Genomic DNA, 72,089 nt, shown 5'->3' on the forward strand with positions numbered 1-72,089 from the left:
ATGGGTTTCAGCTGAAATGGATTTCAAGATAATTTCGTTCATGCTATGCCACCTAAGAAGCCATGACCCTGTATTTACATTTTGGCAGTAATGCATATGAGGAGAGCAGACTCCCAGTCTAATTAGCTCTGTGAAGTCCCAAAGCTGCTCTCTATTGGCGATCTGTCTACCATAGTAATGTAGCCTGAATATTAGTTCCCTGGAGGAGATGGTTCATTTTCCTCACTTCACTGCATATGAATCCTTATTTCTCTTGCCCTTAAAACAACAACTTTGTTTCATCTTCCTAAAGTAGCAAAAAGATGTGCATGCAAATAAATAGATTTTGCAATTCTTCATTGATTGTCTTTTTATTAAAAAAAAATTAATAGTGAATAAGAACCAGACTTTGATTTCTTTGGGTTGGGAATTCCTGGCTAAGGAAACTGTTACTGCAGGTCAGGATCTCATCACTATCTTATAATGCTAGAGGGTCACCTTGGGCTCTGAGCCCATTTGGTCATTTGGCCACCCTCTCTGAGACAGTTTAGGGTAGAAGTAAAATTAGAACCCAGGTCCTCATTTTCAGTTCAATTCTCTATCTGTTTGGTTACATGGCTTTTCCTTTATTTCTTATAGACTTTTTAAAAATAGATTACTCTTCTTTTCCTTTTTTTATGACCTGAATAATTAGAAGCACCTTGTGGCATGGAGTGTAAAGTTCTGGGTCTGGAATCAAGAAGATATTACTTCAAATCCTGCCTCGGACAATTAATAGCTGTGTGATCTTGAACAAATTACCTCCCATCTACCTCAATTTCTTCATTTGTAAAATTATGATAATATATACTTCCAATGGTGATCATGAGGATGAAAAGGGTTAATATTTGTAAAGTGCTTTGAAAAATATAAAGAATTATACACTGTGTAATTATTATTATTAGCCATTATCAAAACCCATCACATAGAACAAGGAGGAAAAAGAGGATTGGGGGTAGCTAGGTGGCCCAGTGGACTGAAGAGCCAGGCCCAGAGATGGGAGGCTCAATCTGGCCTGAAATTCTTCCTATCTATGTGACCCTGGGCAAACCACTTAACACCCATTGCCTAACCCTTTCATTCTTCTGCCTTGGAACCAAGTCATAGTATTGATTGTAAGATAGAAGGCAAGGGCTTAAAAATATAACATAAAAAAGAGAGAGGATTGCATACACCATCTTAGACTATTGTTTTCTGTGTGTTTTAAAGTGTAGTAACACAATTGTCTTCATTGTATCTACTTCTAAACTTTTCTCTTTCCAAAACTATTTTAAATGTTTCCCTTTTTTTTTTAAACATCACAAGTCAAGCCTACCAGCTAATGCCTTTCCTCATCTCCATGGAAATAAAAGCTGTGTCTTGTGAAAAAATATATTCATTTTGAAGGACTTTTGCAAGTAAACTCAAGTATTTTATGGTTTCTGATTGTTAATACATAGAAATTAAATGTCTCCATGAATGGAATTAGAACAAATATAGCCCTTACCAATCCATAGAGCCCTGAACTTGGAGTCACGAAAGTTCAACTTTGAATCCTACGTCAGACACTATTTGACTGTGAGTAAGTCACTTATGCCTTCCAGTCTCAGTTTTGTAGTCTGTCAAAACGACATAATTATAGCACTTACCTTTACAGAATTGTTGTGAAGATTAAATGAGCCAACATATATGAAGTATTTTAAATGTCATGTTTATACAGTGTTTTAAAGTTTGAAAAGTACTTTCAGCAGCAAAAGGCACTGTATATTCTTTTGCCTGTGGCACAAAGGCAGACGCTCCCTCCCCCTTGGTCGCTGGATGGGATTCTTTTCAATTATTTTATCTAGATGGTATTGGCGTGATGTCTCCTCTCATTCTCACCCAGCTTTTAACCTGCCATCATGAATTTTAATGATATTTTATCTGTTGAGTGCCCATTTTCCTCTGTGGCTTAGTAGCACTTCTTGTGACCATATCTTCCTTTAACAGACTTAGCTTTTTAGGTCTACTTTCCAAATGATACCTCACACCATAAAGGTTCAAGAATCTCATTTCTATTATGTGCTAAGAAGCTGAAGACTGTGAATGAGAGGACAGTCCAATATTCTCTTCTTCAGACTCAGGAAACATTCACTTCCCCCAAAACAGTCTCATCAAACTATCCTCACATTCTTTCAAATTCCCTCATTGTCATAATCAACCTTCTCTGGAGGAGTTCCACCTTTTCTGTGCCCTTCTCCCTCAAATATTTTCCTCAAACCAGACACACCATTCTAGATATGATCTGGGAGGTAGCAACAGGAATATATGGAACAGAGGGAAGAGCATTTTCCTCAGCTTACATAACCTGAAAATATCAGGCTTGAACTTGAATCTAAGACTTCTGGTTTCAGACATGGTTCTCATCAATCTACCATGACTCTTTTCCTAAGAAATGTTCAAGGTAAATAGGATTTGTAAAGATGGGATTCAACACAAAAGAGATTTGTAAGAAAAACCAAGAGAGTTGGAAGTTTGTTGTTGTTGTTGTTGTTTTTTCATCCTTGGACATTTATTGAGCTCCTGGCAAGGTACACATTGTACTAGGGGGAGCTACAATTACCCAAAGCTCCATAGGAGCCACTTTGATTACAGATAAGGAGAGAAGGGAAGAAAGGAAGCTTTGTTTAAAGATGAACACTAAGTGAATCTTCTGCCCTGTGACCTTAAGGATCTTTCTGCTCTCAGGAGCCATGAAGCCTTTAGATCAATACAAAGGCCACTGGGTAACCACTCTCTTTCATAGACCTCTTCAGAGGAGCATTCTTACCTGTGTTTTAATATTAAAAATCTGTATTGTTAGGAAAAAATCACCCTAAAGCATGAACTATGGGTGCTACCAAAGGTTCAAAGATTTGGTGAACCACCAATCAACTGGGTGGAGACAAGATTCCAATAGAATCTTGGACAGGGGGCAGTTGGCAAGCCCAGCAGCTACTTTCCTCTGACTGTTGGAAGGAAGCGGGAAAACCAATTCCTTTCTTGGTCAATGATTATTTATCTGATTGAATACTAAGAAGATTTGGAGCTTAGCTCTGAAGAATCTCCATCAGCTTTTGCTATCACTATCTCCCCATAGAGAAAATATCCTTATTTCCTGAATTGAACACATTGTGAAAATCTTCAATCAACAGGAAATCATAGAAAGTTAGGGAAACCTATTTTCCTCTTTCCCCCTCCCCCTCTTTACCTCCTCTACCTTAAAGAATGAAACCCTCTTAGTTAAAAGGATCTAAATTGTGGGATTAGTTATTGGGGAAACCCTTTAAGCTTACCATTCCTGAGAAGAGCACTTGGATCATTTGGGAAGGGGACAGGAAGTGGTATGGGGGGAAGGAGTGTAAGATCTAATCTTTCCTTTAGCTGACTTCCTGGTGTCCCTGTCCTATTACCATAAATCTCTTAATATTAGCATCTATTACAGATTCTAAGTCACTGTACCCAAGCAGACATCTGGAAGGACTCAATTTTCTCCGATGAAAGCTCTAATATTGAGAGTCATAGAAATGAGGTTCAAAAACATGCTTAAGAGATGGATAAAGCTGCTCAATGATGGATTTAGAAATGAGAGGGATCTTGGGACCATGAAAGCCAACCTTCTTGTGTTTTATATTGACAAAGTAATGCAGCTCCAGGAGTCTAAACAACCTGTCTAAGATCAGAGGTAGGAAGTGTCAGAGGTTGGATTTCCATTCAGTTCCTCTGACAACAGCTACATTTTAAAACATGAATTGAGCAGAACACAGGAGTACATCATGCACAGTAACAACAATCATACATAACGATGAACTGTGGCTGGCAATTATTATCAACAAGGCAAGGATCTAGAAAACCTCAAAGGAACTCACAAAAGAAAAGACTATTCACCAGCATAGAAAGAGCAGACAAAGTCTAAATACGGATCGAAGCGATTCATTTCTCCATGATTTTTTTTCTTGTATAATCAACATGAGTCTTGTCTTATAACATGATGAACAGGGAATTATTACAAGATAATATGTGTAGAGCCTAAGTAAAAGCCCAACTTCTTGGGGAGAGGGCACAGGTAGAAAGAAGGGAATTTTTTTTTAAGTTTATTAGTTTCTTATTGAATAGGAGGGTATTAAAAGAAGTAGGGTTAATAATAGTCATATCAAAAAATGAAAGAAGACATTGGTGAATAATTTAAAAATATGAATAAGACAGCAAATGAAAACACAACATGCAAACCAGATAAGCAAAGCAGTGTTGAAATGACCATGTTAAATTTGAAATATATATTTCTTATAAAAAAAAGATATATAATGGAAATTTCCAAGTTTGTGTATGGGCTATTTTTTTCATTCTTTGAATATGGAAATGTTCATGTTTGTTAACATTTATCAAATTCATAGCAATGAGAAAGAAATTGTTTTTTTAAGTGACTCTTGGACAGCTACATGTACATATAAATTCAGAATTGTTAGAGCTAGAGGACACCTTAGAAATTTTATAAATATATTGTAAGAAGGAGAAATAACCCCCCTTATCTTGATGTTATTTGTTATCTAGGCTTTATGATGTATGGGCCTAGCTGGGTTGTCTTTCTCAACAACCAGAGGGTCTCAAGGGTATGTCCCTGTGATGGAACTTAGTACAGGGAGAGATAGGATCCAGTATTCAGATAAAGACAACTAAAGGGTAAGCTATAGATGGTTTGCCTGGACTTAGCAAAATGCCAAGCATTCTTTGATATCTTCCTGATACAGCCAGCCAGGACATCAGCAATGGTGGACTACCTCAGACCTTTTGCTTAAGCAAAGTCTGTTAGAGCTGACACCCTATAGCACCCTATCACCCTCTATGTCTTTGAGATATTCAGCAACATATCTGGCTGTGTATCTGCTGAAATAACCATGGTTTATTACTGAGATGAGTTAGGGAAAGGTATAGGAAAGAGGCATTAAGTATATCCCTGTGCTAATCCCTTCATACTAGCCTTGAGTCCTTGGTTGTGGCCATCAGCCAGGATCAGTCCTACTAGGAAATCCTTCTTCTCCTAATATGTCTACACTATATCTAAGGACCTAAGAAAAAGTTTGAGTCTGGAGGGGTAGTAGAGATAGCTAAATCTTCTGGCTAGACACACAGACTGCCCTCCTAGGATAACATCTTGTCTGACTACCAAAGATTCACAAAAGATCATTGAGATGATTGATTTTATATCAGTCACAGCAATCACTTTGGGACACTTCAGGCTATTTTATGAGATGATTAAATTCCCAGGAGAATTCAGAATCCTTCCTCACTCCCTCCAGGATTCAGGAATCTCTCTCCTTGTCATTTGAAAAATTTCCCAGCATCCCTTCTGTGCATTCCATCTCTCCATCTGTCAATTATCTCTCTCTTGTATGTTCTATCTCTCCTCTCCATTTACATCCACTCCTACAATATATATTTATTCTCTGCATGAATTTAGTTTTCTATAAAATATTTATATTTATGTATAAATTAAAATTCTATCTAGAATAATTTTATATAAAATATTCATGAAATTATTTTGAAATTTAATAATGTAGAATATAAAATATATATGTATAAAGTATTTCTATATATATATAAAATGCTATATCTATAGGTGTGTATACACACATATTATATATATTTTTTCTAAAGTGACTTCAAGCTTTAATGATCCTGAATCTATATCCTTTCTGTTCTTGATAATATTACTATAAATGAAAGATGGTGGCTTAGAGGCAGCAAAAGTTCAGATCTCCACACACCCTTACTCACCGATCAAAAACACAATGCTTTGGGGGGGGACTGAAAACCAAATCTAACAACAGGACAGAGCTAGAGAACCCTCCTGCTGGATTCAACTTAAAATGTATGCTCCTCAAAAAATCCTGAATTCTAGAACACACAGGTTTAAGGGGAAGAAGAAGGGAGGTCCCAGGATCCATCCCCTACCTACAGTACTGAGCCACCAATGATGGCTAGAATCTCTGGGAGTGCCAGGGTACTAGTAGAGAGGGAGTACCTTGCTGGCATAGCTGTGCCAGGCTCAGGGCATTGAACATAGGCAGCAGGGAGGCACCTGGAGGAGAAATGTGGAGCAGGCAGCATAGCAATCAAGACACTCCATTTTTCCCCGCCCCCCCCCACCTCAATGTTTTGGTCTCAGGGCACATCCAACTTTGCAGATCAACTTCTCCCTAACTCAATCTTATCAATAGGGCTCAGTGCTCTCTAATGTAGAAGAAAATAAGGTAATCATTAAAAATATCATGCCCAATTATATGGCAATAAATATGGTAATCTAGGTGATATGAATGAATATTTACAAAACTATAAATTGCCAAGATTAACAAAAGAAGAAATAGAATACTTAAATAATCCCATATCAGAAAAAGAAAATGAAGAAGCCATCACAGAACTCGCTAAGAAAAAATCCCCAGGGCCTGATGGATTCACAAGTGAATTCTATCAACCATTCAAAGAACAGCTAATCCCAATACTATACAAACTATTTGAAATAATAAGCAAAGAGGAAGTTCTACCAAACTCCCTTTACAACACAAATATGGTACTGATTCCAAAGCCAGGCAAGTCAAAAACAAAAAGAAAACTACAAACCAATTTCCTTAATGAACATAGATGCAAAAATCTTAAATAGAATACTAGCAAAAAGACTCCAGCAAGTGATCACAAGGGTTATTCATTATGATCAGGTGGGATTTATACCAGAAATGCAAGGATGGTTCAATATTAGGAAAATCATCCACATAGTTGACCATATTAGCAAACAAACTGACAAAAATCACATGATTATCTCAATAGATGCAGAAAAAGCCTTTGACAAAATATAACACCCATTCCTATTGAAAGCACTAGAAATTATAGGATTAGAGGGGTCTTTCCTAAAAATAATAAACAGTGTATATCTAAAACCATTGGCCAACATCTTCTGCAATGGGGATAAACTAGATGCACTCCCAATAAGATGAGGAGTGAAAAAAGGATGCCCATTATCATCTCTATTGTTTAACATTGTACTAGAAACACTATCAGTAGCAATCAGAGAAGAAAAAAAAGTTGAAAGTATTAAAATAGGCAAGGAGGAGACCAAGCTATCACTCTTTGTAGATGATATGATGGTCTACTTAAAGAATGCAAGAGAATCAACTAAAAAGCTAGTGGAAATAATTAAAATTTTAGCAAAGTTGCAAGATACAAAAAGACCCACATAAATCATTAGTACTTCTATATATTTCTAACAAAACTCAGCAACACTAATCAGAAAGATTAAAATCACCCTAGACAATATAAAATACTTAGGAATCTATCTGCCAAGAAAAACATAGGAATTATATGAATACTGCAAAACACTTTCCACAGAATTTAAACAAGATCTAAATAATTGGAAAGAAACATTAATTGCTCATGGGTAGGACAAGATAACATAATAAAAATGACATTCCTACCCAAACTTATTTACTTATTTAGTGCCATACCTATGAACTACTAAAAAACTTTTTTTTTACTGAATTAGAAAAAAAAAACATAACAAAGTTCATTTGGAAGAACAAAAGATAAAGAATTTCCAGGAAAATAATGAAAAAATAATGTGAAGAAAGGTGGCCTAGCAGTACCAGACCTCAAACTGTATTATAAAGCAGTGGTCATCAAAACAATATGGCACTGGCCAAGGGACAGAAAGGAGGATCAGTGGAATAGACTTGGATAAGTGACCTCAGCAAGACAGTCTATGATAAATCTAAAGATTCCAGATTTTGGGACAAAAATCCACTATTTGATCAAAACTGCTGAGAAAATCAGAAGACAGTAAGGGACAGATTTGGTTTGGATCAACATCTCACACCTTCCACCAAGATAAATTCAGAATAGGCGAATGACTTGAATATAAAGAAGGAAACTATAAGTAAATTAGGGAAAGAAGAGATTTTATGACTAAGCAAGATTTAGAAAACATTACAAAATGTAAAATAAATAATTCTGATTACATTAAATTAAAAAGGTTTTGTACAAACAAAACCAATGCAACCAAAATTAGAAGGAAAGCAACAAATTGGGGAAAAAATCTTCAAAACAAAAATCTCTGACAAAGGCCTAATTATTCATATTTATAAAGAGCTAAATTAGTTGTGCAAAAAACCCAAGCCATTCCCCAATTGATAAATGGGCAATGGAAATGAATAGATAATTTTCAGATAAAGAAATCAAAACTATTAATAAGCACATGAAAAAGTGTTCTAAATCTAATAATCAGAGAAATGCAAATCAAAACAATTCTGAGTTATCACCTAGCAGATTGGCTACCATGACAGCAAAGAAATTAATGAATTTTGGAGGGGATGTGGCAAAAATGGGACATTAATGCATTGCTGGTGGAGTTGTGAATTGATCTAGCCATTCTGGAGGGACAATGAACTGGAGGAATTCTATGTGAACTGGAATGACCTCCAGGAATTGATGCAGAGTGAAAGGAGCAGAACCAGGAGAACAATGTACACAGAGGTGGATACACTGTGGCACAATTGAATGTAATAGACTTCTCTACTAGCATCAATGCAATGATCCAGAACAATTTGGAGGGATTTATGAGAAAAAACATTGTCCACATATATAAAAAGAACTGTGGGAGCAGAAATGCAGAAGAAAAACAATTGCTTGACCACATGGATCAATGGAGATATGACTGGGGATGTAGACTCTAAATGATCACCCTGTTGTAAACATCAACAATATGGAAATAGGTTTTGATCAAGGACACATGGTCCACCCAGTGTAATTGCACATCAGCTACTAGAAGGGGTGGGGTGAAGGGAAAGAAAGAACATGATTCTTGTAACCAAGGAAAAATATTCTAAATTGACTAAATAAAATTTTTAAAAGAAGATAATAGGGATAATAGCGGCTCTTTCTCCCATGGTTTGGAACAATTAGGGCTGCTGTTTTTAAGGGAAAAAAAGATTACTATAAATGAGAGCTTTTGAATCCTATATCTGTAGCTTGACAGAACCTTAGAACTCACCTAGTTTAATCTCTTCTTTTTAAAGAAGAGAAAATTGAAACTAAGAAATGTTAAGTGACTCCTAAAATGACAGAAGTAGTAACTACTGTGGTCAGGATTCAAACTCACATTCTTGATTCAAATTCACCAACTTTTCCCTGCACCTATCTGAAAAGATATTCAAAATGACAATTTCCTTCACTAAACAGAATTATATTAATCTTGAAGAACTTCTAAGGTGAAAAGGAAAAAAATGAGAAATATATAAGAAGTGAAAGTGGCTTAGGAAATCATAATGGGAATTGTTACATTGATTTTGGACTTATTAATTCATCCTAACAAGGAGAATGTGCAAATTTTTCATCATAACTATGATGTTTAGTATCAGTGGCAATAAATAATCATTGTAACAAATAACTTCACAGAGCTCCTGTTTTTGAAGATATTGTAAAGTTTCTGGCATGATTTATCAAAAAGAATTCTTAAAAGGTAAGTAGTGGGGGATGATATGACTATTTCCAAATATGTGATAGAAATGCTAAGAAGGGAGATTAAGGGATGCATCTAAAATGATAGCAAAATGGAATTAGTTTTGCCTTCTGAATTTCCATAAATGGATGGGTGGGGGGAAGAACACCCCTGAGGCTACAAGGCTGGATTGATCCAGGTTCATTCTTAGGGCTGAGCTGTCTTTTCTTCAGGGTGAAATCTAAGATTGTCAAGTAAATATCAAATGTTCTTCAGGGATTCTCAGGTACCCAGACAACTCATGTACCTTTTGTCTAGACATACTTTAGAATCCTCATCCCTAAGATAACAGAGTTTGTAATGGTAAAGAATCCTTTAGATCATTTAAGGACAATTCTGAGCCCAAAATACAGGCTTCCTTAAGGGACATTACAAGAGATCGTGCAAGAGATCCCAGATTTGGCCTTGTCCCTGTTTACTCTTTTATAGATTTAAAGCTATAGATTCAGTTACTAGGATGAGGTCAATTTATCACATCAGGCCTACATCCCTTTAAAATCTTGAAAGCTGGCTAACCTGTTCTAAGGCTTATCTTCTAATCATTTTATTTTTTCTTTTAAAAATATTGCTTTTTAATATTCGTTTTTTTAAATTGAGCTCCAAATTCTATCCTTTCCTCCTTTCCTCTCTCTCTCCCTCTTCCTCTTTCCTCCTCTTCCCTTATCCTCTTCCCTCTCCCTGTTCCTCTTCCCTCCTCTTCCCTCATCCACTGAGAAGGCAGGCAATATTTTATGTTATACATGCAAAACCATGAAAACTCTATTTTCATATTAGCCATGTTGCAGAAAAATAATCACGAAAACGAAAGTGAGAAAATTGTGCTTGAATTTGCACTCAGAATTTATCAGTTCTCTCTGAAGAGGGAGAGCATATTTCATCATGAATTCTTTGGCATTATTTTGGATCATTATATTCGTCAGAGTAGCTAAGTCTTCACAGTTGATCATCCTTCCAATTTTGCTGTTACTATCTACAATATTCTCCTGGTTCTACTTGGTTTACCTTGCATCAGTTCATATACATCTTGCCATGTTTTTTTCTAAAGCCATCTACCTGGCCACTTTTTATAGTACAATATATGACAATAATATACCACAACTTCTTCAGCCATTCCCCAAATGATCATCATCACTTCAACTTCCAATTCTTTGCCACTACAAAGAGCTGCTATAAATATTTCTCTGCATTTGGTCCTTTTTCTTTAACTCTTTGGGGCACAGACCTAGTAATGGTACTGCTTGATCCAATTATCTTATATGTTACTGATGAACACTAAAGAACCATTGTCATAGCACTTGGAATTTGGTATATTATGAAAAGTATAGCAAAGACAGAAAGGTTGAACATATTCGATATATCTCTGAATACCCATGTATCTCAAAGGAGGAAAAAATGTAAACAGGCTTGAAGGCTATGTCCCATCAAAGTGGCATGCTGAAGATAATTTTGAAGGACTTTTCTCTCAAGGTTCATAACTCCATTATTGTATGATAGTTTCAAGAGCTTCATATTGATTTTCAAATTTTGCTTTTGTGTCTTTCTCTCACTGAGGTACAGCTGGGTCCCCCCCCCCCCGCATTTTATTTTCACCTGGCAATATTTCCTTTTTTTCTTCATATAGCAAAACTTCTCTAGTCATGGTTAAACTGAGTTACATACCTCAAGAAAGTGATAGAAATTGGCATTGGACTCTCATTTCTGTTATTTCTGAGACTAGGAGCTCTTCACACCCAAAGGGCCATAAAACTGTGCATACTCTATCACCCAATGATACCACTACTGTGTCAGTATCACAAAGAGATCCTGGATGGAGTTAAAGTGTCTACTAATGCCATAATTTTTACCAGCTCTTTTTTCATAGGAAAGAATTGGAAACTGGGGAAGTGCCCATTGATTGGACAATATTGAACAGGATGATAAGAAATGATAACAAGATGATTTCAGAAAAACCTAGAAAGTCTTCTGTGAACTGATGCAAAATGAAGTGAGCAGAATCAGAATAACAGTATATACAGTAAAAATATTGTATGAAGATCAATTGTGAAGGACTAAAGTATTATCAGAAAAATAAGGTCCTTAGATAACCCTAAGGCACTCATGATACAAAAAAAAGCAAGCAATCCACATCATTCAAAGAAGGAACTTTTAGAATCTTATTGCAGACCAAAGCTTACCAAGTCTCACTTTATTTCCTTCGTGAGTTTTTAATAGTATGTTTTCAGTTGTGACAAAGGGAATATGGAAATATGTATTTTATGAAATCACTGAATTAAACTATATCAGACTATTTGCTACCTCAGGGAGGGGCAGGTTGGAACAAGGAGGGAGAAAATATGAATTGCAAAATGTCAGAAAGCAACTCTCAAAAACTGTTTCTATGTGTAATTGAAAACAATTAATAGATATGGGGTTCTTCCCTGTTTTGTGTCTGATGAACACCTTTGGAAAACTGTTAAGACCTCAAAATAATAGTGTTAGTTGTATACAATAAGAAAAATCCATTACAAAGGAAATTGTACCACTAGACTGAGCTCCATGAGAACAGACTCTTGCTTTTTTATCCTAGTGAGTGTGACATAGTAGGTGCCTAATAAATGCATGTTGACTTAGCTAAAAAAGGAAACTAATTGTGCAGAGATATACTTACTGATCTTTTTTTTTCCCCTAAAGCTTCCATTATCCAGGTTGAGAGCCTCTTTTTAGAGATGGCTCCTATTTAAAGACTGATGTCATGTGGTTTTGAAAGCAGCATTTTCAATTATAATTTGGGTCCAAGTTTAGCCTCCATTTGAAGTTGAAAATTATGTTTAAAATCACATAGTGTTTTGCCTTCCTTGCTTCCTTTAAGCCTCAACTAAAATCTCATCTGCCCAAGAAGTCTTCCTCCTTGTGTCTTCCCATTGTAGATTAGTTCCAATTCATCTTGTATCTTTAGATCTTATCCATACAAAGTTGTTTGTATGTTGTCTCCCCCATTAGACTGTAAGGTATTGTCTATACCTTTCTTGGTACCCTCAACCCGTAGAACAGTGCATGGCACCCTAGTAAGCATGAAAAAAGTGAACATTGATTGATTGAGTGGATGAAATACCTCACTAATAATATCCCGGATTTCTATCTGCTAATCTGCCCGACTGTAACATCACAGGCAGTCACAAAGCTTCTGCAAAGAATATTAAGGTTCCCTTCCCGCAACCCTCAAAGCATATTAGGTTTGTTCAAATATGATTCATGGAAAGATAATTAAAATGATGTCTGAGAGGGTTTCAGATCTAAGTGCTTGATTTGATGCATCTCCTACACAGGACTTTTGTTATTTCAAAGGATAAGATGTGTTCTGACTAAACTAAGAGTTGCTAATGGGCTCCTGGCAAAATTTTAACTGTTAATAACTTTAAATTGGGGGGGGGGGCATATCACCACATCAAGACCATCTTATTTAAATAAAGGTTGTATGTTTCATTAGTTTACTTGTGTTGACAGATACTTCACAGGAATATTCATAGGGCTTCTACATGAAGATGAAGACAGTGCAATGAAAGCAGGGATCCTTAACCCGGGGTCCACATTTAAATGGATTGTGAAGGTAGGCCATACTTTTAAGGGAGGAGAAGCTCCAAGGTCATCCAGCAGCATCACATTGCCTCAAGTACAGTCCACAAAAGGAGAGTAGAATAAGGAAATCCAAGCATTCAAATAGCTTTTATTAAACTCTTGTGTGACAGGCCCTTTGCTAGGTATAGGTGATATAATGAAAATATAATGAAAAAAAAGCACATTTTGGGAATAGCCTGAGAAGTGATGCCATGAGCAACTCTCAAGGTAGAGGAATTCCAAGAGGGGTCCAAAGGGAAGAAATTATGCTTGAGCTGAATATTTTTCTTTTAAAAATAATAAGTGATTTGTAGAATTCTTTTTATTATGCAAAGTAATTTGCATTTATTCCCTTATTTGGATCTCACAACCACAATGAAGTATTTCACTCTAGGATTTATTTTATTTTATTTTTTATTTCATATTATTCCTTCTTATAAGTGTACAACCCCATAAAAATAAATTCCCAAAGCATATACCTAAATAAACAAGTGATAAATCAAATGTTTTGATCTACATTTCTCCACCAACAGTTCTTTCTCTGGAAGTGGATACCATTCTTTTTCATAAGTCCATCAGAATTGTCCTGGATCATTGTATTACTGTTAGAAACAAAGTCTATCACATTTGATTGTTCCACAACATTCCAGTTAATATGCATGGTATTCTACTTGTTCTGCTTATTTCACTTTACATCAGTTCACATAGATCTTTGCAGTTGGGCTATACATTAATTGAAGTCAGAGAATCTGGGTTCAATCCTGGTCCTTTCACTTGCTACCAGGGTGACCTTGGAAAGTCACTTAACTGATCTGAGTCCATTTTCTCATCTGAAAAATGAAAAGATTGGACTACATGACCTCTAAGACCCTTTACAGCTCTGAATCTATGATCATAATCATTGGTGGAAGGCACTGGGAAATATTCATGCAGGACAAGAACACTTACAAGTTTTCCTTAGGTATTAGAATAGCTGTCACTTGCAAAAGGGATTAGATGCCTTACTTGACTCTAGAGGGTAGGAAAAAGGAGCATGGAAGTTTGAAAGTGTCAATCAAGTTAACACTTAATAAAAGAAATAACTTATTAAAAATTACCTGCTACCAGAACTTCATTTTTTCACTCTTTTGGATCTTTCTAGGAGAGTAGATCTAGTTAATGCTTCAGAGGGCAGGTAGGCGGGGTGGCAGGGTTGATAGAAGACCAGGTCTCTAATCAGAAAGATATGAGTTCAAATTTGACCTCAACCATTTATTAGCTGTGTGACCCTGAACATGTCACTTAACCTTGCTTGCCTCAGTTTCCTCAGCTGTAAAATTAGCTGGAGAAGGAAATGTCAAACCATTCCAGTACCTTTACCAAGAAAACTCCAAATGGAATCATAAAGATTTGACATGACCAAAATGACTGAATGACAACAAATACCTCAGAATCCATGTAGTTCAACTTCTCATTTCTCAGCTCAGGAAAATGAGGTCCAGATCACACAAGCACTAAGTGTCCAAGTCAATGTATGAACTCAGGGATTCTGACTTCAGATCCTGTGACCTTTTCAATATACCAGGACACCTCTACCTTGTCATATATGAGCTGCCTGTTCTTAGCTTTATCATTTGCACTTAGATTTGTAGCTACATTTTCCCCTGCCCACCCAACCCCCAGAAATAGCAATTTGGTCCTTCCACACCCTACACTCAGTCTTAATGCTTCTTATATTGATGACCAAATTAGATGGATCTCTCTAATCCTGACCTAGTTTGGATTTTCCCTATCCATAGAAGACATTAAACAAACCCTAGGGCTTTTATTGGCATTGCCCTTCTACATTGTCAGATTTTTGTTTGGCATGGCAACTCTTTGAAATTTAAGCCTCTTTACTATTCCCCTGTCACTCAAATATACATTAATCCTTTGTTAACCCCTGTAAATATTATATTTAATTCTCCCCTTATTATAAAAATGAAATTAATTAACTCTTCCCTGATTGTGAAGATTAAATTGTAACCCCTGACTGTTTTTAGAACACCCTACTTAAAGTTGAGTATGGAGATCTGTCTATTTTTAGATCTAATCACCAAAAGTGTAAACATCCCACTTAATCATTGAGTGGGAGGTCTGTGACCCACGTGTGTGATAGTGGGTAATGAATGAAAATTGACTGACTGCCCTCTGAGCAGTCCTAAAGCAGAGTGTCAACTGTGATTGGTAGATGTAAAATTAGGGTAAGACACAGGAAGTGATGCAAGAGAAAATGTCTTTAAAAGGGAGTGACAACTTCCTGAAGAAATACTATTCTTCATGCTTTCGAGTTGAGGCTGATGAAGAGGGGCAGAAGTTTCTGATGACTGGACCTAATATCCTGTTCCTTAGACTGATACGTGGTAAGTGAAAAGCTGACTCTTAACTGCTGGATTTTTCTGAAGAGACTTCCCCAGGTCCTGGGCTACAAGGGCTGAGGTCTATTTGGTTGGTGACCAAACTTCTCTGCCTGGGTTGAGCCAGGGGGCTGGAGAGAAATTATTTAGTATTTTGGCTAGATATATTACCTTATCTTCTCTCTGATTTTCACTCTTTCTACAATTTGTAAATAAATTGTAAATAAATCTCTTTGGAATTAATTAAATTCCTTGTTACCACACTCTTAAATAATCCAGTTCAACTCTTTTATAAATTAATCCCTTTCCCCCTGTATACCCCTTAACACTGTACAACATTAAAAACTCCAAAATGTTTTTCTAATTCAAAGTATATCTTCAGAGCCATATATTCCACCCTCATTTTTCCTAATAAAATGTTAGCATCTTTATTCCTATGTTTTATTGCTCATATACAATATATCACAAGAGCCTATCTTTTCTTCTTTTTTCTCCTCTATTTTTCCTTTATTTGTATTATGAAATTGACAAAAAAATGACATTTCTATCTGCAAGAAACATAAAAGAGTGGGTTTGCATATATAAATCTGTGAATCTCTGCTGAATAAAGCTTAGATTTTTTGGTATATTTCAAATTTAACTTGGTAATTTCATCACTGCCTTGGGGGCTGGTTCCATCAGGTCCCAGCACCTTTCACCTGGAATTCTTTGTCTCTTTTGTTGATCAAAGTATTTAGGTCTGCTTTGATTATATCCCAGAAGTTTTTAAAAGCTGTCTCATTTTTTTCCCATTTTCTTTAATAAAATTATCTAATGTTTCAATGACTACATACCCTGGAGCTTCAGCTACACTGACATCGGAGTGTTTAATTTTAGACTGCCTATTGCCGTAGCCCAACAGGGAAGCCTTGAGATGACAGAATCCTCTAACCAGAAGTTCAGAATGTTTTGAAATGCTATGTTGGAAATGAGCTGAACTGCGGTTCTCATCTTTCTTCCCTCCCTAGAGACCAATGAGGTTATAGGGGAGATTATGTCTTCAGAATTGGGGGGGGGTTGTTTGTTTTTTCTCAAAGCTTTCAAGTAGATATTCCTTTATAACAGCTAATCCAATATTGAAATAATTAAATGGAACAGAGGTTCTTGGATTCTCAAAATTGGAAGAAAAAAATGGATGAGTGCTTGAGCCAATAACAGAGATGAGAGAGACCCTTCCCAAACTCATGAAGGTTTAGGAAAATCCTAAGAGAGGCGTGAATATAATATACCTGTTTCCTAGACAGTGGTAATCATAATAGTTATTGTTATATAATTACTGATATTTTTTCCATCATCCAAGGTTACTTTAATCAAATAAGTTTCTTTGCTTATCTATTTTAGCCACAGCAGATATTTTAAATTTAACTCAAACATATTTTTTCAATTACATGTAAAGATAATTTCTGACAGTTATTTTCCAACATGTAATTTAGATTCACTCCCTCCTTTTCTCCTGCCTCAGGCAGTAAATAGTCTGATATAGGTTATAACAAGACTTTCATGCAATACATATTTCCATATTCCTCACATTGATAGCAGTCACATATCACAGACACAATAAAAAAAAAAGCTCATCAAGGAAAAAAGTGAAAGATAGCATGCTTTGATCTGCAACTAGACTTCAACAGTTACTTCTTTGGCTGTGGATAACATTTTTTATCACGAGTCTCTTAGAATTATCTTGGAACATTGTTTTCCTGAAAATAGTTTAATCTACACACACTCTAACTGTTTTTGCTGTTACCTCCTCTGATGTCATGATTGTGACCAATGACTCTCAAATTAGCCCTAAGCATATAAAATTTTACTTCATCTCCTGATTTTAACTCTATGTCAATCCTTGTAACTTGCTTTTCTTTTGACTAAATAGAGAGCTTCTCCTTCTTTTCTTTCCAACTATACTCCAGATCTTTACTCCAGTGACTTCTCAGTATGCCTCTTTCCCTTTAAGAGACTCACCTTCCAATCTGAATCACTGCTATAATTATCTTATCAAAATACCTAGCTATATGGAGCTGGCAGGGACCAGAGATCTTCTGAAATCACTGCTTCTATCATGTTATTTTCCTTCTAAAGAATCCACCACATCCAACTGTTGCCTACACCTTGTTCCTCCATGTTTTGTTCCATGGCTTTCAAATCCTTGCATAATTTGCCCTCCCAACAATCTCCCCAAACCTCTAATTTTTCAGTTCTCTTTTATCTTCTAACTCCAATTAGCACAATAGGCACTTAACATAGGCTTGGTCAATTTCTAAATGTGCTCAATTGTTCAAGGAATGAGCTTGGCAAAGAATCTTTGTTAACTTCTAGAGCTCTAAAGAAGTTGGGCAATTGGCTTGATGTGATAGATGAATGATCCTTTTTTCCCATAAGGTATTTTTCCATTATAAAGTGCTGAAAAGAACTCCTATATGTTGAAATCCAAGATCAAATGACAAGTGGAAAAATGAGAAATAATTCCAGTGACAAATTACTGCCTTGGGTGCTATTTTTCACACAAAGCCTTTGAAGAGTCAGCAGGGGGACCAACCATAGGGATTCACTGAGATTTAGGATCAGAGGTGACTGGGGAAGTGGTTAGGCAGTAGAACCTCATGTTCTGCTTTTCAGAAAAGCCATTAATGGCCAATTCAATCCTGAAATCTGGATGGGCCACAGAAAATAGGGTCCAAAGCTCCCAAAGACTAGACAGGTACTAGGTCTTCCTTTTTCAAGTATGACCTAAATTAGTCCTTGGTCATGTTCTCTATTCAGTTAGTTTGAACTCACTTTGTATGTTACTGAGCAAGGAGGGGAAAAGGAAATTGAATGTACTCAATTTGAGAGTCTTCTTTTTATCTGTTAAAATGAAATGTCTCTCTTATAGTGTTGAGTAGCCTGAGACCATGATTTTTGCAGACAGATGACTTTTCCCAATAATAGACATAAGAGTATTTAAAAGGAAATTCTTTTAGATAAATACACAAAACAAACAGCAGTTTTGGTTTTCTAAAAAATTCTTCTCACTTCACACTTCGATGAGCCCTCTATTCATCTCCCAATTATATATCATTTTATGATTTGACTGCATATGTTTATGAAAGTATATTGTATAATATTGCATGATCATCAACTATGAATGATTTAGCCATTCCCAGAAATACAATGATCCAAGCCATATCCATGTGACTCATGATGAAAAATGGTATCCACCTCCAGAAAACTGAGGGAGTGTGAATGCAGATCAAAGGATGCTATTTTTCACTTCATTTTCCTTGTTTTTTTGCATGTTATCTTTTACCACATGACTGATATGGAAATATGTTTTGCATGATCACACAAATATAACCTAAATCAAATTTCTTGTAGTCTTTGCGAAGGAGGGAAAGAGGGAAGGAGAGAATTGGGAACTCAAACTTAAAAATTCTTATTCAAAATTGTTTGTATATGTAATTGGAAAAAATAAATGTAATATTTTTAAAGTATATTGAATAAAGAAAATAGCTTTATTCTGGTTTTTACTCATCTGCTATAGTCATACCTTCTGAAGAAACACATCTAGACAAATAGAATATTCTTTCATTAATTTAATTCAAATGATTTAGTGATACTTCTGTACATCAACATCATTCCCCTGACTACCACCTTCCTCATCTCCCCTCACAAAAAGGAGAATTAGTTGAGTAAACAAATGCAATGACCCTTTATTGGAATATGAGACCCACACCATACCTGGAATCCATTACTTTGTTTGCTGAGAGAGGTGACATAATCATTCACCACCAGTCTTCTGGAGTCAAGATCCATCTTTGCAATGATAGGACTTCTTATTTCACTCTGCATCTGTTTTATATTTCTTCCCAAGTGTTTCTGAATTCTTATGGTGCAATAAGATGCCATTATGTTCACATACCACAGTTTGTTCAATAATTGCTCAGTGTATGGACAATTATTTTTCCTAACTCTGCTATAAAGAAAAAGGCTGAGAAGATTATTTTGTTAACAATAAATACACATGCCTATATATACACATACAAAGAAAGCATACGTGTCTGCCAATGTATAAAATATGCATGTATGAACATGTGTTGTATGTATGTATTATTGTTATTATTAAACATATACTTATTGATGACAAGTATGGAGTATAACATTTGCTACAAATTGGAAGTTGGTAGCTCAGTGTGAATAGAGCAGGAGGCCTTGGGAAAGGAAAGCCAGGGTTCAAATATGCCTGAGACATTTCCATTCTATGGGACATTGGACAAGTCACTTAACCTCTGTTTCATTCAGTTTCCTCACCTGTAAAATGAGGATAACACCATCTGCCTCTTAGGGCCATTATGAGGATTATATGAGATAATATTTGTAAAGTATTTAACATATTACCTGGCACATGTTGTTCAGTCATTGAAATTGTATCTAACTCTTCATGACACCATTTGGGTTTTCTTCTTTTTCCATTTGGATTTTCTTGGCAAAGATACTGGATTTGTTTGACATTTCCTCCTCTGGCTCATTTTACATTTGAGAAAATTGGGGCAATCAGGGTTAAGTGACTTGACCAGGGTTACACAGCTAATAAGTGTCTGAGGTTAGATTTGAACTAAAATCTTCCTGACTCCAAGCTCAGAACTCTCTACACTGTACCACCTGGCTGCCCCGGCAGATAGTAAGTGTTATATAAATGCTTATTTCCTTCCCTTCTCTTCTAATGGCCTGGTCACTTTATCAGTTTGTTTTCCTAGACTACAATTATTTTTAAGAAAATAAAACTTTTACCTTCCATTCCATCTTAGATTCAATTCTATGTAATTGTTCTAAGATGGAAGAACAGTTAGGGGGAGGAAATGGGGGTTAAGTGACTTGCACAGGGTCACATAGCTAGGAAGTCTTTGAGGCTGTATTTGAACCCAGGACCTCCAATCTCTGGTCTGACTCTCAATCTACTGAGCCAAATAGCTGCCCCCAACTACAATTCTTTATTATAAGGATAGGCTCCATAGCAGGTAATTCTGGGGAATGACAACAAAATTAAAAAGTATTCATAAAGTACCTACATAATAATAGACCAATTAGCAGTTCTGTCATTTCCCTACCTTGTGTGTCTGCCCACTAGAGGGATTGCTTGATCAAAGGATAGAAATGGTTCAGTCACTCTACTCATGTAGCTCTAAATTGCTTTCCTGAACAGTGGAACCACTTGACAATTTCACCAACAGATTGTTAACATGGACAAGATGAATTTCCACAATGCTGAATCGGAATGAAAGCTCCATTGGCCAAGAGATGGAACACCTGTTGTCTAGCTCCAAAGAGGAAGAGAAAGGACAGTTAGTAAAAACTGACAGTTCACTGACACACGTTTGAATTTTGTATGGTAGCAAGCTTTCTTGGGAAACAAATGAGGCCTTTTACCCTTCTGTACAATTTTATGAAATAGTTGTGGGAACTGTATTCATTTCTATAGAAACTCTCAATAATAGAAGAGGCAATGCTTAGCATTCTATCAAGGCCATTTTTTCCTCTCTGCAGACATCCCTGAATCACTAATGTCTTTGAGTTTCATACAAAGCAAGCATAATTATTTTCTCCTATGAAACTGAATAGCAATGGGGTAGATCAAATAGGTACCTCAATCATTTCCCATGTTTGCTTAAAATATTCTAGTCCCAATTAGATTCATTATGCAGGGAAATCAAATGTGGTAGGCTCAGGAGGATGGACATATAAGAACTCAAGTGGGTATTCCTATGATCTCAAGCCAGATTTGCAAATATGAAAGTATCATGATAATTTTTACATTGTTTACTTTTATACATTTAATATCACAGTCTAACAATAGTCCATAATTATGGATATACATCATGTCTTTTTTTTAAGAGAAAAGAAGTTTGAGCTTAAATTATTCATTATTGAGTGATGCACCTTGTATGTAGCAGTTAAAGTTCTGGGTACTGATTGTGAAAGCAAAATGCTAAACATGACAAGTATTTTCATCTACATGAATTCTGAGTTACTAACTACAAATGGTATAAAGGGAAATATGTAGATATTATTAAGCAACAGAATTTGGTTTTCAAAGGAACCATGGCCTTTTACTGAAAGACTCATGGGGAAAAATCACATTGTCACAACTGAATTTGGAAAGTCATTGAAACCTTGATGTTGACAGAGAACATAACACAGAGCATAGAGCCATTAAACAGTCAATCACCAGTGGAGACCTGCTGTCACACTATGTGTCAGTCAGGAAGAAGGAAAATAATATGATTCTCCTACAACATGTTGTAATTAATGTTGTGGTTTTATATTTGCATTTGCTTGAAATCATTCAGAAATTGGTGGTTGAAGTGGTATTTTTATATCATAGAATTCCACTTATTGTCTTGATTCTATACTTCCCAAAAGTAAAAGGTGCTACTCTGAGAGGCAATTGGTTCTGCAGCACTAAATGTGTCCAAGTAAAAGGTGGAAGCTTATAAGTCAGGTATGATTCAGAAAAAATTAGGTGGTACTGTGAATAGAGTATTGGTCATAGAGTCTGGAAGATGAATTCAGATCTAGATTTTACCATTTATTAGATTGTGAACATGGGCAAGTTACAGGAGACCTCCTTCATTTTTTTCTCAAGTGTAACATAAGAACAATAATAGCTACAACAATATACCTAGCACATAGTAGGCACTTAATGACTTTTTGTTTCCTTTCTATGGAATAGAATAGGTAAATTCCAAGACCCTTTTCATCACTGATATGCTGTGAAATCATATATAGATATATAGATATATATATATGTATATATACATATATATGCATAAATATAATATAAACTGTATTTCATCTTAGAAACTGAAAATAACTTCCTAGATGAGAGTCACGTGTATGTGTTTTTTTTTTGAAGACAGGTTCACACTAGCAAAGATTTGAGTGTGATCAGAGCAAGTACTAACGTGGTAAGCAGATCACATTTGCCAGTTTCTCTAAAGAAAGGATGAGCACAAAAGAGTTCCAAGGCCATTGACAAGTTAGATCATGTTCAAAAGAAAGTGTTAAAGAGAATTCTTTATTGTCTTTGTCTATTTTGAGTTAATCAGTCAAGAAACCCCTACAAAACACTTTGTTAGCCATCGAGTAAGAGAATTCACGTGTCACTTAGAGAGCTCCACACTTTTAACCCAATCAGTCAGAAACTTGTAAATCCTTTGATAAGTTTATACCCTCAGAGGATGAGAGGTGGATCCCACAGACACTTTCCCCCGGGCCGTGCTAGGCAATTTGGAAGTCATGATTGGCCCCTATGAAGAGAGGAATGGACAGGAAGTGTGTGGGGAAAGGACTATAAAAACTCCTGAACTTCCTATACAGAGTACCTTTGGCTTGGATATTCAGCTTGGAGCTTCTCCTGGTGACTTGACTTTTGGAGGTGGTTTTGGACTTGACCTTTAGCTTGGACCTTCACTTTGGCTCTTGGACTGCTTCCTGGAAAACTGGTCCTGGATCTTCTCCTTTGGACTTTGTCTTGGGTGAGTGAGTAGTTGGCCTTCCTTTCCTGGCTTCTGGAGAGATTAGTTCTGGAGAGGCCTCCCTTTCCTACAGGAGACTGTGTGGGTAGAACCCTCACATAAGACATCACTGGGTCCTCTAGCTGAGGGTTAACAAGCCCTGCCTGGGCTGAGTCAGAAACCGGAGCAACATTTAGTGTGATAGGCTAGACATTTTCTCTACCCTTTTCTTACATTTCTCTGCTTTAACTCCTTCCACCTCTTTGTAAATAAATGCTACTTAAAATTATTTTGACGGGAGCTATAATATTTTATGTTGGTATCCACAATATTATCTTAGAATTCTCATCTTAGCATAAAAACCTAATTTTAAATTCTGTCAAAAGAGACAAGGATGAGGAAGGGATTAATTGGATATCAGGTCATAGGATCAGTCAAAAAATACTTGGAATTTATTGTTTACTCTGAGCCAGACATTGTACTAAGTGTTGGAGATATAGAAAAGAAGCAATGGCAACCCCTGCCTTCGGAAGCTTACATTTGAGTGTCTCTTTTAACAGGTACATACAAGATACATAAGAGAGTATAATAGAGGCAAGCATTAATAGTTGGGGCATTGGAAAGGTGTGCAAAAGTCTCCTGTAGAAGTGGGACATTTGAGCTGGGGAGGAATAGTTAGAAGAATTAGGAATGTTTAGCTTGGAAAAGAAAAGATTGGGAGGTGGGGAATGATTGCTACCAAAGTCTTTGAAACTCTGGCATATGGAAAAAGGACCTAATCCTGTCCTGCTTGAATCTAGAGAGTAGAATTAGAAAAAGTGAATGGAATTCATAGTGATTTTTGTCTCATTTACAGTTGGAGTAATCCTAAGGACCCATGGCAAATTTCCTTTCATTAGATGCCTAGATTCTTAATTGAGTCCATGAGCTTAAAAAATATGTTTTGATAAATGTTTTTCAATATCATTAGTTTTCTTTGTAACGTTATGTGCTTTATACATTTAAAAAAAACAAAACATGATTCCCAGAAGGGTCCATAGGTTTGATCAGGTGGCAAAAGGGGTCCGTGGTGAAAACAAAGGTAAAGATACCATACTTTTAAGTCTGTACAATTATTTCTTACTGATGGGAAAAAAGAAATTGGAGTTGGTAGCTGAGAAGTCCCTGCCAAAGCTGTCTGGGAACCCTCAAACTCAATGGTCCTTCACCAAAATTACAGACATCTCTACTTGAGTAAAAATGATGAAATTAGACCACGGATTCAGCATACATGAATAAATTTTTACTTCAAAACAACATTTTTCCATTAATTCTTTTTTTTCAAAATGTGAGACAAGGGGATATTGAGCTATGCTACATAATGTGATTGTTTTACAAATTAGGAAACTGAAAAGAAAAAAAAGAATTCTTAGGGTGGAATCAGCCTTATAAATGATCCAGTTCAGCTACATCATTTAATAATTTAAGAAACTGATGATGGGATAGGCCATCACTAACTCAATATCAAATAGTAGCAGATCTTACCTAAATAGTAATAAAATGTTGACAAAGCACTTTATATGACATGCCAGCTCTTTGAGATAGGTGCTATTTCTGTTATCTCCTTATTTTACAGCTGAGGAAACTGAGGCTGAGAGAACAAATGATTTGCACTAGATCAAACAGACAGTAAGTGTCTAAGTGGGACATAAAGTGAGGGTTCTCCTGACTAGCTCCAGCATGCTATCCTTTCTGCCACCTCAGTCCCCTAGGGTCTCCTGATGTTTAGTCCATTTTCCTTTGAACTTCAAACTTGTAGCTCAAGTGGTAGAGTATAGATTTAAAGGGCTATAATATATTATAATCAATGACAACATTCCTTCCTCATTAAGCATTCAAATATCTTCTGATGTTGTAATTTAATACATACATAATAGCTTCATCAGGATTATGATAGAATAAAAATATGCATTTGCAAAAGTAAAAATAGAAGACTTTTGTAAGCTTCCTAAATAATCATACTCATACAGCTGTAATCTTGGGTGCTTCTAATATCTGTTTTCCTATATAACACTGTCTGCTCCTTGTTCTTTCTACCCTTTTTTTCCCCTTTTTTCCAAATCCCTTTTATATTGCTTTATTTATCTTTAAAACCTTAATTTTCAGTGAGTATCTATTCCTAAACCAAACTCCAGTTTACACAGTGTTTCCAAACCAAAATATTATCAGGTTCAATGTGGGTTTTAATTCAGTTCTTCCTGACACCAAGTCCAACATATTTTGTTTTTCTTTCTGGTCTCATAAGACTTAGATAAAAAGAAACACTAATTTAGACATAGCTTCCAAATAATTTTTCCAGTGAGTCTTGATAGCAGTGAAACCTAAGAGGCCCATTCATTCATCAAGCAAACAACAACCATTTATTCAGCATTCACCATGTGCCAGATATTATGCCAAGCCCTGAGAATGAAAAGAAAAAAAAAGAAAGCAAAGGCAGTCCCTGCCTTCAAGGAGCTTACATTCTGATGTTTTGAAAAGAATTAGTGAATTTAGTTGGTTTTATAGACTGGTAAGTGTTAATTTTTTTCACCTGGAAGTGAAGAGTATTGAATAGCCTGGATGATATATGGATTATATATATATATATATATATATATATATATATATATATATATGGGAAGTTTTGGGATATAGTGATATAATGGTATGAAGTCTGGTTGGCTCTGTTTTTCTTTCTCTGGTTAAAATGTTGCCCAGGATTCTGTTTCAGAGTATTTTTAAGAATGTCCATCTCCATTCTTTTTCTGTACATGATGGGATAATATTTCACAAAGGATATATAGAACATTATTCCATGAAAATGGGGGGGGGAATCCTAAAAGACTAATTGAAAGAGTGACAGTAGCTTAGTCTTAGTTTTCTTAAATGTAGACATTTGCTTCCTCCCCCAGAAATCCTCTGACTTGCTAAGAAAAGACTAATATGGAAAAGTAGGACTGGAGCAGTGTCACACAGCTAGGAAATGCCTGAGGTCAAATTTGAACCCAGGACTCCCTATCTCTAGGCCTGGCTCTCAATCCACTGAGCTGCCGAGCTGCCCCCTCTATTTGGTTTTAACACTTTTTAACAACTGTTCCCAATCTTTATTTCCAATTTCATAATATTTTATTTCTCTTGTTATACTCCATTATCCAACCAAACTAATCTTGTTATTCCTCACTTATGGCCCTATACTTCTTATTTCCATGCCTTTGCAAAGGCTATGCCCTCTCTAGAATATATTTTCTTTTTATCTTTTCCTTTTAGAATTCCTTTTATTCTTCAAAACTCTACTTAGCCTCCACCTTCCATATTTGACTTCTGTAATAATTTCTTTCTGCTGTCAGTGCCCTCCTACAACCCTCCCCCATCAAATACTCTTCCTTTTTCTATTCATATTCTATTCATATACCTAATATATATATAGTATAGAGTAAATATGTAGTACAATACATAAACATAAGCATGAAGTATACACATACAGATATCTTTCCTGATAGTCTAAATATCTCAAGGTCAGGAAGCTTTTCACTCTTGCCTTTGTATTCTTATTTCTTAGAACATAGTAGCACTCAAAACATTTTTTCCTGATCATGTCATTGATTACGTCACCTTCTACAGAAAGCCATTGTTTCCCTGAACTCATCTTCTTTCCTCATGTCCATTTGTGAATGGCAACTTGTGCTACAAAAATACAGAATGAACTTAGAGAATGGGTCACTCATTCCTCTTATAGTATGAAACAATCAATATAACCATATGGTCTCCCAAGAAAGCCATCTATGTGTCAGTGAAAGCAAAATATGGTGTACAATGGAGAGGGGATGGAAAGTATTTTCCTATATAACAGGTAAATTCTTTTTCCTTGACTGGTCCTGCTTTTCTCTCTTCTCTAGGGTCTGCCTCCCCGATAGTTGCTTCTCCCCCACTTTCTTCTCTCTAGTTATATCGATCCATTAGAATATAAACTTCTTAAGATTAGAGAAATTTCATTATTTTTGGATTTTCAGCACCTAGGATAGTGACTGGTACATAAGAATCTCTTAACACATGCCTGATGATTGATTGATTGGTCCCTATTCATACCATGCTCCAGAGTCCCTGCATAAAGCTTTGCCAGAACTCATTTAATTTTTAAAATCTATTAGTCTTGTACTGCTGATCTTCTCCCATACCAAAATGACTGTAAAAGGGAATTTTCTGATCTTTTTGCACAATAATCCCCAAAAGTACCAAACTGGAGCTTTGTTCTGAGTGTTTTGACAGAGCATTTGGCACAGTCCTAGAAAGCCACTTGGTTTTGGTGTGTGTGATGAAGGAGAACAAATTAGCACATCACTTAAGATGGAAAGCAAGGTAAAAATGTGATCTGCAGCCTATTTTTATTGTGACAAACTTTACCTTCTCCAATAGGCAGTGTAATGAGCAAATGAGGAGCAGCATCAAAGAGTCCTTGATATTCATTTTCTGGGGATTTGATAGCCCAGTGTATCTAGAATGAAAGTCATCTGTCAACAACTGCTGTGTCATTCCTGGGGTGGAGGATTCATGTACTTACAGTGGGAGACAGCTCTGAACCTTCTGGGAACAGTAGCCTCCCTTAGGCTATCCTGCAGCATCTCTGTCCCAAATGTCAGGCCCAGCTGTATAGACTCCATTGGGGTCTAGGAGGACTCCAATGGCAGCAGCTGTCAACTTGTTTTCACTAACTGCTAAATAAAAAGTACTGACCATATTCTCTCTCGCTTGCAAAGCCACTGGAAGTGATTTTTACTTTCCCAAATGTTTAACTTCATTTAAAAAAAGGAGAACTTAAAGAAAAAAGAGGAGTAGTTACATAGCACAGTAGATAGAGTTCTAGATCTGGAGTTGGGAGGATCTGGGTTCAAATCTAGCCTCAGACACTTCCTAACTGTGTGACTATGACAAGTCACTTACTACCAATTGCCTAACCCTTACAACTTTTCTGCCTTGGAATAGATAGTTGATAATGATTCTAGGATGAAAGATGTGGATTAAAAGGCAAGAAAAAAGCAAAGAAAAGGTTCCATTCATAAGATCTATTTATATAGGATGTATTTTTCAGAACTGACAGTATTGATTATCACTTTGTTAGAGCCCTATTTGCAGCCTAGGCTCATAGATTAAGAGTTTATCTATTTCAAAATCCTCATTTAAATTGGTACTCAGGTCAGATGAAGTGACTAGTCTAAGATCCCATAGTATAACACTGTTTCTGGGAATTTGAAGGCTCTGGGCCACAAGACAAGTTATGGTAGTTTCTACTAAGCAGAAAAGGTTTTCAGTATGGGCTCAATGATGAGCAACATAGTTGCCACCTGGACACCAGCCTTAAAAAGTTTGGTGAGGATCATCACCAGGTTCTTGGGCCACAGGAACTTTTCAATTGTGAATGTATGGAGGGGCATACTTTGTACCCGTGAAGGGAATTCCCACAACAAGAATACCATGGATCCTTGAAACACTGAAGAAAGAAGCATTTTACCAGAGTTTGGTTTTTCCTGTATACCACTTCAATTCTTCAGAGATCAGTTTCCTTATCTCTATCAGGAAAGTGTTAGATTGTAGCATTTCTAAAGCTTTTAATTTTAATTTAGTTTCTCATGATCAGAATCTACAAAATGAAGGGGATCGTGGGGAAGGGAAAGAGGATTCAAGGAGAAATTTAAGAATGAATTTGGATTATTAAGAAATAATTACACAAAATATTTTAGATCAGTTAATATAGACATTTGCCTTGAAAGACTATAGGAACTGTCTTTAATACCATCATTTTATGTGCTTCAGTATGTTCATTTAACTTTAAAGTAACTTAATTCAACCATTCAAAAGAAGTGACTATGATATTAGTGAACACTGAGACCAGTTTTTTTTTTTATTTGTTTTGGTTGTGTGGTCTGAATTTGCAATATTAAGCCATAGTCATGCTGACCTGACATATAGATTAGAACTTGGGTAGGCTATCTCTTTTTTATTTTTCTTCCTTTAAAAAAATTCTTTTTGATCAATTGTCTGGAATAGTAAATAGAGAGCTTGTCTTGGAAGTTTGACTTGAAAATCTGGGTTCAAATCTTCTGAGACAGAAAAATACTTCTCTCTGACTCAGTTTCCTGTTCTATGAAATGAAGGACCCAAAGACTCTAAAAGGGCTCTTCAAGCTCTAAATCTAATGTCTGATCAAGTTCTCTGTTAAAAGGATATATCTATATAGAGAAAGACAATATATCATATATATTATATATCATATATATTTCATGTACTTACAAATGCATTGTGTGTATGTGTTGTATACATGTATAATGTACTTCTATGTATATTTATAGATAAATATATATACATATATGAATTAAAGCTAGCCTTAGAATTAAAAGAGATCTGTCTGGATTCAGTTTCTGTTTCTGACATTTTCCCCATTGTTTTACTACAGACAGTTTATTGAACATTCCTGAGCCTGTTTTTGGAGGAAAATAGGGCAATAATACTTGTTCTATCTCCCTCTCAGAGTCACTGTGAGGAAAGAGCTTTGTAAATCTTTTTTTGAAAAAAATAATCAATCAATCAAGTGATATGAGCATTTCTTTTTTCCCCTTTCAACAATGTTTGCTTTTTTCTCATTTACATAAAAAAACTCTTTTTGGCATTGATTTTCTAACATTTGCCCCCCTCCCCCATTCTCTCCTTCCCTTGCTCTCCTCCCTTTGTTATTGGTTATACATGTGCATCATATAAAATATATATTTCCATATTCCTCATGTTGTGGAAGAAGATTCATTAAAAAAAAGATAAAAATAAAGTGAAGAATGGATTGTTCATTCCATCAATTCTTTCTCTGCAGGTGGATGGCATTTTTGTGATAAGTATTTATTAAAGTGCCTACTATATGCCAAGTATGGTACCAAGTATTGGATGATTTAAAAAACTGTAGGGGAATGAGTTCTTATTTTTAGGCAGATGAAGGAAGGGATGAAATAAGCATTTAAGTACTTACTGTATACAGATATAGTTACACATAAACATATATAAATAAAAAAAGTAATGTCTAAGGTATTTTTCTGTTCATTTCTCACTAATCCTACTATTATAAATCATCATTTAAACAAACTCTTTGGTTTTCCCAAGACTGAATTAGAACATGCTTTCCCAGTGAATTCTGAATTATCTTGGAGTTAGGCCTCTGTCCAATCTGTCAATACCTTTGGGATATCAATCCTAGTTGGAACTCAAAGCCCTTACCATTTCTTATTTAATGCTGCAGCTATAGCTACTTCAGCTCAAAGACTTTCTTTGTGGACATGTGACTTAAGGGGCTAAACTCTTATTCTTGTTGTGTCAGGATATACCCCAGGATCCTTGGTTGATATCTGAAAGGGACTTCAAAGATCATCAAATCTACCCCCTTTCATTTTACAGATTAGGAAACTGAGATACGAGGCATTTAGGAGATGTGTTGCCTAGAGGTTGTCTAGGTTGTGTCAGAGATGGGCTTCGAATCCAGGTGCTCTGGCTCCAAGGCCATAGTGTTCTTTGTATCATGTCCCACTGTCTCCTTCCATGCTGGCAATTACGTGTAGAGATAGAAACTAACCCAGGGCATGTGAGGATGGTGCAAATCAGTAAGTGGAAATGAGAGAGAGAGGGGAGCATAACTGAGTCCGCATGGCCTGTGTGGACATAAGGATGAGGTACTTACTATCCAGGAGGGTCAAGTCCTAATAGCAATTATATCCAGAAGTTGTGCTCCAAGTGGTTTGTGGGTTGGTTTGTTTGTTTCATAAGAGGGGCCCTGGAGAGAGTGAATATTGGTATGGGGGCTGAGAATTGTCTGACTTTGTAACTCAGGGAGCCCTAAGACACACAGTATACATTCTAGGTCCTCATGCAGATCTGAGATACCAATTTGGAAACAATGATAAGAGAGTTCTGTCAGATGAGACAGAGACAGAGAGACATCGAGACAGAGTGAAAGACAGACACAGAGAAAGATTGATTGGTTGACTTAACCCATGGAGATACTTCTTAACCTAGATCTGATCATCGCCTTTCTTTTCTTCTGAAGAGTCCAGAGATTCTGTCACTTGTCTTCTCTCTGCTAATAGTTGTAGCTTCTCAGTAGAAGTCATACCCATCTCTTTCTATGTGTATCATTAATATGTGTCTATGATTTTTTGAAGGGAATTAGGATGAGTTGCTGCTAGAAAAAAACATAAACAAAAGATGGTAGGTAAAATGGAATAAAAATAAGAGAAGAAAAGAAGACAATATATCTAGCAGCCTCAAAAAAAGGCACAAACAAATGTATTTCTAATATATACAGAAACATTACTGGAGCCAATATGAGTCCCTGATTTTTTTTCTTTTCATCCTATAAACTCATTTGTTTCTTTGTTATCACGAGTATAGTAACTCTGTTCTGGCTCCTTTAATTTGCTTCAGGAACACCATTTTTGATATTTAAAGTAAAATATTTTAGAGTGAGATTTACATGCTATTATAGAGAATATGAAAAGTAGTTTTAAGATAGGATAATTTTAAGTATTCTTTGAGCTGGAGAACATGGAGCTTTATATGCTTTTCTAGGATTACGTCCTAGAAATAGTCAGGCACTTAAATATAGACTGTCTCTGCCTGGTGCCCTCCATGGAAAGGCTTCATTAAATATTCCAGAGGAAGTGTAGCTATAAGTAGGCCTTAACTCTGAAGATCACCAGAGGAAAGGAAAGAAAGACAGATAGTTAAATGTGAGATCTACTCCATTCCTCTGACTTTCTGTTGTTCAATTATGTCTGACTCTTCATGATCCCATTTGGGGTTTCCAGAGCCATCTCATTTGACCGACTACAAAACTGAGGTAAGTAGGGTAAAGTGACTCACCAAAGATCACACAGATAGTAAGTGACTGAGATTAGCTTTGAAATCAGGAGGATGAGTCTTCCTGCCTCTAGATCTGCACTCCATTTGCTGTTCCACCTAGCTGTCCCTGTTCCTCTGATTAACTCACTATCTTACCTTGGAGAAGTCATTTAAACTTAGGAGATCTGAGTTTGATCTCAGCTCTGCCATCTGCTATCTCACTGATCAGGAGCAAATCATGTCATTTCTCTGAGCCTCAGTTCCTTCCTTTATAAAATTAGGACATTAGACAAGCTGATTCCTATGGCTCCTTACAGCATGGCTGAAAAAAATATTTGTCAAATGAGTGGTTACTATTACTTCTCTTATCTATGGCAAATGGCAAGATGGGAGCAGACAATTTTGGTGGCAACTGGCTGCCAGTAAACAAGAATGGGAGGACTCTGTGGCACTCAACAATACATTGGAGGAACCTTTTCAGTGGTTGGGAGAGAAGAGTCAAAGGAAAGATTAAATAAAAATAAAATATTTTCAGTTTTTAAAAATAGGGAGAAAGGGGGAGAGTAAGAAAGAAAAGATAGCTCCCAAACAATGGGGCTGGATTCTTTGTTTTGTATTGTTTGAAGAAGAAGCCAGAGACAAAAGATGAAGCAGGGAAAATGTCAAAACTGCTCTTCTGAAAGCATCTTTGTAATGAAAAACTCTTCAGCAGCCACAGAATGGGAGGAAATCGGAACACAGTAAACACTTCACATTTTGCAGCTACTTTTTAAGTGTTCTTTTTGGAAAGTGCTTGGGGGGATGGAGGGTTATTTTTTTAAGAGAGATTTATTTTTATGTAATCCAGCAGAAAACACTCAGCCAAGGAAGAAGGACTGGTATTGCACTCAGTCTCTAAATGGAAGCTCAGAGATCTGTACAAAATGGTAGCTTTTCATGATTTGATACTCTCACTCTAGTATTCTCAAGTGAATTAGGAGAGAGGGTGATGGTAATAATGATCAAAACTAGAATAATGCCTCCATGAGACCATTGTTAAGGAACCCAAACTAAACCCTTACCCTTTGTTGAGCTAGCTTCTACTGTAGGACATTGTGATCTTTTGAGGATAATTGTTTGACTCATGCCACTTTAAAACCTCCAAATCTATTCATCCATGAAAAGCAGCATGGTGGAATGGGTACACAATTGGCCTCAGAAGCTAGAAGGGCTTCACTTCAATTCCTGCCTTGAATACATACTGGCTATGTGAAACTGGACATGCTATTTTATGTCTAGTGCCCAAGGCAAATCTCTAAGATTCTAAATTAATCAGTCAACTAGGATTTAGCTCTTCCTATGTGCTCTCTGTTGTGCTGAGCACTAGGAAAACAAAGACAAGCTAAATCATAGTATTGCAGACTGGTATTGATGGAGAAAGTTTCCTTTATGGGAATTCCCATTGCAAAAGAAATCACAGGTCTGAGTCCAATTGGAAAAGAAATGTAATCATAAGTTATTTTTTCCTGCTGTTTACCTAAGATCAAATAGTCCTTCCAAGAACAGAAGAATGGTGCAGGAACATCTATAGTTTCACATCTTTCTGCCCTAATCTGTCTTACATACAAATGCCAAAGGGATTTTCACATAAGCACAGATCACAGGAAGTTGCTCCCTTGTTCAATAAATTCCAGTGGCTTCTTTGTGCCTCACACATCAAAGAAAAACTCTGTTGAGCTTTTAAAGTCCTTCACAACTTTGGTCCAACCTATCTTTCAAGTCTCATTTCTCAATATTTTCCCTTCTTGCACTCTCTAATCTTGCTAGACTGAACACCTGGCATTTCACCTCCTATTTTGCTATCTTGACACTTGCTGTTTGTCCCCCATGGCTTGGATGAGCTCCCTCTGTCTCTTAAAAGCTTTCTCTTTCTTTAAAATACAGCTTAAGAACCAACTTCTACTGGAAACCTTTCCTGATGCCCACAACTGTTGGTACCCTATCTCCTTAACTACCATGTTTTTATTCTCTTTCTTTCCATTCTTTATATACTTTTAGAGAATTCTTGTATTCCTGGGGAGTATCTATGTTCCTGAAGATTGTGAAGATTTTATTTAGCTATCTCCTGATTGTAACAATGAAGATACTTAGCTCTTCCTTTATTGTGAAGATTAAATTGTTATCTCCTGATTGTAACAATGAAGGTACTTATCTCTTTCTTTATTGGGAAGATTGAATTGTAATCCACAATCCATTTTTAGATTTAATCCCCCAAAGTAGTAACTCAGTATTTGAAGTAGATCTACCCATTTTAACTACAAAAAGGTGTTAAGTAACTACAAAAGGTGAACTAACCAAAAAAGGTGTTAAGTAACCAAAAAAAAAAAAAGGTATAATCTAACCAAAGAAGGTGTGAACTAAAGAGTGGGAAGTCCTGGAGAAAAGCATCTGCTGTGATTGGTAGACTTCAAATTTAGGGGAGGTGACACAAGAGAAAAAGATCTTTAAAAAGAGGATCAGAGGCCAGAATTCAGATATATTTGATTCAAGGAGATCAGAGCTCTCTGACTAGAAGGAGAGACTGGAAGACAGACACCCAGACTTCTTTCGATGTAGATGGTCACCACTGGTGAGTGAAAGGTTGACTTAGGAACCCTGCCTTTCTCAGAGGTGTAAAAGCCCATCGTCTTGAGACTTTTTCCTAATTAGGGCCTTAGTAATTTTACCTGGCTCAGAGGAAGAGTTTCCTCTCTCTCTCTCTCTTTCCTTAATATCTTCCCTCTATGGTAAATAAACTACCATAAATTCCATTTACTTTAGTAATTCACTTTGGGATTTAGAAATTAAATCCCTGGTGGCCACCTATATAAATATTCAGAGTCCAACCACAAATAAATTTAACAAGATTGATGATATAGCCAACTGTGGTCTCCCCATCTTAGGTCTTCCCAGAGTGCCCTGTGCCTAATCTGCATCCAGACCTCGGGCCCTTTACTTCTGCCTTTGCACCAGGGCCTACTCAACTGCTAAGGAGACTGTGCCTAGACAAGACTGACCTTAAATTGCCTGTGGCTGCCTCCTGTCTAGATTCTCCAAGGTCTACTTTTGTTTGCTCATGCTTGAGATGAGTTGAGCCTTCTGGGCCTCACAGGATTTAACTTCATCACTTGCCATAAGGTTGGAAATCAAGGGAGAACAGGCTAATCACCTCATCCCCTCAGTCAGTTTCTCTCCAATTACTGATAATCTTCTTGAAATGATTTCTCAATAGTTATTAGTCAATGAGCATTTATTTAGAATCCACTACAGAGACAGTTAAATGGTTCAGTGGATTAAGAGACACACCCAGAGACTGGAGGTCCTGGGTTCAAATATGGATACAGATATTTCCTAGTTCTATGGCCATGGGCCAAAACCCCATTTTCCTAGTCTTTCTCTCTCTTATGTCTTAGAAGCAATAATTAGTATTGCTACTAAGATAGGAAATAAGTGTTTTTTTTTAAAGAGCCTACTATAAACCAAGCAGTGGACTAAGCCCTAGGGAAGTCAAAGAAAGATAAAAAAGAAGCCCATATTGTTAATGAGTTCACAGGCTAATGGTGGATAAAACATGCAAGCAGCTATGTGCAAATAATACATCTACAGGATAAATTAAAGATCATTTTTAAGGAAGATCCTAAGTGGACCAACATTTGGGAAAGTCTTCTTCCCAAAGGTAGAACTTAACTGAAACTTGAAGAAGCTGGAGAAGCTTTCTTTAAGAGTAAGACCAACTCCAGCATACCCTGGAAGACTTAACATTCAGGAGGCTAGAGGAGGGCAGGCTGGATCTGACACTGACTCAAGGTGCAGCTCTACTTAGTTTCAAATCAACAGAATATAATGCCCATCACAAACTATGTTGCTCTCTCTACAGCTCATCACCTTAGTGTTGGATGTTCAATAACTTCCAATCTCCCCCAGGCTCCTCTCCCCTCTGATTAGAGAGCTCCTAATGCTTTCCTTTATACAAGGCAGGACCTGAACTTTTCAACTCATTCCAGTGTCCATTAGCAGTTCTGCTTGGTTTCAACTTCTAAGAACTTCTCCCTCTGGTGCTCATCCCTCTATTCTAGCTTCCATTTGTGGGTTGTCTTTCTCCCTTGGCTTGTAAACCTTGAGAGCAGAGGCTATCTTTTCTTTTCCTTCATTGTATCCCTAGTATACTAAATAGTTTGACACATAGTAGGTACTTAATGAATATTAATTGAATTGAAATAAAAGGAAAAAAGCTAACATTTCAGGGGTCCAATAAGGAGGCTAATGTTATTGAATCACAGAGTACATGGTACAGGATCTTTGCTCAGCTCTATAATTATTAAACCCAAGTTAGAAATTTTAAAATTATATTCTAGAATTGTTAAATCAACTGAATAAAATCAATTGAAAAACTTAAAATAAATCATTTTTATAGAGTTAGAAGCTATAGAACCTTTAACATGTTTTCTGAGTCTAACCTTCCCAAATTATTTAGAAAAATTAATTTCTGTGAAGTTAAAAAAGAATAAGGAAAGATTCATATAAAGTCAGTTTAACAGAGCAAGGTGATGAAATGGACAGTATGGCAGTCTTGGAGTCAAGAAGAACAGAGTTCAGATCTATCATCAGATACTGTGTATGGCAGTATGACTTTATACAAGCCATTTTAACTTCTGTTTGCCTCAGTTTCCTCATCTATAAAATGGTAAGAATAGTGTTTTTTTTCTACATCCATGGTTGCTATTAGTATTGAAATGAGATAGTATTTGTGAAATGCTTAGCACAGTGCCTGGCACATGGTAGATGCTATATAAAAGTTATCTATTACATATTATTATCACTGCCTTCCATCCCTCTGGCAAATAATCAAAGCAACTGAAATAGAAAAAAAGGTGTGTTGATTATTGTCAATGAATTTTGCTTTAAAGTACATTCCATGGTCTCTGACATCTGTGTCTAGATTTTTCTTCTGTCCTGAAGAGAGCTCTGCTGATGGCTGATTTGTCTGGTTAAGGTATTCAGAAAGCAATCAGCACTATGTGGTGAGGAAAGCACTATGCTGAAAAACAAGAGATCTACCTTGCTTGTTGTTTACCCTTTGCCACTAATTAATTCCCCAGGAGATTCTGAGCAAATCACCATTGTTCTGTGCTTGTTAAATGAGGATCCAAAATGCACTTCTCTCTAAGATTCCCTGAAGCTGAACATTCTGTGATCCCAAGATTTCCAAGTTGGTAAGGATGCATTGTGAGCAATTAGCCCCCATTCATTTCAAACAGGAAAGCAGATTGGTCCTGGGGAAAGACCTGAATTTTAATTCTCAAATTTGTTTATTATCTGTGTGACCATAGACAACTCACTCAGTCTCATTGAGTAATTTGTTTTTATTTTTGTTGTTATTGTTCTTACTGTTGTTGTTGTTGTTGTTGTTTAGTTGTGTCCAACTCTTCAGTGACCCCATAGATCATATTGTCTGTTGGGCTTTCTTGGTGAAGATACATAAGTGGTGTGCTATTTCCTTCTACAGTGGCTTGAGGCAAACAGAGGTTGACTTTCCTAGAGTCAAACAGCTAGTAAGTATCTATAGCTGATTTTGAACGCAAGTCTTCCTAAATCCTTCCAAAATCCAGTGCTCTATCCACTGAGTCGCCTAACTGTCTCCTGAGCTTCTTTTTGTTTTCCATAAAATGAAGAAGAGAGACAGGTTGGTTTCTGTTATCCCTTCCAGCTCTCACTCCTAGGTTGAGGTTGAGGAAGAGTTAAATTTCAAGCTGATTCAAATGGCAACTATATTTTAAACCAAACTGAAGAAGCTAATGAGCCAGAACTAATGAGAAATCTATGCAAAATCCAAGTTAGTCCCCAAATATGAGCAAACAGAAGGCTAAGAAGATCAGGACAGATAGAGGACAAGGATACAAGCCTTACAGAAGGATGTTTGAGCATGAAATTCAGGTATGGAATTGATCTTCTTGGCAGAGGAAATATGGCCCATTTTCCTGATGCTTTCATGACAATATTTCTGTTACTATGGTTTACCAAGGAGTTGATTTGTTTAAACATTATTTAAGTCACAGACTCTTTTGGGGAGGTCCATGAACTCCTCAGAATAACATTTTTAATTATATAAAATAAAATACATAGAATTGCTGAGAAAATACATTATATTAAAAGACCTATCAAAATGGGTATTTAAAAGTTCTCCTATTCTATTATTTCAAGGACCAAAGAAGGTAATAGATTATTCAAATGCAAGGTAATAGCATATTTATATAGTACCATAAGGCTTGTAAAGGGATCTATAATTATTATCTCTCTAGATGTTCACAATTAACTTTAGGAGATAGGTGCTATTATGATCTCCATTTTACATTTGAGGAAACTGAGAAAGAGAATGCAGCTAAGTTGGATTTGGACTCATCTTCCTAACTATAGACCCATTATTTGTGAATTTAAAAACTACTCCACCCTATTCAGACCATTCTTGAGAAGATTGGATTTAGCTATTTCCTGGTCAATAACAATAGAGATACTTGGAATAACAGAATCAGGTCTTGGAAACTACATTCTTCACCCACACCAGGCTAACAAGATTAGGAAGGGCTACAGCAAACTCAAGATTTAATTATTTGAGAATATGGCCTTCAACAGACATGTGCAAAGGGGACAGACCTCTGGGCGGTCCTAGGTCAAGCTAGAGCCACCATTGGCACATGTGAGACACAGGAAGTGAGGTAGAGAACAGCCTCGGGAATTCTCGGGGCTTCCTGTGAGGAGGCAGAGAGGCAGTTGTAGGAGCCCGCAGACTGCTTTCCTTCAGATTGGTCAAATGAGTGATAAGGTCTGATCCCTTTCCCTGCCTTGGCTAATCCAAGGCCTTAAAGCCGGCTTTGGCTCATCCTGAGCTAGAGTGGGGTCTGAATTAAACCTCTTTCCTTCTCTCTCTCTCTCTCTCTCTCTCTCTCTCTCTCTCTCTCTCTCTCTCTCTCTCTCTCTCTCTCTCTCTCTCTCCCTTTCTTTATCAAATACTTTCTTCCTCCTGTTTGTAATTAAAACACCATAAAAATTTGGCAGATGACTTGAGTGTTTCATTTAGGAATTACATAAGTTAATTCCTTGGTGACCTTAAATTAATATATATCAGTCTTTTTAAAAGTGATTTCAATATCACATACTTTATTCACCATGGTGCCAATCAGCTGTGTCTATTTTTTTTCCTCAATCTTTATCTTCTGGATTAGTATCAGTTATAAGACAGAAGAAAGGGAAAGGACTAAGCAGTCAGTGTTAAGGGACTTGCCCAGGGTCACACAATTAGGAATTATCTGAGGGGGAGGCAGAGTCAAGATGGTGGTGTAGAGTCAGCAAAAGTTCAGACTTCTGAAAACCCTTCCTCATCAATTAAAAACCAAACACTCCTAGTGGACTGAAAACCAAATCTAACAATAGGACAGAGCCAAGGAACCCTCCTGTTGGACTCAACTTAAAAGGTATGCCCCCAAAAGCCTGAATTTGAGAACATTTGGGTTTAAGGGGAAGGAAGAAGGAAGGTCCCGGGACCCCTCACACACATACAGTACTGAGCCCCCAGCAGTGGCTGGAATCTCTGGGTGGCCAAGGGTGCTAGTCTAGAGGGAGTACCTTGTGGGCAAAGCTGTTCCAGGCTTAGAGCTCCAAACATGGGAGGCTAGGAGGCCACTCAAGGAGAAGCACAGAGGAGGAAGCCTAGTCGCAGGAGCAGAAACACTCCATATTCTTCCCCTGCCCCTTCCCAAAGTTTTGACCACAGGACACATCCAGCTCTGCAAGTTAAACTCAGCTGGGCTTAATCTCATCAAACCTTCAGAGGGCAGGGAGGCTCAAGCTCAAACACCCCTCCCCCACAGACTGCTCTGAGTGCCTTGCTAAGCTCCAAGAGTGAAGGTTGACAGAAAAGCCCAAACCCACAGATCCAGCATGCAATGAGAGGAGCAAGAGTGCAGACAACTACAGGGGGAAAAGAAGGGGCAAATATGAGCAAACAACAGAAAAAGAAAAAAAAGAAATTACAATAGAGAGCTTCTATACAGGCAATGAAAAAAAGAGCAAATGTAGCAGAGGAAGATCAAGGAACACCAAGCAAAAACACATAAACTCCAGTGAATTGGACACAGGCTTTGGAATAACTCAAAATACAATTCAAAACATAATCAAGAGAGGCTGAAGAAAATTGGGAAAAGAACTTAAAAAGCAAGATAAGTCATCTGGAAACAGAGGCACTTGAACAAAAATGAGGAATTATCTGAGGACAGATTTGAATCCAGATCCTCTCAGCTCTATGCCTGGTTCTCTATCCATTGTGCTAACTAGCTGCCTCCATTATTATATTTTAATACTGCATCTTAATAGATTTAAGACAATTCCACCTATGTATAGTTTCCCAGAACAATTTTCTTGCTTTTATCATTCAAATGCAATCAAACCCTGAAGAATATTCTGGACTTTGGCCAAGGGAGATAGTTGGAGGACATTTTTTCTATATGATTCCACCTATAAAAATGCCTCTAAATAGTTCAAACAGTATAGGAAAGGCCTGGTGTCATGCTATCCTTTAACTCACAACCCAAGTAATATTGGAGTTAGGATATGTTTTGAAAGCTCAGATCCCTTATGAGTTCTCCAAAGGCTGGTACATCAACATTGCCTGCCAAGTTACTTTTCAGTTCTCATCTTTCAGGCCATAGTAACCCTTTCTGGATCAAAAGTTTTAATTCTAGGTTTCTTGCTCTCTGTGTCAACTTCAGAATTTGAACAATTCAATATAAAAACAGAATAAAACCAAACAGTAAGTCATCGGTTCTACTTGGATGGAAGGTCAGACTCAATTCTTAATGTTCCTTGTGTCTGGAATTCTGATCAAAGTAAACAATTTAGGGGAACTTAGGGACAACTGCAGGCTGGTTGTTCTCTTGGAAAAGTGTTGTTTTGGATGATAATGGTAAGACCTTGGTACAAAGTTTTTCTTCTCAGTCTAGTACAATAAATCCTTGTGTTGGTGAGCAATACTTTCCTGTTTGCCGAAAAGCCTGGTGGCAGTCAGATAAGAAATGACTCCAAATGAAATGCTGATTTGAGCTAGTAGACACTAGAGGTGAAGGGACTTGCCCAAGCCCATACAGATATAGGACTGTCCAACGTGTTCTGTCCACATCAAAGAAGCAAAACAGAAATGTGGTAGAAATACAAGATGTGCAGATTTAGAGACATCTCTGTCCCAAATATTCATACAGATTATTTGTGCCTGACGAGTGGTAAAGCCTCTCCAGCTCAGACTGATCTGTCTGTTCAGCCATAGATGGCTGAACATTAACCCAGATATAATGATGTCATTTTGGTCCTCTTTGAGTACCAAAGACAGCAACTATCAGGTAATTAATTTCTGAAGGAGGCTGGAAACCCAAATACACTGATTCAAAAGTCAGTGTTATTTCCAGCATAACCATATTGCCTCATATAAGAATTGTTGGAATATCATTGACAAATCAAAGGACTATTTAAGGGAGTCACCCAGCCCAGTCATGTCTTTATTTCTATCTGGCTGTACTCTATATACTTTATCTACCATGATGCTAGATTGGATACTTCTCCCATCCCTCCAGCTTCCTTTAATGTATGGCTTTTCTTCATTAGAATTTAAGTTCCATGGGCCAGTGAGATGGCACTGTGGATAGAGTGCCAGGTTTGGATTAGGGAGGACCTGGGTTCAAATCTTTCCCCAGATATTTTGGCAAATAATTTAACCCCATTTGCCAAGCTCTTGTCCTTCTGTCTTAGAGTTCTGTCTAAGACAGAAAGGACTTAAAAAGTAATAATAATCTAAGTTCCTTGAAGGCTGGCCCTGTCTATAATTCTGCTTGTATTTGAAATCCTAACATTAAACACAGTGTCCTTCCCTGGAAGCATTTAATAAATTATCAACTGATATTAACTGATTAACTGATATCAATAATATTATCAACTGATAGGGTTGCCCAGGGGATAGAGCACGGGACCTGAAATTAATGAGTCTCATTGTCCTCAGTTCAAATCTAGCCTCAGACCCAGACCTGCTTTGTGATCTTGGCAGATCATTTAATCCCAATTTATATCAGTTTTTTTTATTAGTAAAATGAGATGGGGAAGAAATGACAAATCACTCCAATGTCCTTTGCCAAGAAAACTTCCAATGGCATCACAAAGTATCTGACAAGACTGAAAAAGAAGAAAATAACATTGACCAATAGCAACTGAAGAGAAAGACCTTTTTTTTTCTCCTTCAGAGGGCAAGAAAATAAGAAAATACCTGGGGGGAAAGTCACTTTGGCCTTTGAACTCTCAATAACTTTGCAGAAAAACATTCATTTTATAATACTCAGAGGGTTACACCACTCACTGTAGAATCTTCACTCTATCTTTATTAGAAGGTAGCAATTGACCAGAAAGCAAGTTGAGGACATTAGGGATGTTTTTCTAGGAAAACAACACCACCAACACCACCACCACCACCAACAAAGTCTCAGGGCCATTACAGGGGCCAGAGGGATTAGAAATTAGAAACATAGTGGCAGTAGAGTAAAAGTAACCCAAAAGAGAGTCAGGAGAATTGGATTTGAAACTGATCTCTTGTGATGCTTAACTCACTATTTGTGAGCCATTCACCAACTCATTCTTGGGCTCACTTTCTTCTTTTATGAAATAGGCATAATACTACTAGCATTGACCATCTTAAAGCTACTTCTATGAGGAAAACACTCTTTTAGTCTTGAAAACACAATGTAAAATTGAATCATTTCTGTTTCTTCTTCTTTAAAATGGGAGGATAGAGGTAGATGGCTACTAAGGTGCTTTCCAGCTTTAATTTTGTTTTTGTTCAGTCCTTTCAAACTCTTCAAACAACCTCACTTTTTTATTAGCAAAGATACTAATGTGATTTGCCATTCCTTCTCCAGCTCATTTTAGAAAGGAGGAAACTAAGGATAACAGGGTTAAGTGATTTTCCCAGGGTTACACAGCTAGTAACTATGATTAGATCTGAACTTAGGAAGATGAGTTTTCTTGACTCCAGACCTGACACTTTTGACATGCCACCTAGCTGTTCCAGTATTAAATCTAAGATGCCTTAAGTCTCTTACAATTTGGGATAGTGCAAAGAGTCAAATCTCTAGAGTCAGAGGACCTGTTTTCAACACCTACCTCTGCCATTTCCTCTCTGGGTGACCTTGGGCAAGTCTTTTAAACTCCAGTACCTCAGCTTTACCCATTATATAATGGAAGGGCTGGATCAAATAACTCCTGACATCCCTTCTAGTATTAGATGTAGTATCCTCTGGTTTCCCAATAGATCTCATATATATTTTCATTTGTGAACTGAACCTGAAAGATCAATAAAAAGTTTTAGCATATTGAATTTAAACATAAATTGAATTTTGCATTCTGTATGCTCTGTTTAAGAAGGCAGAGAAGTACATAGTATATTTTTCAAAGATTTCTTTTTCTTTCAATAAAGATAAAAAATGCCAGCTCTTTTAAAAGAGGCAGGTGGAAAACAAGTCTAATGAAAACAATGATCCATTCCCATGAGTTTCCCACAGTCTTTGTTCACTCTATCACAACTATGCAAACTATACATTTTGGATTCAATTCATTTTTCATAAGCTGGTCGAAGAACCAAATCACAATGTAAAATGACATATTTCTGGGAAATAACCAAACAATGGCTTCGAAATGAACTTCTGAAACACAGCCCATTTGTCATTTGGTGATCTTCTGGACTGTCAATCCATAAATATTCTTTTTAAGTGAAATTAATTGAAGAGGAAAGAATGGGTATTGAAAACGTTTTATGAATAGAGGTTTCATCACAATGTCCTAGCCTACCAATCCAGTTCATCCCACTTTTTGTGGGGCTTGTCAATTGGGGATTACTGCACCCAGGACTCATCCTGGGCTCTCTTATAATTCCACCCACTCCTCCCTGCTAATGATTAATCAATAATTCTCAGCTACTAGTCCCAGGCCACTCAGGTCTGCTTTTGGTTACCTTCCCTGGAGAGAGTTGCATTCCTCTTCACTGGCTCCTTCCGACAGAAGGCAATAAGCAGAGAAATTCACCAGGGTCCAAAGACAGCCAAGAAATGTCCTTCCTTTGTTTGGAGCAGCCCAGCCCAGGCTTCCCAGACTGCTGAATGAACAGCCCAGCCTTTGTGTGGCTTATAGAGGCCTCATTAAGGGCCTCTGTGTCTCAGACATTGAAATCACATTAACTCTAGTACCAATAATAAGCTTATTAGCAATGTAAATGTTCTTGGAGTCGCACTGTAAGTACATATGGCACTGGATTTGCAGGCATTTCTCAGCTTCGTTTCATGAATTTTTCATCCTGTTGAGCTTGCTGGAAAAATGTGAAAACATCGCTCAGAATCCATACTTTTGAAAATGGGTATTTCTTGTTGATTCTTGCCTTTGGCTTTCTCTTCTTGAATGGCTGAAGAGAGAGAAGAAGAAGAAAGGCCATTTTGGAGGCTTAAAATCTATTACTGAGAATTACCGAGAATGTTTTGTTTGCTTCTGGGGGGTAGGGAGAGAAGTCCGACAAATATTTAATTACCCTTATTTTCCAAAGGTTACAATTCTCCCTTTAAATGTGGTCCTGGTAATTCAGAAGGTTAGTACGGTAATGTTCTTTTTCATTCCCTTGACTCCATTGGGGATAGTAATGGACTTCTGAATAAACAGATAGAAAGCTCCTCTTTTTTATCATACCAGTTCCCTAGCATATTCACACAGAACTCCCACATTAGTTAGTTTGAAAGCCTAAATTAGGGCCCAGGACCTAAAAAGTTCTCTTCCTAGATTTCTTTGGCTAGATTCTATCCAGGCTACTAGCCAGGTAACAGCTTTCTTTTCCCTATTTGACATTCAATTTTTTTTGCCCTTTAGCCTAGGCATGTCACCCATGTCCTTGTCATTCCCACTGTCTATTTTTTGATGCTACCTGGAATCATCTTATCTATTAAGTCTCAAAAAAAAAAAACAACAACTCTTTTCACTTTCAACTTCCTTTGCAGGTTTTTTATTCTCTGAAAAATTTCCAAAGCACTCTCCTCCACCTTATTAGCTGCAGACAATAGAAAAAAGATCTGAAAGAAAGGAAGCTAAACCAAATGACAATATAATGGATCTGCTCATTTCTCCACTGACAAATCAGCCCATTAGTTTGATCAGAGTATTTTCTTTTCCTTCGGTGGATTTGAAGTACCCAGAAACTCTAAGAGGTCTTGGACATGTGAACTCACTGGGACTGGATGAGGAGCAAATGATTTCTACTAATATAGATTTACACCTTCTTTGCCTGAAAGGCAAAATTGGCAAGGGGAGGAAGGTCTCTCATTTCTTTCCCAAGCTCTTGCCCACTCCACAACCTCAGGCAGGCATGTTTCCTAGAGAAATTGTTTTTCCCAAATGGTGAGGTGAGTCATAGGCAGACGTGCCAGACTTGAACTCCAGATTACTTTCCTCTACATATATAGTAGGAAGATTAAATTTTATAGAGCTACATATAGTTATAGCTATATGTATTATATAGTATATATATAATATATTAATCTTTATATATATAATAATTATAAAATTAATAATAAAATTAATATATAATAATATTAATATTATGTTATTAATAATTAAGGATTAATCAATCAATTATTTTATTAATTATTTTTATATTGCATTATTATATGTAATATATTTTATATAATAATTAATTTAAAATAAAAATAATAAAAATAATAAATATTATATAGATATACTCTATAGATATTGAAATACCTGTGTGAAATTATGTTGATATCTCTAGATAAATACTATCTAGACATATATGTTTATATCTACAGCAATGAGAATATATGTATAATAGGTTATCTATCAATCAATAAAAAGACACACATCTTTCCAGGCCATATCCCTCCTAGATAATTTTAAGATGAGACAATATGTGAAAGTAACTTGGAAGCAAAAACACTATCTTCTCTCATGCAACCATCTTTACCTCATTCCCACTGGTAAACTGGAATCAACTCCTATATCTCCTTGCTCTTGTAATTGAGTTTTTTTGACCTATCTTGTCTAGGTCCAGGTCAGACATGAAGCTGGGTTATTCCATTTAGGCTGGAATCAATTTTAACTTTGGAACTTGGGTACAATTTGGGGAAAATTTTAACAAAATAAATAAAAATAGAATAGAAGAACAATATGTGATCTTTATAGTCAATAAACAGCCTGAGGGGATTTTTATGTATGGTATAGTAATCTTTGTTTCTATTTGAGTTTGAGATCACTGTTCTAAGAACCTTCGCACAAATGCAATGCATACATATTCTCCCCAATATTTTTCAACATCCCTTTATTCTTTTCCCCATAAGAATTGTAAGAGCTAGAATTTAGGGGAAACAGAGGCAAGGTAGAAATTAGTTTCCCTCTGCAAGGAGTATTATATTTTTATGAGATGTATTAAAGGTTAAGGATTAAAGAAAATACAGAATAAGAAAGCACATGTCTAGGCCCAGAGAGGCCTAGACACTTACATCATGAAAGAGATGCATCTGCTGGGAAGTGAAAGTAGGAAAGAGACCCAGTAGCCTTTACAGCCAGGTTAAATACCCCATCTCACTCTCAGCCGAGGTGAGGTTACAAGGCATTTTGGGAGCTATCAAGGACTCCTGGGGTTTGGAGTCCAGAGTTCGTCTCCATTTTTACAGAATGTAGGCTTATTGAGGGTAGAGACTATCTTGCTAACTTTTATTAGTATCTTCTGTGCTTATAATACAATGCTTGGCAAACAATAGTTACTTAAGAAATGTTCTATCAATTAATGGATCATCTCTCTATCATCTAGATCCTATCAATCACCTTTAATCTCTCATCTATTACTTCTCTCCCTTCCTCCCTCTCTCTCTCCCCCCTCCCTCTCCCTGCTCCAAAACAGTTGAAGATACAATAAACCTCTGCTTCATCTAGCACCCTATTTATTAGCATTGTGTTTTTAGATCTGATGTAGTGATCATCAAAGTTCATAATGACAGATCTGAGAAATAAAAGGTCCTGAAATACCCTTGGAATCCAAGTTGATTTTTATTTATTTAACAAATATTTGCTTGTTGCTCACTACCCAGATGGCAGGAAGCCAAATACTGAAGATACATAGAGATATCTTTAGGGGCTTACAGTCTAATAATGGGAAGACATTGGGACAGAGTTGAAGAGGCATAAACAAATGATGATGATTTTTATTATTATTATGAAAAAGAAAGAGAGAAAAGAAATCAAAAATGGAAGTTTAGGGAAACTCCTAAGAGATATATTCAGAAGGAAATATTATTATTTACATAAGGAAGAAGAGAAATGGTCATGGAAGATGTTAGAGAGATGATTACCCTAGAGATAGGATTTAAGGAAAATGAAGGACTTCATCAGATGGAACTGGTTAGGTTGGAGGATTGGTTGAAGCATCTCAGGAATGGGGGCCTAAATGAGAGAAGGAATGGAGGCGGCAGAGTGTAGAATAAGAATGGGAAAAGAGCCAGTAATCCAGTAATCCAAGACTAGAGCATGGAGAACATGAAGATAATGTAGTTTGAGCTAGGGTGGGGAGGTAGGACTTCTCTAATAGACTTAAAACTAAAAGAAACCATTGACTACATTTTGTCCAACCCTCTCATTTTAGAATCGAGCAAACTGAAGTGTTAAGATGTTTAGTGACTGGCACAAGGTCATGAATGTGGTATGTGTTAGAGCCAAGATTTGAACTCCAGTCTTTTGACTTTAAATCCTGACTGCTTTTCACTATAATCCAGATGATTTGAGAAGTGCAGAATGAAGACTACTAGGACAATATCATAAAGGAAGGTATTGGAGGAGGTGAAGACAGGAAGACTCAAAAGGGGCTACTGAAGTAATCTAGGTAAGAGAAGATGGGGGAGGCTATTTAACCTCAATTCAGTATTAATCATATTTTTTTTTCTTTTTGGCTGGACTTCTGAGTTCATGGATTTCAGGCATTTCTAGTAAAAATTCCTTTACTGTCATTAGAAATTAAAACCTTCACTGTAAGTTACTGACTTACAGAGTTCCTTGATGTACTAAGTGGCTAATTGACTTTCTGAGTATCATACAACTAATTAGAGGAAGGATTTTAATCTAGGTCTTTCTGAATATTTATCCATTACATTATGGTGCAGGTTGTTAGAGTCCCAGTACAACTCTACCTAAATTCAGATCCCACCTACATCTACTAGCTGTGTAATCTTGTACAAGTTAACTAACCTTTATCTGCCTCAGTTTCCTCAACTAAACATGTGGATAATATCACAGGGAAGAATTGCTCAAATGAGATAATAGGGTGGCAGTCAAGATGGTGGTTTAAAAGAAGCAAAAGTCGATTCCTCTGAGAAAACCCTTCCACACCAATAAAAAACAAAGTGCTTCTGAGGGGTCAGAAAACCAAATCCAACAACAAGCCAGAGCTGCGGAAGCCTCTTGCTCCATTCAACTTAAAACATATGCAGAGAAGATTGAATTCTCCAGTTTAAGGAAAAGAAATGTTACATTTAAATTAATATATTCAAGTTCTTATTTTCCAAAAAGTTTATTAATAATAACTTAAAATAGAAAAGGTAGAGAAGCATAGATTTAAAGTCTCTTTCTTACTCTAAGTCTGACCACATGTAGCTCATCCTGCAGGATCCTTTGTCCACCTCTCCTGCCTGCCCAGGGAAGTAGTGGCCCCTGTGGGCTGCACCCACACCCTTTTATTTATGTTCGGTGTTTTATTTATGTACGGTGTTTTATTTATGTTTTATTTATGTACGGTGATGGCATGTGAAAAATGGGATGAACTGGGTTTGCAATCCAGGAAGGGGAAGAGATGAAATACCTTCTACATAGAAAGAAGGAAGGTCCCAGGGCTCCTCTCCCACCTACTGTGCTGAGGCTCAAGCTGACCATGGGATCTCAGGGCAAGGGCTCCAACAGGGGACAGTGTTTGCTACCACAATGACTCGAAGCTCAGGGCTATGACCATGGTTGGCAATGAAGCAGCTGGAGGAGAGAAGCAGAGAAGAGGGCAGGCTGGACACAGCCTTCAGCTACCATACCTCCATTTTAGTCCTCTGCCTCTGGAGGAGGCTGGCAGAAAGGAGTAGTACAGGAGGATTAGGGTAACTACCTCCAGCCTCCACACCTTCACTTTCCCCTTCCACCTCTGCTGGAAGTTTGGGAGGATCTGGCCTCAGGGCTCATTAATACAACAGGTCAGCTCCATCAGCCTAATCCAGTTAATCAACCTCCTGGAGAAGAAGCCCCTTTAGGACAGAATAACCCAAACCCACAGATCCAACAAATAAACAGAGGAGTAAAATACAATCAATTAGGAGGGGGAAAGAAGGGGAAAAAATGTAAGTAAACAACAGAAAAAGGAAAAAAAATACAAACAACAGCTTCTATCCAGGTAATGTACAAAGAATAAATGGAACAGGAGAAGACCAAGGAACACCAAACAAAAAACCCCAGAACTCTAGGGAATTGGACTCAGGCTATGGGAGAACTCAAAACACAATTCAAAAAACAATTAAGAGAGATTGAATAAAATTGGGTAAAATGAGATAATATTTCTAATATCCTTTTCAAACCTGAAAAGGATATATATTTGGGGGCAGATGAATGGCTCAGTGGATTGAGAGCCAAGATTAAAGACAGGAGGTCCTGGGTTCAAATCTGCCCTCAGACACCTCCTAGTTGTGTGACCCTGGGCAAGTCACTTAACCCCCATTGTCTAGACCTTACTGCTCTTCTGCCTTGGAACCAATGCACAATACTGATTTTAAGATGGAAGGCAAAAAGTTTTTATTTGTAATTTATATATTTCCTTCTGTTATTTGAATTATTTTCATTATTGTTATGCATATACAATAGAATACTGTTATTAATCCCCCCAAATCACTTTTTCAGAGCCCATGCCCACTCCCACAACCATTCTGGATAAGTTGGCATTTGACACACTACCATCTGGTATAGTTCAGGTTAGCATGGCATTCTACTGGTATTAAATAACATAATGAAGGAACAGAGAACAGGAAGGATCTGGGAGTACTTTAAATGTAGATATCAGAAATATCCACAGCCAAGTCACTGTCAGAAACATGGCATCCATCCATTCAACCAAAAGTAATGTGTATAGATTTTAAGGCTTTCAATGGAGTACTTCAAATGTGCCATTCTTATGTACAAATCTTTTATCTCAATAGATTTATTAAGGGATTGTTTAATGAAAATATAGCAAATTGCATGAACTAAGAAAATGTTCTCTGTGGTCAATTTTTAATATTGAAATTATCATCAGAAATCTTGTGAACTCTTTTCTAACTGCCCAATTGGGAGTTCTTTCCCTTACAAAATTATATTTACTTTGTACCCTTTAAATATAATGTATGTATCATTTCTCAGAATAAAGTGTAAGTTCCTCAAAGGCAAGGATGTTTCATATTTTGTTCTTATCTTCAGAATCTTGCACAGTGACTGGCACATTAAATGTGTCAGAAGCAAATTTCTCTCTCTCTAGTGTCACCTTTTCTTTAACATCATCTCTCAGTGACCTGGAGGTCAAATGCCACTGAGTAAATTCAGATATAGATAAGCCCTCAGAGAAAGGAAGTTAAAAAACCAAGGAACCAAGGAGAGAGGAAACTGATTCCACAGGCACTGGCCTCCTGGGTAGCCTAGGCAACTTAAGAAACTATGATTGGTTCCTGAGATGTGACATGTGAGAATTAGTGGGTGAATAAAAGAGCTTATAAGTGGAGACCAGGTGGTCTTTGGAAGGAGTGTGAAGAGTAGAATGGACCCTTGTCAGAGTTCAGCTAGAGGCTCATAAATGGGGACCATAGATTAGAAAGTTAAGTATCCCTCTACCCTACCTTTCCCTCTCTGCTTCTACTACTACTTTGATTTAATAAAGTTATTAAGCTACAAACAGCCTCAAAATTTTAGATATTACAAATGACTATTGCTTGATTCTTTCATTTAAATAATATTATCTTGGATTTTAGCATCTTGCATTTTTTTGAACAATCATTATCTAGACTAGAAACATAGGATTTTAAAGTTGGAAAGAATTGTATCATCTTGTCCAATTTTTTCATTTTCTAGTTGAAGAACCTGAGGGCCAGAGAAGAAACTAGTAGGTAATCACCTCTCTAATAATGGTAGAGCCCAAGCAACCCAGCTTCCCAGCTTCCTGGTCTTGTGTTTTTAGGGGTAACAGGGACTGTAGATTTTGAGCTAATGTGATAAGCTGATGCCTGGTCATGAAGAGGCTGAAATGCCACAGGAATTTGTATTTGATCTCAGAGCCACTGCAGTTGATGGAGTAGGGCAATAAGATAGTTCTATTCTGAGGTTCTTTCCATTTCGATTGCTCTAGTCTTTGTATATATTGTTTTCTTGGTTCTGCTTACCTCACTTTGCATCAAGCCAGAGCAATCTTTGTATATCTCCCTGGGTTCACCATATTGAGAGTTTCTCAGAACACAATAATACTCCATCAGATTCACACACGACAATATATTAAGCCATTCTCCAATCCATGGACATCAACTTTGTTTTTAACTCTGCACAAAGACAAAATTGCTGCTATAAATATTGTTCCAAGTATGTGATCAAAATTCTTTCTATCATTGACCTCCTTTGAACTCATGCTTAGCATTTTAGAGCTGCCATCATGAAATTTTTTAAGAGCTCCAGTCTCATTTATTCATCTAATTCAAGTGAAAAAGATCAAGGATGCTTTTTAAAGGAATAGGGATGACAGGTATCTGGGCTTTCCTTGTTTCCTGCCTGGCTATACACGTGCTGAATTTTTCCCTTTTTTAAAAATTCACTCAGCTCTCTTGGCCCTTTTTTATTGCTGCATATTTATGGAGATCATTTTATTGAAAGACTTTAGAAACAGAAAAAATAATCTCCAGTGAACACAGTCACACACACACACATCTCCACTTTTGATGGGCACTTTAATTAGGTCTTAGATCCATTAAACATGTTTACAAATGCTTCACTGCATAGCCATATGTCTCTATGAGTGACCAGAGGATGTTTGAATCATGAGAGGGGAAAATACAGGAACTCTGATGAAAGACAGAGCTGTGAAAGATGGGCAGTCAGACACCCAAAGATAGAAAGTGATAACAAGAGGAAAAACCTTAAAGGTCAAATTAAATTGCAAGTATGCTTGTTATTAGACCTGTGTAAATTGGCAGAGAATCAAAAGCATTAGTTTTTACATTTCTGAAGACCTGTGCTCTGGTCCTGTCTCTCAGAAAAGGATGGGAATATTAAAGAGAAACTGATGCCAGGAATATTTGTCTCTATTTGTATTGATCTCCCCTGGAATGTTATTTCTACCCACTCCCTCAACTCACCCATACTGAGAAGAGAAGGGAGAAACTGATTCTCTGCCCCTCGCCCCAGTAATTCCTTTCCTTCATTCCCCCACTACAGATTAAAATCGGAACTCGATTTCCAGCAGAATCTTCAGTACCTTGTTTTTACTAAGGGAGACAAAGCTGCTTTTCAACAAAGCAGCTGGTTCTTTGACACTGGCTGAGGCAAGAGGGCATTCATCACTAGGACTGGCTCCTACTTCTGTCCATTCTTCTCCTCTCCTTTTCTCTAACCTCCCTCTGTGCTAAAGGCATGTGGGATGATGGAGTTAGAGAAGGGTGAGAGGGAGGGAGAACCCTTAGGTGCTCTAGTGTGCCTCCAGCTCCACAAAGGAGCTAACTGGAATGAGGCTTATAAATTCAGAAACAGAAGGGACCTCAGAGCCCTGTATTTAGGCATGAAAAGAAGTCTTGACCTAGAGAAAACTATTGCCCAAGGTCACATAGGCAAGTACATAGTAGAGCTAAGAGCCAAGAATCTGGCTCCAGGTCTAGAGTCTTTTCCATTATAATATAGTGCTGGTCCCTACATCCTTGAGAATAAAAGGCTCCTAAGCCCCAAACCTGAAACTTGAAAGGAAATGGCATAAATGCATACACAACCTTCAGATGATTTATAGTCATTTCCTTCTTCTTTCAGATATTCATTGTATAGTTGGCAATATAATATACAGTAATATACATCTATACACATATATGTCCACATACCCACATACATGCTATACATACATACACATACACAATCAAAAATAAAAAACTAGAGAATTTACTTTGTATCAAGCACTATACTAATTAGTACTATAATTACAAAGAAAAAGAAAAAAGAAATCATCCCTGCCCTTGAGAAGCTTATATTCTAATGAAAGAGACAACATAAAATGTACATTTAAAATACATATGGAATAGATGAAAGGTAATCTGAGGGGGGAAGGGACTAGCACCTATAGTGGCTAGGGAAAGTTTCCTGCAGGAGATGTCAGTTGCAGTCTTAAAGGAAGCCAGGTAGACTACAAGGCAGGGATTAGGAAGAAGGCTATTCCAAACAGAAAAGACAGCTAGTAAAAAGCCATAGAGACAGGACATTATGTCTGTACCAGGAGTATACCAAGAGGAATAAAATATAAAAACAAAATGGAAAGTTAGGAAGTGACCAAGTTGGGGAGACCACTGAAGTGGGGTGGGGAGATACCAAATGATAAAAAGAGAAGCAAAGGAAGAAAATTATGATAAAAAAAAAAACAGTTAGCAGCCTGGTAAAACTGTGCCCCCAAATACTGAAAAAATAACTCCTTAAAAATTTTAATTGGCCAAGAGAAAAATGAGGAACAAAATACACTAAACAAAACAATTCCTTAAAAGTTAGAATTTTGCAGGTAAAGGCTAATACCTCTCTTGAGCATCAAGAAACAATAAAACAAAGTCAAAAGAGAAAAAATGGAAGGAAATGTGAAATATTTCATCAGAAAAACAATAGACCTTTGTAATCCATGTTTTTCCTTGAACAATTTTACTCAATTTTGCTTGGGTTTTTTTGTCTTCCAAAACACCAAATTGCAAGCTCTTCCATTCTTTAATGTGGAAACTGCTAAGTCAGCTGTGGTCCTGACTGTGACTCCACAGTATTTGAATTTCTTTCTGGCTACTTGAAGTTTTTTTTTTTTTCTTCTCAAGATCTCTGGATTTGGCTATAATACTCCTGGAGGTTTTCATTTGGGGGATCTCCAAGCAGTGATCAGTAGATTCCTTTTAATATCTATTTTACCTTCTGATTCTAGGATATCTGGGGAAGCTTTCCTTGATAATTTCTTGAAATGTGATGTCTAGGCTCTCTCTTTGATCATGGATTTTAAGTAGTCCACTAATTCTTAAATAATCTCTCCTTACTATGTTATAGGTCTGTTGTACTAGAGGGGAAATTGAAAAACTGTGGCACTGATGCACTGTTGGTGAGTTCATAGACTAGTCCAATATTTTTCTATAGGACAATTTGGAACTATGCCAAAGGGCTATAAAGCTGCACATACATTTTAACACAAGAATAACACTACTAGGTCTGTATCCCAAAGAGATCAAAGAAAAAGGAACAAGTTCTATTTGTATGAAAATATTTATAACAGGTTTTTATTTTTGTTTTTGTTTTTGCGGTGGCAATGAATTAGAAATCAAAGGGAAACCTATTAATTGAGGAGGAGCTGGACAAGTTGTTGTATATGATTGTGATGTAATGCTATTTTACTATAAGAAATGACAAGCAGGATGGTTTCATAGAAACCTGAGAGGTCATATATAAATTCCTGCAAAGTAAAATGATCAGAAACAGAATATTGTACACTGTAGTAGCAACGTAGAAAGTGCAACGAGCCAGGCAGCAGCTGCTGCACAAAAGGGAATATCTATAGGATTATGATTTTGAGGAGGAGAAAGAAGCCAGAGAGAGGGTAGGTAAACTGAGGCACACACAGATCAGATTTCAGGGAGGAAGGATGCTTATTCCTGTTATCTTTCTTTGTAGGGCATACAGTGAAGAAAGATAAAAATTAACCAAGAATGCATGGAAAGTAGATTTCTTTGATAGGATAAGGAATCAGGTGTGAGGTGAGAAGGGAAGAAAAGAATAAAGAAAGAAGACTTTAGAGACATGCCCAGCAGGCAGGTTGGAGAGAGAGGAGAAAAGAAATGAAGAGAAGGAATTGCGCCCTTCCTGACTTTTTATTGAGATAATGAGGTAAGAGGTACATAATGTATATGCAACAGCACATAGTGGATTTACATTGGCTTGACATATCAATGACGTAAAAGATACAGGCGTGGGTAAAAGCCTGCTCTTTTCAAACTCCCAGAACAAAGACCACATGGCCTGCTTATAAATCATGCATTGGAATGCTGTCTGACCAGACCAGAGCTGAGCCCTCTGTGACTCAGGCCTAGAGATACTTCTGGCCTCTGATCTGTCTCATTAACTGCTCTGACCAAGTATAATATCATATCAATACATCAACCACATTTTCCAGAGGTATATGCCTGGAATCCTACAGAAAGGATGATTAACTGGGAAAGAGTTAGCAGTAAATATGATAGAAGGAACAATCTGTTGGTGGAGATGGGACTGAAAAGAATGACTTGAGCAAATAGAGAGGTTAGCCTTGATAAGGAGTAAAGGCAATGAGACAGGGTTGAAGGAGAAGAGAGTAGCAGAAAGCATCTGAGTGACAAGAGATGGGGAGAAGTAAGAAGGAGCTTCACAGACAATGGCCTCAATTTTTTTCTGTGAAATATGAGATGAGGTTATCAGCTGAGAGAGTGGAATGAGAGGAAATCATGGGAGGTTTGAGAAATGTAAGAAGACAATGAGGATGAAGAGAAGTTCACTTTTTAATAGAACAAGGTTGTCAGAGGCCCTGTTGGATAAGATTAGTAGAAGTGTGGCCTGGGGAGGTAGAGTGCTGGAGTGAGCTAGAGAAAGATCATGGTCCCCTGGGGAAGATGAAACCAGGAGAAGTTTGGATCTGGGGAGAATTGCACAACTCAATTTAGTAATTTTAAAAGATTCTATATTTAAGATATAAAACATTAGTTGGTGTAGGCAATCAAGACTGACTGAGCTATCAATCATCCTTTTAGCAATAGGAGCTCTCTAAGAATGCCCATCCAACTCATTCCTTCCTCCTTTCCTGTGACTAGAGCTTCCTAAGCAGTGCATCCACTTCCTTCTGGGAAATTTGATATTATTTTTACACTTAGAGCATTTTCTTTTCCCAAGGATAAAGAGAAAAGGCTTTCCTTTGCTCACTTTAACTCCTCCCATGACTTTTAAGGTGTTTTGTTTTCCTAAACTAGGAATATTTGGGTCTCCGGGGCTCAGATTCTTTTGCCAAACTTATAAAAGTCAAATAACAGTATTCCTTTGCCTGAATACCTCCAGTTTCCATGTTCAGTCCTGCTCTATTGAACCAAGTAATCCATTTCTAAAAGATGGAATTGCCTCCCTCCAGGTTAGGAGGAACCCTTTTTACTTTCTTTGACCTGGACTCTAAATGTGAATAATAAGTAAACTAAATAATCAAATAGCTCATTTTTGTTTGCCAGAATTTTTTAAAAATCACATTTAAAGGCTTAAGGCAAAAAGTAAACTGTGAGAATCAAAAGCAAAAGGCCAAAGATTTCTAAATCCTGACCACTTTCTGTGACTTTTCAGGCTGAAGTAGAAGCAGGGATGAGAGGGAATAATTCAAGCTCTAAATAGGAAGCATTGCCTATAGATGGTTGGAGGGCTATTTTGGCTTTGGGGTTTTGTTGCTTTTATTTGCTTGTAATTGTGTTTAGACCAGTGCCTGACACAGGGTAGGCTTTGTATCAGGGTTAGTTATCATCACCATCATCACCATCACCATCATCATCATCATCATCATCATCATCATCATCATCATCATTCCTAGACATTGCTATAATACCTCTTTTCACAGCCCCTTGTGATAACTTCCTTGCTTTCTCTGGCTTTCTATGGTCACTTGCTTCTCATATCAAAGTTAATGAGTTTGCATCTTGCTAAGCACAGGGTGGAGGTGGGTGGGGGGGGAGACAAAAACATCTGTCCTCATAGAGCTCATTTTTAAAAGAGGGATACAACATGAAATAACCATGTACAGTCTATTTTAGTCATGTCCAGTTCTCCCTGATCTCATTTAGGGTTTTCTTGGCCAACATACCAGAGTGGTTTGCCATTCCTTCTCCAACTCATTTTACAGACGAAGAAACTGAGACAAGCAAGGATAAGTAACTTGCCATGGGTCACACAACTAGAAGTCACATTTGAACACAGAGTGCAGAGTCTTCCTGACTCCAGGACCAGCACTCTATCTACAAAATATACACAGAGTAAATGTAACCTTAGAGGGAAAGTACTAGCACTGAAGGAAATTGGGAAAAAAATATCTGGCTCTACCTCTTATTTTTACCCAATCACTTTGACATCAGGTATAGCATTAGGGATGAACTTTAGAGCTTGGATATTGGGTAAATCCAACCCAATTTAGTCCAGTGGGTATCTGCATGCACCAAGACAAACTATTATCTCTTTGGAGCAAGACCTGAAAGAAGTTCTACATATTCTTTTATTGAGTTTAAAATTCCTCATAGTAACATTCAAATAATTCCAATAGAGAAGTTACTAACTAGTGTGCTCATTAAGACTTTTTTTAAAACTCTTACTTTCTGCCTTAGAATCAATACTTTGTATTGGTTCCAAGGCAGAAGAGTGGTAAGAACTAGGCAAAAGGGGTTAAGTGACTTGCCCAGGGTCACACAGCTAGGAAGTGTATGAAGTCATATTTTAACTCAGAACCTTCTTTCTCTAGGCCTGGCTTTCAAACCACTAAGCTACCCAGCTGACCCATTTCCCATTAAGACTTAAAGCTACACAGCCTATGTAAACCATCAGTCCTAATTTCTATGTGCAAAGTTTCTCTACCAGAGAACCCTTGTGTTATTGTTGTTGGAAATATGGTTCTGGAAATAGAACATATTAGGTTGAATAGACAACATAATAGGGAGAATCAAGGACAAAAAATTCTCTAAAATATCAGTTTGAAACATCAATTAGAGATCTACTGAAGTCAATATTTTTTTTCAGGAATAGGCCAATAACTATATTCCATGGCTCAACTGATTCTTGGGTCTCTTTTTAGAATATTGATGCCCTCTTTGACTCTGAGTCAACCTTTACTGGCCTCAACATATCACAATTTTGGATATTAATGGGTTGATGATGACAGGCTAATAAACTTAGCACCATAAAAGAATGGTAGAGCCCTAAAGTAGAGTCATTTCACTTATTTTACATATGAAAAAACTAATGCACATGGAGATTAAGTGACTTGTCTTGGGTCAAATAGCTTTTGAGTATTGTATACAGGATTTGAGTTTATATCTTTCTTCCTGATTCTCAGCCCATTCCTCTTTTTATTGGCCATGTTATATAAGGAAAAACAAAACAAAACCTTTTTTACCTGATCAAAATGATGTTTTATTTTCAGAAGGGAGCTAGAAAAGCAAGGTGTGAAATGGATTAATCATGAAAGATGTTTGTTTCTTACTCCAGAACTTGTCAAGATGAGGACAGATTGGTGAGACAAATGTATGAAGTATGAAGTGGATGAGCATTCAGTTAATAAGAACAACTTTGTGTATTTTGGCTCAGATTCCCAAGGGGGAGCTCTTAAAATAAATAGATTTTCACTGAAACATACAACTTCCCTTGAGGGTTCACATTCCATTGTGAGGGGATAATACAAACACACACACACACACACACACACACACACATAATATGCTTTTCATGAATTTCCCTAGATGTTTTGAATAATAGGATTTAAGAAAAAAAATTCTCCAATAGTCTGAATAATTCTCTAGGACACCAGTGGGAGGTAGATGACTGATGTAAAGATAAAATATATCAATAAAATGTAATTTTAAAATAATAATAGAATGTAATATCAACATAGATTCTAGATTATTGTATCATATGAATCCTGCTTCCTTACTCTATGTTTAATCCTGGTTTGTAGGTAATGGACTCAGTTTCATAAGGCTCTGTGGCTAGAAGCAGTCACTTCTCTTGACTTAGAGTCAGGAAACCTGATTTCAAAACTTTTCTCAGATATTTACTAGCTATTTGATCCAGAATACATCATTTAACTTCCATTGACATGTTTTTTTCGTCTGTAAAATGAGGATAATAATAGCACCTACCTACCAAAGGTTGTGAACGCTCAATGAGATAACATATATTCAGCATTTTCTAACCTTAAAGCACCATATAAATTATAATATTGTTATTTCCCTTTTCACATAATCCCCAGATGATTCTCTCTCCTTCTTTTCCAGTTTACAAAAACTACAAACTGCATTCTTCATCATAGCTTTGAGACTAGGTTTACTTTGTTCTTATATTCTTGAACTTTTGCTAAGAAAATGTCTTTCTTGTCCACCTCTCTCCAATTTCACATGACACCAGCTTGGAGTGGTTTTTCTTCATTTTCTGGAGATTTTAATGGTCTTAGATTTAATCTCATAAATTCTATCTATCTCTGTCTTGTTCCATTTTTTCCTCAGTCAAGTTGAAATTATAGACCCCTGCTAGATACTGTCAACAATGTTCATCCATAGCAGGTCCAGAAGTTTGTTCTATCTAGGACAGAGTCAGAAGATTTGAAGGGACCCAGAGGTCATTCAGGTCAGGCACAATTGTACAAGGATATCCTCTTCATTACTTCAACAAGTGGACATCCAGCATTTGCTTGGACTCTTTTCAGGGAGAGGGAGCACATTACCTCTCTGGTCATGACACTGTGTTTGGAGGTTTTTCTTAACCTAACTTTACCTATGTTAATCTTCCATCCATTCTCCTTATCCTACAGCCTTGGATTATACAGAAAAAGCCGGTCCCTTTTCAATGTAACCATTCTTTAAATAGTTTTACGTCATTATCTTGTTTCCCCAAGCTTTCTCCTCTTTAGGCTAAACATCTCCAAACTCCTTCAATCAAAATTCATTTAGCCAGATCATAAGGCCCTTGACCAGTCTGGTAACCCTTCTCTGGGTGCTCTCATCTTAACATGATCACTAGAATTTCATGCTCAAAACTCAACATCATATTCCAGTTTTTGTTTTATCAGGTTAAGGTACACCAGGATTAATGAGTCTAAGAGTCCTAGAAAGGATACATCCCTTTAGAGTTAGTATAGTATAGTAGACTAAGAACAATGCTGGGGGCAGAGAGATGGCTCAATGGATAGAAAGCCAGACCTGGAGGGAGGTAGGAGACCTCAGGTTCAAATCTGGACTTACACACATCTTAACTGTGTGACCTGAGCAAGTCTCTTAACCCCAATTGCCTGACACTTTCCATTCTTCTACCTTGCATCCAATACTAAGTATTAATTCTAAGACTAAAGGTAAGTTATTGTTATTGTTGTTATTGTTTTTTAAGAAAAATAGGATCAGAATCAAGAAGACAGGTTCAATTCCCACCTGAGACATGCCCTACCTGTATGATGCTGGAAGAGTTAATTTCCCAATGTGCTTAAGTTTCCTCATATATTAAATATAACATCCCCTATAGCCCTAAGTCACTGATCTTATGATTTTTAATGCAATTTAAGATGACATTAAACTTTCTGGCTAACATATTAGCTGACTGGGAGATTTCAGTAGAACATCCCTTGCCAGGAGCAATCAAAGACCATGTAGTTTGACATAGTCACACATGGAAACTGGGGGCTGCAAAGCAGCCCCAAGGAAGGATGGAAACATCCACTGAAACCTCCCTAAGTGATTTTTAAAATATTAACATCCCCTTATTATTGAAATTGCTACAATTCTTATTCTTACTTAGCCCCAGGAAAAATAGATGAGAACAACATGCTTGCAGAGTTAAAACAGATGTCCCACTTTATCCCCCCAGGATATTACCAGGAGATCCCATTTACAAAATTAAACCTAATGATTCTTGTATACTCACTTAGATAGGACCCTCTTTTCTAGGCATAAAAACATCTGGCAAATCTGTGCTCTAAATTCCTCAACCTATATCAGGGTCATGTTGATTCTACCCTCTGACCCTGCACTTAGCAACAATTTTTTGTTGGCTACCTCCTTGGGCTTCATGCCTGTTGTTGGGTTCTATGGAAACATGTGTGTTGAGAATGAAATTTTGTGCCAGAAAAGCATGTACTCACTGAAGCTATAAAATAAATACAAACCCTGTGGAATGGCAGAACACTGAGTGATGCCTAAGCACAGGTCTGAGCAGTCAGTTGACTCTCATCTCTCATTCCCCTGACCACTCCATCTAGTCCAAAGGACCCTCAAAATTTCCTCCACCCCAGTTAAAACCAAAGCTTAAAACTATGTTTGTTTCAATTAAATTTCATCTTATTGATTGGGCCCAGCATTCAAAACTGCAAAAATCTCTGGGAATCAAATTCTGGCTTTTTCCTACCTTTCCAGGGATCTTACTTCACTCCCACCCTGGACACTAGTCTTCAATATTATTTGCCTCACAAAACCACTCTATCTCCCATAATTTTGAAATGGCCATCCTCCACAGCTGAAATGATCTCCCAATTCATCTCAGCTTTATAATTTCTCTGGCTCCCTCCATGTCCAAGTTTAAATCCCTTTTTTTCTTGAAGGTCTTGCTCAATTATTAGTACCTTCTTCTGCAATTACTTCCCATTTATACTGTATATATCTCGTATGTGCATTTTTTATACATTGGGTTGTGAAGATGGGATTGAGTCTCCCCTTGCCTACTTTTAAATTTAATCAACCAAAAGCATAGACCTCCCCATCATAAATTCCCCTGTGATCCTTTGGTAGACTAATATCCCCAATCGTTCATTTAAACATAACTATCTTATACCTCTAAAAATCTTCCATCTAAAGGTGCATACTATATTGCATTTTTCTAAGAGGAAAACTACAATAGTTGGAGATAAGAGGGAAATAGAAAAGAGAGAGAAAGCAAAACCAATGTTTTCTAGGCATATTGACAAAAAGCAGATTAGGAGGTAGTCCCCTTTGGCATTAGAGTTACATTCAGAATAAATGTGTTCAACCCACTTCAGTTCAGTCAATTTGCATTGCAAAGTTCATTCTGAATCTTCTGATGCAGTGGAGGTTTCTTTATGTCACTCTCTCCCAACAGTTCATTTTCTTGATTCAAGCAGTTAGTGAGCTTCTTTTCCTGAAATTACTTCTCAAAAAATTTTAAATCTTGGATTTTATGAAAATTATACAGTCTCTCATTTCCTTGAGCACTGGGCTTAGCATGGTGCCTGGCACAAAGAAGTCAGTCAAAAAGTATTTATTAAGGGCCTACTATGTGCCTGGCACTGTACTAACCCCTGAGAATACAGAGAAAGACAAAAGACAAAGAACAAACATTGACAAATATTTGTTAACTGACTTATTCTAGCATTTTCTGTATTAGCTAGGTTTCTTAACTTAGTGTATTGATATATTAACATGCTGTCTCTGTCACCTTTCAAGGAAATCAATGATAAAAAAAATGATAATACATGTATGTGATTAAGCCCATAGGTTTTTGGGAACCTAGGTAGTGCAAAGGATGGAGTGCTAGGCTTGAAGTCAGGAAAATTCATCTCCATGAGTTCAAATCTGCCCTCAGGTACTTACTAGCTGTGCAATCTTGAGCAAGTCACTTAGTCCTGTGTGAATTAAATATTTAGGGAATGTGAATCTCAGGGATACATGAAGTAGGAAACCATAGAATCATATGTTTTCATTTTCCAGCATGGCAGGCAAGATTCCTGACTGGGGGAGAAGTAAAGGGATATGATGCATGAGGACTAGAATGAAATCCTGGCCAATTAGAACATCTTAGGAGAAGGATTTAGACTAAGCTTAAAAAGCCAGCTCATGAAGTGGAGTGGGTCTTTTTCATTTCTTTCTTGAGAAAGAATCTCTGTTACAGGGGAGCAGTCCTGATGTTTATCTCTGTAAGTCATCTCTGGCAAGGGGAGCAGCAGTGGGCCAGTGGTATCATGCCACCTAAGAATCTGGGAACTAAAAACTTACAACATGGCCAGAGATTTGGGGGAGTTGGGCTGGTAACCTTCCTTCTCTCTTTCTCTTTACCAATAAATATTTAAAAATTATTGCAATCCTATTTGCCTCCATTTTCATATCTGTAAAATGAGCTCGAAAAGGAAATGGCAAACCATAGTAGTCTTTCTGCCAGGAAATCCACAAATCCATGCACTGTGGAAAATGACTAAACAAGAAGAAGAAGAAGAAGCACAGGGGTTACTCCATTAGAGACATGATATCATTCCAAGGTGAACTTGAGGTATTAATGGCTATACTTTGAATCTGTCCATCTAACCAGTTCCAAATCCACTCAACTAAACTGCTGGTCATCTCATATGCCTTCATTTTGTCCATAAGAAGAGAATAGCAGGAGAGAACTTGTCAAAATGCTTCATTAAAATCTAGCTAAACTATGTATGCTCTTACCCTGATCTGCCATTTTATTAAATCTTATCAAAAAGCAAATGAGTTTAGTTTGGAATGACCTCATCTAAACTAAAGCTTGGAGGTTCATTGGCTTCTTTTTCTATATGTTCATTAATCCTTTAATAAAATATCCTACCATAAAAATGTTGTATACAATGACAACAATAGTTCTTGATGAACAACTTTGAATAACCTAATTATTCTCAGTAATTAAGTGATCCAAGACAATCCCAGAGACTTACAATGAAAGATACCCTCTCCCCTCCAAGAAGGAACTAATGGAGTCTGAATGCAGACTGAAACCTATATTTCATTTTTTTCCTTTCCTTTTTCACTTGATAACTCTTCCACAAAATGACTAATATGAAAAGAAATGCTTTACATGACATGCAAAATCTATTTTAGATTGCTTACCATCTCAGGTAAGACAGAAAGACAAAGAGTGAGAGAGTGTAAGAAGGGAGAGGATTTGGAACTCAAAACTTTAAAAAGTTATTGTTAAAAATTTTTATACAGGTAATAAGGGAAAAATAAAATCTTATTAAAAATGAAAGTGTTCAGGGGCAGCAGAATTGTACAGTGGATTGAAAACCAGGCCTAGAGATGGGATGTCCAAGCTTCAAATTTACTCTCAGACATTGCCTAACTGTGTGACCCTGGGCAAGTCACCGTTGCCTAGCTCTTACCACTCTTTTGCCTTGGAACCAAAATATGGTATTGATTCTAAGATGGTAGGAAAGAGTTAAAAAAAACAAAATAATATGTTCTAGAATTTTTCCAGGAATGAAAGTGAAATTCTCTTATCTATAGCTATAAGACAGATAGGTGGGAGAGGGAGCAGGGATGGGAGAAAGGAAAGGGAAGGAGTTTGCTGATTCCATTCTCTTCTTTGCTTTTTTAAAAATTGGTACATTTATCTGTCTTCAGTTCCCCATACCTTTTACATTCTCTAATACCTTTCAAGTATCATAGACAGTGGCTCAGGAATGATGTAGTTTATATAGGACCAGATGTGTATTTGAACTGTAGTTCATGCCTCACTTTCCATGGGAATAATAGCCAACTAGCAACCAGGTCTCCAATTAGAAAAATGTCTTAATTATTTTGCCAGTTAAACCAGGTTCTTTCACCACACTTAAAATTGTTCTCTGCCAAGTTTCCTAGACCCACATTAGAGTTTGTATATGTATTTGGTGGTAGTGGTGGCTGTGGTGGGAGGGGATTAGAAGTTTAGGAAAGAAAAAGATGAGAGAAACAAACAAGATGGTCTTTCTCGTTGTTCGTGTCCAAAGTTACTGTGCATTCAGATTATATTTGGGGAGCATGTAGTATCTGCATGCACACTCACAGACATAACTAATTATATATATAACATATATTCATACATACATACATACATATATAATTTCTTTCATTATAATGTAAGAGATTAAGAACTACTTTGCTTTCATTTTTGTGCCCTCAGTTCTTATCAGACTCTGACATATGTAGACATAATGGATTGCTTATTAAATAATTATTCATTGATTGATCAATATTATTTATTTCCCCCTATTTGTACATTCCATGTTTTTACATCCTATATCATGAAAGTCAGAAAGCACAAGGATACTCTTCTAATATACTCAGGGTCACCCAGCCCAATTGCCCAAATATTTTGCCCTACAAATAATTGTGAAAGGAAAAAAAAACAGGAGAGATTCCATAAAATCAGTGTCCTGTGGGCTCAAAGAACCTTTGCTAAAAACTTGATTTCATTCCTCTTAGTTTTGCAATGAATGTACACAGTGGACAGAATTCTGTCTTTCACATCATGAGAGACTTGAGTGCAAATTCTGGCTCTGATACTTATTAGCTGTTTGACCTTGAATAAAGTAACTTCCTTCTCAATCTCAATTTCCTCTCGTTTTAATGTGAGGATGATAGTACATGTGAGCTACCATGGCCTACTGGATAGAGAGTCAACCTTATTATCAGGAAAAAGTAGATGCACCTCCTACCTCAGCCTAATTTTGATTATGAGATCCTGGCCAAGTTATTGAATTTCTCAGTATACTCAAAGAACTCTTTGAGACTTAAAATTGCAAATCATATGATAACCTGCATTGGTAGAAAGAGTTTCTTCACTGGACATTCTAGATACCAATGAAATAATATGTCTGGTTTTAAAAAATACTAATATTTGTTCCAACTTTCTCACATGGGCATCATGAGGAAAGTCCTTAGTGAACCTTAAAATGCTTTGTAAAGGTGAATGTTTCTTATTGCTGCAATCATCATCATCATCATCGTCGTCATCATTGTCATCGTCATCATCATCATCCTTCTCATCAACCTCTATTGTATCTTCAATCCATAACTCTTGTTAGGAGCACAAAAGAAGAATATAATACAGGAGAAGAGATTCAAAACTGTTCAAACATCTCTCAAAAAGCTATTCACTTTCCAACAATTTATCAGAAAGGCTCCGATTCCATTAAGCAAGCTCTCATTTTCACATCAGAGTCTTGGAAGTCTGAGGCTTGTTTCCAAGGTGATTCCAGGATGCCTCATGATAGACTGCATGACTCAGCAGATGCTCCTGGAAACAGCCTGACGATGATCAATTGCAGTCAGCTAGCAAACCATGAGATCACCGAGTTTGCCATTCCATCTCAAACATGCTTCATAGGAAGTCATAGTGGTAACTTGCAGGCATTTGCATCTGTAAAGAGGTCCACTTTTTTTCAGAAAGGCTAGGGATGAAAATCCACTTTAGAACTAACTATACACCTAAACTCTGCTTTTAATTAGGCACTGAGCAATGGACAGCTGCTAATTTTGCAAGTCCTGCGCCAAAGGATTACAGTCCTATCATTGAGCCCCATTTGTTGGCTGATTTGAATTCCATTGCTTAAGAAGAGTCCAATTAAGGCTACATTAATAATGGAAATGCTTTCAAATGATTTCACTATCTCCAGAGAGGAAAAGTTGAAATACAGGCTAAGAGAAAGCTTTGTTCAAATATTTTTTTTTGTCTCCTTCCACTAACTTTTAATATTTGGTTTAAAAAAATCTTATGGTCAATGAAGCATATAGAACATCTTCTTTTGGTGTTAATGGGAGAGAATTCTTACTCTTTTATTTATAATTTAGATAACAGAAGCATTCAAACATTACTCAGATTTTTGAAAATCTTGTTTTATTGATATCTTTTGGCACAATAAATACATTGCTGGACCAGGAATCAGGAAATTGTTATTGCTGAGTCATTTTAGCTGTGTCTGACTCCTCACGATTCCATTTGGGGTTTTCTTGGCAAATATATAGTGGTGCTTTGCATTTCCTTGTTCAGCTAATTTTACATATAAGAAAGCTGAGGCAAATAGCATAAAGTGAGTTGCCCACGGTGACACAGCTACTAAGTATCTGGGGCTAGATTTTAACTCAGATCCTCATGACTCCAGAGCCAGTTAACTTTATCCACTGAGCTACATCAGTTCCCTGGAATCAGGAAAAGCCAAGTTTAAATCTGGCCTGAGGAATTTACTAGCTATGTGTCCCTGGGCAAATCATTTAACCTTTGTCTAACCCAAGTTCATATATAAAAAAGGGGATGATAATAGCACCTACTTCCCAGAGTAGTTGTGAGGGTAAAAGGAGATGATGTTTGGAAGGCATTTTGCAAATCTTAAAATACTATATTTTGGTTATTATCAAATAATATATTTTAGCTATTATTATTAGACACTAATCATTGGCCTTTCTTTGCACAGTACTTGACACATACCTAGTAAGTGTTTATTTAAGAAATGTCTGTTGACTGGCCAAATGATAGAGATGTATTTTATCGACTCTTCTGTAGAACCTATGTGTTCATTTTATTTATATAATAATCTTGATTTTACACATGTAGACCATACAATTTGGGAGTTAGTTCCATAGTTATAGAGATCTTTCCTAGCATGACTTTGGTGAATGTAAGTATGTTAGAGCACTAACTCCTTGAGGGCTAGGATTGTTTCAGTTTTGTCTTTGTATTCTTAGTGGTGATAAACATCTAGTAATGTTGGTTGAATTGAAGGAATGGGATGGAAAGAACGTGAATGGGTTAGAGTGATCAGTGAGTACAACTACTATTCGTGTTAAAATGAGCAAAGTAATGTTATAAAAGTAAACCTGTAGGAGAGGGTTAATCAGAGAGGAGATCCATTTGAAACTGAGGATGAATGGCACCCAGAACATGTGAAGTCTTTGTTTTTTACCATATTAATACCTTCCATAAAAATGGGCCATCAAACTTTTCCCAAGGTAAATGAAAGAAACCACTAGACCAGGACTCTGGAGACTGAAATTTACTTTATCCTGAGATCTAACAGATATTGGCCTCATGAATTTGAATAAATCAACCAAAAAGTAATTACCTGGACCCTACCTTATGGTAAGCACTATGCTGAGTGTTGAGGAAAAGGCAGATAAGACAAAGCTAACACATGGGGTCTTTCCTCTTAAAGAAGTTAGCATTTCCTTGGGGAGTCAAGAGGCTGAAGACTCTGTACAGCTCTGCCTCTGTTAAATCCAACTCATCTAGATATCAGTCTATGATATCTTTGGTCCTCTATAAAAATAAAAGATGAACAACAGTGTTCCTAAAAGAGAAGTATGTAGGCAATAATGTCAGATAAAAAATTAGAAGAGTAGAATACTTAGGTCTATACAAGAAATGAAATGATATGACTCTGCCTTTTCTAATATTTACAAAAAAAAACATTATATAATTGAAAGATGACTTTTTTGAGAGCAATATGATTTGGGTTCAAATTCTAACCCTACCTCTTTCCACCTGTGAGACCTTGAGTACATTTCTTTCTTGTCTTGATTTTTTCATTGATAAAACGAGAAGACTGGACTAAGAGATCTTCAGATCCAAAATATATGATAATGATAATAACTTATCCAAATAACCCAAGATTCTTTGCTTGCAACAATTCTTTTGAGCGAGGCAGGATAAATATTGTTATCCCTGTTTTTCAGGGGAGGAAATGGAGAGTAAGAGATGTTTTGTAACTTGCCTTAGGTCACACAAAATAGACAATATCTGGAGGGATATTCAAGTCCATGTCTAGGAATTCAAAGCCTACAGCTCTAATTCCTGTCTCATAATGCTTACCCAAACCCTGTGATACTTGAATCTTTTGGTCCTTTCTGAGAAACAATATAAGAAGGCATGCATTTTGTCTTTTGGGAGGAAGTTGGCATTTGACTATGAATATAATGATGGTATAAGATGCTTTTATGTTTTGTGATGTTTACTGATATGGAAAATATAAGCCTTAAATCTGCTGGATTGAATGATAATTAGAATTGTGTAATAAACTTTGCTTTTGGGGTGCAGTTAGGGAAGCTGAACTCATTGATCTCTCCTACCTGTACTCCTTTAAAAAGAAATTTCTGCATTATGTCCTAGAAATAATATTCACTTTTGAAACACCATACTTGGCAAGAGGTTTTGAGTTACTTTACCTAAATCAGAGACTGGGAATTAAACCTTCAAAGTTTCAGTCTTATCATATACATGTGCATATTATTATTCAGCAGCATTTAACTATAAACTTACTGCCCTTTCCATGACCAATTAATAAATATGCATTCAAGGCAAAAATGCGTGGACATCCAAAGGTTTGGGTTTCAAAGTGTGGGCATCAATTTAAATGGCATTTGAAAAGTTGACCAAAATCAATTTAATGTTTTGTAGGACTAAGATGACACTCTGGACACAAAGCTTATTTGAAGTTCTTTACATAATTACCAGAAGTACAGAGGAAAAATCTTCATCTTTCTGTAAGAAGAAGAATGACCAGACATCAGTTGGAGGTGAAGAAGACATTTGAGGCCCAACTTCAAAAGAGTAGGAGGTTACACTTGTCTTGACTGTGCTCCCAGGAATGATAGTTTTCACTGAGCAAGCATATTCTTCAGTGCCTTTCTCCTTGTTTTTTTTTAATTTTTTTTTAATTCTGAGTTCCAAACTCTCTCCCTTCTTCCCAGCTTCCTAATCTTTCTCTCAACTCTCTCCCCGTTCTGAGATGGTAAACACTCTGATTCAAATTTTACAGGTACAATTATGTAAAATGTTTCATTATATTAGTCATTTTGGGGTATCTCAAGCAATCTAGCTCAAACAAAAGAAAAAGAAAGAAAAAAGTGAAATATAGTATTTTTTAGTCTTCATTCAGACTCCATCCATCATTTCTTTAAAAAAAAAATCCTTACCTTCTGTTTTAGAATTGATTCTAATGCAAATGAGCTGTACCCTCCCAGGGTCTTGAAGCCATTCTAGTGTTCTATCTGTTATGCTACCCTTGCCTTGGTTCTTTCTCTGAAGTCAGATGGTATTTTTCATCATGAATCTCTAGGATTATCTTGGACCACTATATTATTAAAAATATCTAGATCATTCACAGTTGTTCATCAAACAATATTGCTGTTATGATATACAATGTTCTTTTGGTTCTGCTCACTTCACTTTGTATCCGATTCATGTACATTTTTAAAGCTTTTCTGAAAAAAATCCTTCTCATCATTTCTTATAACATAACATTATTCTATTGCAATCATGTACCATAATTGAGGGACATCCCTTCAATGTCAATTTCCTTTCTATGCAAATTAAATATTTTTGTACAAGTAGGTCCTTTTCCCTCTTAATCTCTTTGAGATATATACTAGAAGTGGTATTGCTAGATCAAAGAGTATGAATAGTTTAAGAGTCCTTTGTGTATAGTTCCAAATTTCTTTCCAGAATGGTTGGATCAGATCACAACTCCAACAGTATATTAGTGTCACAGTTTTTCCACATTCCCTCCAACATCTATCATTTTTCTTTTCTGTTATGTTGGCCAATCTAATAAGTGTGAGATGGTTTCTTGGTATTTTAGAACATTTTTTATATGACTATAGCTGACTTTGATTTCTTCATCTGAAAACTGCCTGTTTATATCTTTTGATCATTTACTAACTTGAGACTTATATGTATGTTTATAAATCTGATTTAGTTCTCTCTATCTTAGAGAAATGAGACTTTTGTCAGAGATCCCTGCTATAAAAAATTTCCCCCAGTTTTATACTTTCTTCATGATTTTGGTTGTATTGATTTTGTTTGTGAAACCCCTTTTCAATTTAATATAATCAAAATTATACATTTTAAATCTCATAATGCTCTCTATCTCTTGTTTAGTCTTAAAAATATTCATTTATATATAAGATCTGACAGGTAAACAGTGAAGATTAATGTTAACTAAGTCAAGAAAACTAACAAATGGATTTTTTGCATTCATAAGGGGAAAGGGAATAATAATGAAAATATAATGATTTCATATTTTAAAATACCTTAGAGCTTCCTTCCTCTCATCTCCTGAAATGTGTTTTGCAGAGATAATTTCCAAAATGCGTTTATAAAAATACTTTCAGAATTTTCTTCAAATGACATTAAATGTGAAAAATTATTCAAATTATTTAAGGTTCAGAATAAAAAAGAATAAAAGATATGTGTGTGTGCCTAGATGATCAAAGTTAGTAGGATTAACTTAATGAGCCTTTTAGAGAATTGTTTTTTCTCATGTTTCTGGCAAGGTGAAAGGGTTAAATTGGTGCCATATGGATGCTCATTGAGTCCTTTCTTTGTGTGTCTGATATATCAAAGGGAATTTTCCCTTTCCCTAACTGTTCACAGAATCACAAGATCTTAACATTGGAAATGACTTCAGGAGTGATCTTATCTAACACAATAATTTAGGAATACTGTCTATAACATACACAACAAATGGTCCTCCTACTTTCACTTTGAAGTCTTCTGTCAATGAGCATCCTCTGTGCTTCTGAGGTAACCCATTTTAGTTTAGTCAATTCTAAATGTAAGAAAAAAAATGTGCTTTTTTTCTTTTAGAGAACATACTATATCTATAATCTAGGTCCAAGTAGAACAAGCACAATCTCTTCCACCAGACAAATCCTTTGAATTCTTGAGCTTTTATGTTCTCCTAAAAGTTCTTCTTCCAGTTTACTATCCTCATTTCTTTCAACTTTTCCTCATGTGATATTCTTTCCAATCTCTTACCATCCTGGTCACCCTCTACTGGTTGGTGTCTTTTTTTGTAAATTACCTTGCTAACACATAGTGCCTAGAAATAAGCATGATATTCCAGATATGGTAAAAATTAAAATTAAATCTCAATAATTATATTATATTTTGAGAGATTTATTAATGATCATTAGAAATCAAGGAATAAAGAAGATACAAAATAAAGACTTCCTGCCCATGACTAGTTAACCATTTTTTAGTCAACCCCACTCACCACCATTGATGCTGATTCTACATAAGAGAGAGGGAGCCTCCAAAGCCCACACCCTTTATCCTCTACCTACAGGAAGTACATAATGAGAGGATGACAGTGGGCTCTTGGGATATGCAGTTCTTTATTAGGGTAACAGATTTTCAATTATATAATATGTATTCTAACCAAGATTGAACACAGCAGAACTAACATTTACCTAATCTAGAAATGATGCTTAAGATCAATTACCTTTTTTAGCTGTCATGTACTATATAAACAGCTCACATTGAGCT

This window comes from Monodelphis domestica, chromosome 8, assembly GCF_027887165.1.
Source record: "Monodelphis domestica isolate mMonDom1 chromosome 8, mMonDom1.pri, whole genome shotgun sequence".
Lineage (NCBI taxonomy): Eukaryota > Metazoa > Chordata > Mammalia > Didelphimorphia > Didelphidae > Monodelphis > Monodelphis domestica.